This window comes from Hesperophylax consimilis, unplaced genomic scaffold (genome assembly GCF_061612785.1).
Source record: "Hesperophylax consimilis isolate HC1 unplaced genomic scaffold, BYU_Hcon_1.0 scaffold_82, whole genome shotgun sequence".
Classification (NCBI taxonomy): Eukaryota; Metazoa; Arthropoda; class Insecta; order Trichoptera; family Limnephilidae; genus Hesperophylax; species Hesperophylax consimilis.
The window spans coordinates 64,101-136,189 of NW_028301311.1; the positions used below are offsets into that span (position 1 = coordinate 64,101).

Below are 72,089 nucleotides of genomic sequence, written 5' to 3' on the forward strand. Positions count from 1 at the left end.
ATTTTGTGAGAAAATTCGATTTGTTCCACGATTCTTACCACTTTTCCAAAATTTCAGCCCATTTGGTACCATAGAGCCTGATAAAACTGCTTCCAAAGTTCGAACCCAAGTCTGAAATGAGCTACCATGAAAATCACGATTTTTTAAGAATCAAACTTTAAAGAGATTTTGTGAGTTAATTCGATTTGTTCCACGATTCTTACAACTTTTCCAAAATTTCAGCCCATTTGATACCATAGAGCCTGATAAAACTGCTTCCAAAGTTCGAACCCAAGTCTGAAATGAGCTACCATAAAAATCAAGATTTTTTTAAGAATCAAACTTTAAAGAGATTTTGTGAGTTGATTCGATTTGTAGCACGATTCTTACAACTTTTCCAAAATTTCAGCCCATTTGGTACCATAGAGCCTGAGAAAACTGCTTCCAAATTCGAACCAAAGTCTGAAATTAGCGTCCATTAAAATAATGATTTTTCTAAGGATCACAATTTATGGAGATTTTGTGATTGATTTCGATTTGTACCACGATTCTTACCTTTTTCCAATATTTCAGCCCATTTGGTACCATAGAGCCTGAGAAAATTGCTTCCAAATTCGAACCAAAGTCTGAAATTAGCGTCAATTAAAATCAAGATTTTTCTAAGAATCAAACTTTATGGAGATTTAGTGATTGATTTCGAGTTGTACCACTATTCTTATCTTTATTCCAATATATTTCAGCCCGTTTGGTTCCATAGAGCCTGAGAAAACTGCTTCCAAAGTTCGAACCCAAGTCTGAAATAAGCGTCCATAAAATTCATGATTTTTCGAAGAATCAAAGTTTATGGAGATTTTGTGACTGATTTCGAAGGAGAACACGATTCTTATCACTGTTCCAAAATTTCAGTTCATTTGGTACCATAGAGCCTGATAAATTTGCTTCCAAAGTTCGAACCCAAGTCTGAAATTAGCGTCCATTAAAATCATGATTTTTCTAAGAATCAGACTTTATGGAGATTTAGTGATTGATTTCGATTTGTACCACTATTCTTATCTTAATTCCAATATATTTCAGCCCATTTGGTCCCATTGAGCCTGAGAATACTGCTTCCAAAGTTCGAACCCAAGTATGAAATGAGCTTCCATAAAAATCAAGATTTTTTTAAGAATCATACTTTAAAGAGATTTTGTGAGTTAATTCGATTTGTTCCGAGATTCTTACAACTTTTCCAAAATTTCAGCCCATTTGATACCATAGAGCCTGAGAAAACTGCTTCCAAATTCGAACCAAAGTCTGAAATTAGCGTCCATTAAAATAATGATTTTTCTAAGGATCACAATTTATGGAGATTTAGTGATTGATTTCGATTTGTACCACTATTTTTATCTTTTTTCCAATATTTCAGCCCATTTGGTACCATAGAGCCTGATAAAACTGCTTCAAAAGTTCGAACCCAAGTCTGAAATGAGCGTCCATAAAAATCATGATTTTTTTGAGAATCAAACTTTATAGGGATTTTGTGTGAAAATTCGATTTTTTCCACGATTTAAGAAAAAAGTGGTAAGCCACTTTTCAGAAATTTCAGCCCATTTGGTACCATAGAGCCTGATTAAACTGCTTCAAAAGTTCGAACCCAAGTCTGAAATAAGCGTCCATAAAATTCATGATTTTTCGAAGAATCAAAGTTTATGGAGATTTTGTGACTGATTTCGAATGAGAACACGATTCTTATCACTGTTCCAAAATTTCAGTTCATTTGGTACCATAGAGCCTGATAAAACTGCTTCCAAAGTTCGAACCCAAGTCTGAAATTAGCGTCCATTAAAATCATGATTTTTCTAAGAATCAAACTTTATGGAGATTTAGTGATTGATTTCGATTTGTACCACTATTTTTATCTTTATTTCAATATTTTAGCCCATTTGGTACCATAGAGCCTGATAAAACTGCTTCCAATGTTCGAACCCAAGTCTGAAATGAGCGTCCATAATAATCATGATTTTTTTAAGAATCAAACTTTATAGAGATTTTGTGAGTATATTCGATTTGTTCCGCGATCCTTTTAACTTTTCCAGAATTTAGGCTCATTTGGTACCATAGAGCCTGATAAAACTGCTTCCAGAGTTCGAACGAAAGTCTGAAATTAGCGTCGATTAAAATCATGATTTATTTAACAATAAAACTTTATGGATATTGTGCATCTGAAATCGATTTGTACCTCGATTCTTACCTTTTTTCCAAATTTTAAGCTCATTTGGTACCATAGAGCCTGATAAAACTGCTTCCAGAGTTCGAACGAAAGTCTGAAATTAGCGTCCATTAAAATCATGATTTATTTAACAATAAAACTTTATGGATATTGTGCATCTGAAATCGATTTGTACCTCGATTCTTACCTTTTTTCCAAATTTTAAGCCCATTTGGTACCATAGAGCCTGATAAAACTGCTTCCAAAGTTCGAACCCAAGTCTGAAATGAACTACCATAAAAATCACGATTTTTTTAAGAATCAAATTTTAAAGAGATTTTGTGAGTTATTTCGATTTTTTCCGCGATTCTTACAACTTTTCCAAAATATAGGCCCATTTGGTACCATAGAGCCTGATAAAACTGCTTCCAAAGTTCGAACCCAAGTCTGAAATGAGCTACCATGAAAATCACGATTTTTTTTAGAATCAAACTTTAAAGAGATTTTGTGAGTTAATTCGATTTGTTCCACGATTCTTAAAATTTTTCCAAAATTTCAGCCCATTTGGTACCATAGAGTCTGATAAAACTGCTTCCAGAGTTCGAACGAAAGTCTGAAATTAGCGTCCATTAAAATCATGATTTATTTAACAATAAAACTTTATGGATATTTTGCATGATTTTGTGAGTATATTCGATTTGTTCCACGATCCTTTTAACTTTTCCAGAATTTAGGCTCATTTGGTACCATAGAGCCTGATAAAACTGCTTCCAGAGTTCGAACGAAAGTCTGAAATTAGCGTCCATTAAAATCATGATTTATTTAACAATAAAACTTTATGGATATTGTGCATCTGAAATCGATTTGTACCTCGATTCTTACCTTTTTTCCAAATTTTAAGCCCATTTGGTACCATAGAGCCTGATAAAACTGCTTCAAAAGTTCGAACCCAAGTCTGAAATAAGCGTCCATAAATTCATGATTTTTCGAAGAATCAAAGTTTATGGAGATTTTGTGACTGATTTCGAATGAGAACACGATTCTTATCACTGTTCCAAAATTTCAGTTAATTTGGTACCATAGAGTCTGATAAAACTGCTTCCAAAGTTCGAACCCAAGTCTGAAATTAGCGTCCATTAAAATCATGATTTTTCTAAGAATCAAACTTTATGGAGATTAAGTGATTGATTTCGAGTTGTACCACTATTTTTATCTTTATTTCAATATTTTAGCCCATTTGGTACCATAGAGCCTGATAAAACTGCTTCCAATGTTCGAACCCAAGTCTGAAATGAGCGTCCATAATAATCATGATTTTTTTAAGAATCAAACTTTATAGAGATTTTGTGAGTATATTCGATTTGTTCCACGATCCTTTTAACTTTTCCAGAATTAAGGCTCATTTGGTACCATAGAGCCTGATAAAACTGCTTCCAGAGTTCGAACGAAAGTCTGAAATTAGCGTCCATTAAAATCATGATTTATTTAACAATAAAACTTTATGGATATTGTGCATCTGAAATCGATTTGTACCTCGATTCTTACCTTTTTTCCAAATTTTAAGCCCATTTGGTACCATAGAGCCTGATAAAACTGCTTCCAAAGTTCGAAAGCAAGTCTGAAATGAGCTTCCATAAAAATCACAATTTTTTTAATAATCAAACTTTAAAGAGATTTTGTGAGTTAATTCGATTTGTTTCACAATTCTTACAACTTTTCCAAAATTTCAGCCAATTTGGTACAATAGAGCCTGATAAAACTGCTTCCAAAGTTCGAACCCAAGTCTGAAATTAGCGTCCATTAAAATCATGATTTTTCTAAGAATCAAACTTTATGGAGATTTAGTGATTGATTTCGATTTGTACCACTATTTTTATCTTTATTTCAATATTTTAGCCCATTTGGTACCATAGAGCCTGATAAAACTGCTTCCAATGTTCGAACCCAAGTTTGAAATGAGCGTCCATAATAATCATGATTTTTTTAAGAATCAAACTTTATAGAGATTTTGTGAGTATATTCGATTTGTTCCACGATCCTTTTAACTTTTCCAGAATTTAGGCTCATTTGGTACCATAGAGCCTGATAAAACTGCTTCCAGAGTTCGAACGAAAGTCTGAAATTAGCGTCCATTAAAATCATGATTTATTTAACAATAAAACTTTATGGATATTGTGCATCTGAAATCGATTTGTACCTCGATTCTTACCTTTTTTCCAAATTTTAAGCCCATTTGGTACCATAGAGCCTGATAAAACTGCTTCCAAAGTTCGAACCCAAGTCTGAAATGAACTACCATAAAAATCACGATTTTTTTAAGAATCAAATTTTAAAGAGATTTTGTGAGTTATTTCGATTTTTTCCGCGATTCTTACAACTTTTCCAAAATATAGGCCCATTTGGTACCATAGAGCCTGATAAAACCGCTTCCAAAGTTCGAACCCAAGTCTGAAATGAGCGTCCATAAAAATCATGATTTTTTTAAGAATCAAACTTTATAGAGATTCTGTGTGAAAATTCGATTTGTTTCACGATTCTTACCACTTTTCCAAAATTTCAGCCCATTTGGTACCATAGAGCCTGAGAAAACTGCTTCCAAATTCGAACCCAAGTCTGAAATTAGCGTCCATTAAAATCGTGATTTTTCTAAGGGTCACACTTTATGGAGATTTTGTGATTGATTTCGATTTGTACCACTATTCTTATCTTTATTCCAATATATTTCAGCCCGTTTGGTCCTATAGAGCCTAAGAAAACTGCTTCCAAAGTTCGATCCCAAGTCTGAAATGAGCTACCATAAAAATCACGATTTTTTTAAGAATCAAATTTTAAAGAGATTTTGTGAGTTATTTCGATTTTTTCCACGATTCTTACAACTTTTCCAAAATATAGGCCCATTTGGTACCATAGAGCCTGATAAAACTGCTTCCAAAGTTCGAACCCAAGTCTGAAATGAGCTACCATGAAAATCACGATTTTTTTAAGAATCAAACTTTAAAGAGATTTTGTGAGTTAATTCGATTTGTTCCACGATTCTTAAAATTTTTCCAAAATTTCAGCCCATTTGGTACCATAGAGTCTGTTAAAACTGCTTCCAGAATTCGAACCCAAGTCTGAAATTAGCGTCCATAAAAATCATGATTTTTTTAACAATCAAACTTTATGCATATTGTGCATCTGAAATCGATTTGTACCACGATTTTGACCTTTTTTCCAATATTTCAGCCCATTTGGTACCATAGAGTAGGTGTGTCAATTATTTCAACTTTTGGATTCAGAAACGCCTGATGTCTCAAAAGTTGCTTCTTACAAAGAAAATGAGAACTACATTTAAAATTATTTTTTTAAAAATGGTTATTAGCTCTCTAAAATGTATTGAAAAACAGAAAAAAAACCTAAAACATGTATTTTTAAATATTGGTAATTAATATTTTCTTCACAATAATTTAACCTTTTAACGTTTGTTTATTATTAAAAACAGCGTATAGTTGACAAAAATTAAATAAAAAAATCAATTTTATTAATGCAAGTAAATCAACAAGAATACTGAAATTAACAAAAAAATGATAAAAATCCACTAAAACGTTTTCCATTGCCATTTAGTTTGCTTTAATTTTTAATTATTGGACTTGGTTTGATATTTGAAGATTCAAATGAACATCTCCCCTTTCCTTTCGTCTGTTCCCCCACCTCCTTCTCCTACCACTGTACCCCTACTCCTGCCACAATAAGATGTTTGTTTTTGTCAAGTTTAAGTTGATAGTCGCCCGCACGCGCCCGCCCGCTGCAGTTGTTTGTATTGTTTTATGCGACATTGTATCGTTTTGTTATCTAAGTCTATAAAATTATTAACATTACGTTAGCAGTATGATTTCCAAACGTATAGACACTAGATTATCTACCAAATTAAGTATTTTCGACAAGTTTCCTGAAGAAATGAAGTGGACTACTCTGCCAAGTTATGAAGATGTCATCAGGCATTATGAGTGGTTGCGGTATTAAATGAAGCTGACAACATTGAAAGAGCCATCTGCCGCAGAAATCTCCACAAAGGTATCCCAAGTGTTGACTGAGATATGGCAGAAATCTTCAATTCCTATTATTTCTTTTCAAAGAATAAAATTCCTTGTTTTTTCCTACAAAACTGAATACAAACAACTATTGAAATATTTAAAAACAAGTACCAGCAAGTCCCAAGCATACATCAATAAACTAGATGCATTCATCGTGAAGGGTCAACAACTTTTTGATATTGCAGCCTGTAAATGTAAAAACTATTCCATCTGCAAATGTGGCAGGCTGAGGTCAGTCCCACAACAAGAACGTCTTTTTTTGGAGGATCAACGTAGTCAAAGATTAATGATTATGGGGAATATCGATTTCAACACTACGCAAAAACTTCGTAAAAAATATACAAGGGCGCAAAGGATTGTAAATCCGAATAAGTCACGACCTTTAGAAAAACCATCTACTCTTCTTCCACTTCTTTCCAACAGTTTTTCAGATTCTGATGAGGAACCAGCACTAAGTGAAGATCATCAATCTGCTGATACATTATCTCCTCGAAATATACAAAATTCGAAGATGAAGAATCCCTTGACGAAGTTATCTCAAATTTGTGATCGATACGGCGTATCACACAGAGCAGCAGCTGCCATTGCTTCTGCGGTTTTACAAGATGTAAATGAAGCTGGTCCGTCTTCCGTTATAGATCATAGTAGATTACGAAGAGCTAGAAAGCAAACTAGAGATATGTTATTAAATAGCCGTAAATTGACAAATATCGAAGGTTTATTTTTCGATGGGCGCAAGGACAAAACAATGTTTATTATCAAGAAAGGAAGTAAATTTTATCGACGAATAAAAGTTGAAGAACACATAACGCTTGTGCAGGAGCCAGGATCAGTGTATCTCGGACACGCTACGCCATCATCTGGTACTGCTAAAGACAGCGAAAATGCCATATGTTCTCTTTTGAAAGAGGAAAATCGTCAAATGGAGAAAATTGTTGCAGTTGGTTGTGACGGAACAAATACAAACACTGGCCGGAAAAATGGAATCATTTCAAGAATGGAACAGAGACTTGGAAAGCCATTGCAATGGCTTATCTGCCAGCTGCACGCCAATGAACTACCATTGCGACATCTGCTATCTTCATTAGATGGACCGACTAGCGGACCTGTAGCTTTCTCGGGACCAATCGGAAGAAACTTAAAAAATTGTGAGAACATGAAAATTATTCGGTTTGTTCCCATTCAATCATCCATACCGGAAAATATAACAGAAAATTTAAGCACGGACCAAAATTATTTATATAATATGTGTCTGGCTGTGTCAAAAGGTATGATAACTGTAGATTTGGCAAGGAAACAACCAGGGAAAATGTCTCATGCCAGGTGGCTAACAACTGCAAACAGAATATTACGGCTATATGTTGCAACGGAAAACCCAACAGAAAATTTGCAGATATTGGCCACCTTTATTGTGAGAGTATATGCTCCAACATGGTTTACCATAAAGTGCAATAGCTCTTGTATAGATGGAGCCCGTAATCTCTGGAAAATGGTTAACATTTCCAGATATCTTTCAGCAGAATTGAAAGCTATTGTCGACCCCGTGATTCAGAGGAACGCATATTTTGCACACCCGGAAAACATTATTCTATCAATGTTAACCGATGACAATAAATGTATAAGGGAGCTAGGATGTAGAAGGATCATTAAATATAGGGCCCTTCAAACTTCAGGAGTGAGAGAGTTCATAATTCCAAAAATTAATTTCAACTGCAATAGCTACATAGAATTAATTGACTGGCAGGCCACAGATTTAATTCTGACAGAACCTCCCCTCCTGAGCAATGTAAAAACGGACGAATTACTTACATTGTGTGATGAAGGAAATGTAAAAAGGTTCGATTTTCCTAAATTTCCTTGCCACACACAATCAGTGGAAAGGTGTGTGAAGTTGACCACAGAGGCGTCTTCTTCTGTTGCTGGTTACAATGCTAGAAAAGGTTATATTTACGCCAAGCAACATTCAAGAAACATAATGCCAAATTTTAATTCTAAGCAAGATTTTAAGTAATTACTGTTTTAACAATATGTTATCATTCAATTTTGAGCATCCATTATTTTTTATTCGTTGTATTTTGGTCAAAAATGTTGTTGTACGTTATTGTTTAGTATCTTGAATTTAACCATAAAAAGTGTTATTTTCGCCTTTTATATTTTTAACAAATACATCACATATGTATAAAAAAATATTTATTTTTCGTTTTTTTTACTGCAGTTATGGAAATAAAATTAAGTGTGCTACAAAATATAAAATATTAACCCATTGTTTTATTTTTTTTCCAAATCACGAAATCAAATTTTTTTCAAAAGTTCCGGCCATTTTAGCGAGCTAATAGTGACCACCAATTTCATTTATTTTTACGTTTTCGAATAGCTACAGATCATATGCAACTTTTGAGACCGCAGGCGTTTAAAAATAAGGCAATTTTTTCTCTCTATGGAGAGCGACACACGCTAGTATACATACCTCCTGTCTCGCCAACAACATTTTATGAATGTTTTCTCCAAAAACCTGGAATCCGTTTTTTCATCAGAACCAAATAATGTTTTGTGTTTTAGGAGATTTGAATCTACCTACTCTAACATGGTCAGTTTCCGAAGACTACACACGGTCTTGCCTCCTCGCACACGGCCATCGCAAACTTTGCTTCAAACAATGGCATTGATGAGCTTACTCCAATAGAATACTATACCGAACCAAAATGATAAATTCTTAGACCTTATATTTTACAGTCCCGAAACAAAAGTTACACGTAGCGATGACCCTCTCCTTTCAGAGGATAGACATCATCCAGCCCTGGAATTCGAAATATCCTATGACAGATGTGGCGAACCTAGGGCACGCGTGCCCGAGGTGGCACGTTTGATCATTTGGATGGCACACTAACGATTTCCAAGTTCATTTTTTTTTTTTAATTTTTAAGTTTATAACTTTTTTTTTTATTTGACCAGTTGTTTCAAAAATATCTGAACAATCGTTCATATTCTTCTTTTCTTTTCAAATGTAACAGTCATTCTGTTGATTTTTTTCAAACCAGAATTGGGTTGTTTCAACTCAAATTTAACTTACGTTACATTTGAAAATTTCATTCAATGTTCCCCGCCGAAACTGACAATTTTTCCAGAGAAATCGATAGGAATATTTGTTGATTTATTATGACTTTATTTTTATGAAACTCTATTGTAATTTTTAAGCTTATGAATAAAATTAAAAAAAAAACTTTTTTTATTTTATCTATTTGGTTATTTTTTTTTACAGCTCGGGCACGCCATACAATCTAGAAATAATATTTGAGGATTTTTGGCACGCGGGCCCAAAAAGGTTCGCCACACCTGGCTATGCGATTCAATCTAAAATTAAAAACAACAATGAGCGTAAGCGAAATTTCAGGAAAGCTGATTACACGCAAAACAATAATGACATTAATTGTAATGATTAGAAATCTGAAATTACGAATTTATCAGCAGAAGAAGCAGTAGACCAATTCTATGTAATAATAAACAATTTAACTGATAACTTTATTCCATTAGGGGAAAGCGGTCACCATTCGTACGCAGGGCACATTCGTGCAGTATAACTGAAAAACTAAACGGCACAAAAACACGCTGAGCATACCCGAGCTGTTCCGAGTAAATTGTTTCCCACTGCCTGTGATGCCAAAATCAGTGAAACGCGGTGGGCGGTGAAACGAAACGTCAGAAATGGCGTCTTCGAGTGCCGGTTTAGACCGTCTTTTAGAAGTTTCGTTAAGTAATTTCAAAAAGAATTCAGAGACGGGTGTTATCAGTGGATACATTGACAATGAAGGAAATTATGAAGCAGCCCATTTCTCCAGTTCATAGGCAGCTGCTGATATTTACGAGTTATTCGAAATTAACATTTCCAATCTTTCAGATGCAGTATACACGTTCTGCCCGCCTACAGTGGAGTTCTTTGGGATGCTGTAATGATTTCAAAGGGGTTGTTACCATAGTGTTTATATTTCCTGTGTGGTGTTATGTATTATGATTACATAATAGCCGTGATGTAGCATAACGCATAAGCTACGTTGGTGTTGGATACGTAATGCTTGATTTATCTGTCATGTTTTTAAAGGGGTTTGTTCCCTCAATGTTTATATTTCCTTTGTGTGGTGTAATGTATTATTTTCCATTAATAAAATAATATCAAATATGTATCAATGAATTGCCCAACTTCCTTCATTGCTCACTTATCCTTCAACATGCTATATGGCATCCAAATTTTCACATAAGACTCCAAATAATGCTAGTTTTACTTTCCCATAGGTCTGTTTTGTAATGTAAAAAGATTAGATACTTTGAGTATATATAGGCCTAGTACGAATTTATACAAAAGTTGAACATAGGGCCTACCACAAGTCTTTTATTGTCCAAAAGTTCATTATATTTGCAGGAATTAGAATGTGGTTGCCATACCAAACAGTCTTTATTAAGGCTTTGGAATCGACATTATGATATTGGCCCTATAGTAATGTAACCTAACCAAATGAAATCAAGCTGCAAGAATCGTATGAAACGAAAGATGAAAATTAGCTTTCGGCTGCTCGGCAATATTCGGAAATGCTTGGCCGTTACGTCACAAAAAGAACCCTAGGCCACGCCCCCTTTTGACGGGTCGCTGTGGATATAGCATCTCCCATAGACATACCGGCCGCCATGTTGCTAGCGGAGTGTCGCGTCAGTCGTTCGACGGTGCAGTGTTACCGAAGCTCCCGATTTTTCGGGAGATCTACCGATTTTTCACTTCATCTCCCGATCTACCGAAATGGCACCAAAATCTACCGATTTTTCGGTGTTCTCAGCGATTTATCGTTTCTCGTCGATTCTTTGTTTATGGTCCGCCCAACAGGCAAATAATTGTCTATGATTAAAAAAAAAAAACTAAAAAATTCCCCGGATTCGGGAATTGACCAGAATATTTACAAAATACTGCAATCTAAGCATATCTCTATTATACGCGGTTCACACGGGGCGACTTTTGTCGGTCAACTTTTGTTGGTTGGACAATTGAAAGCTAATCGCCACGTGTGAACACTCTGTCAACAAAGTTATCAACTTTTTTTGTTGCCTAGCAAAAGTTGAAAGCCCGTCTACTTTTGACGTTCGAGTACGACCATCGCCATTTTGGTTTTACTTGTCGTTCGAGTTTTTCACCGAATCGCCCCGTGTGAACACATGTTTCAACTCGCTTGTCTTTTTTAGTTACTTGCGGGAAAAAGTATAATTTGAAACGGACCTCCTTCGGCGAGGAGTATTTTTATTGTAATTAAATTTAATCTAATAAAATATAACAGGAGGAACAAATTGAAAGAAGCTATGAACGTTATTAATTAGGCATTTATTCTATAGTTCCGATTAGAATGGGTTAATTAATTAATTTAATTAATTATAATTTTCAGTTGACGCCATTTTGAATGTCAAAATCGCTTCAACTTAAATCGATACGTGTGAACCAAATCTTGTTCAACTTTTTTCGTAAAATAAAAGTCGGCCAACAAAAGTCGAAACGTCAGAACGCGCCATTATAGACCAATACGAACCGATCAATTACGAGTTACGAGCTGTGCTGTGATTTATAATTTATTACGTAACGCCAACTCCTCTTGCCTCTCCGTTTTTCAGTGCTTTGTTCTACGAACGTTTTTCTTTAATTATGACGAGCTCAGACTCTGATGCAGGCGAAGGTACGAGTAGGAGCATTGCTAAAAAAAAGAAATATTCCCAATTATATAAAAAGGAGTGGGAAATTTTTCCCGATTATGCAGGTTGGCTTGCTCCTAGCAAAAAAAACGCAACTTTTGCATTCTGCAAGAGCTGCAACAAGGACATCAATATTGCCTCTGGAAGAGATGCAGTAACGAAGCACTCAAATTCCCAGGTACATCTAAAAAGCAGGAGATCAATAGCATCCCAACCGATGATCTCCATTTTCGCGAGCAGTGGAAAAAAGGCCCTTGAAGATCAAGTCAAGGAAGGTTAGTACTTATATTTTTAGAATGAGTCTCGCCACTCGTTATTTCACTAATTTGTTATTAATTACTAATTTGTTTATTATTTGTTCTGTGGGCCGTGAGCTCAGTTTTTCTGATTTACCTATTTATTAATTTGGCTTTCACTTCACCTATTTTAAGGGTGATCCTGGCCATACAAAGTTTCTTAAAATTACACAGAAGAAACAAACTTATTTATAAAAAATACAAGGTTTGATCTTAATTTCGAAACTTGAACTACTATTAAATTAAATTAAGTATTCTTTTTTTGTTTTTAAGCTGAAATTCGCATGAGTGGATTCGTCGCTGAGCATAATTTGCCATTTACAATCATGGATCATTTGCCGCAACTTATGCGCAAAATATGCCCGGACTCAAAAATTGCAGCGGAAATACAGTGTTCCCGCACGAAAACTCAAGCCATTATTGAAAATGTTATCGGCCAAGAAAGCTTCAAGAAGGTGTGCGAAGATCTGAGGTCATTAAAATTTTCATTAATTATTGATGAATCGACTGACAGGAGTACTATAAAACATTTATGCCTTGTAGTGAGATATTTTAAAAATAACACCATTAGAGATAACTTTCTAGCCTTGATTCCACTATCGTCTGCAAACGCCACCACTTTATTTGAACTTATTGATAATTTTTTTCTAAAACACGAGATACCATATAAAGTAAATATGATCGGTTTTGCATCTGATGGGGCCAACGTCATGATGGGTCATCAACATTCTGTCATGACTCTTTTAAAATTAGAAATACCAAATTTATTTGTTATGAAATGTACCTATTTGCCATACATTTCATTTGTGCGCATCATATGCGTGTGAGAAATTGCCTCGTTTTGTAGAGGACTTTGTTAGGGACATTTATAATTATTTTTCGTCTAGTCCAAAAAGGATAGTGGAGTACAAAGATTTCCAGACATTCTGTCATTTAAAGGTCAATAAAATTCTACACCCTTCCCAAACCCGATGGCTTTCAGTACACGCTGCTGTAAAACGTGTACTGGAACAATATTCAGCATAAAAACTTTTTTTCATAGATGCTACACAAAATAATGATATTCTAGCTGCAGATAATATCCTTCAAAAAATTAATGATCCGGTCACTAAACTCTTTTTAGAATTTTTGGATTTCGTCCTACCTATTTTTAACAATCTCAATAAAGAGATGCAGGCGGAATATCCAAGAATTCATGTCTTGTACTCCGAAATAACACGGACTCTCAAGACTTTATTCGATTGTTATTTAAACAGAACTTACATTGCAAGTATTCCTATTGAGGATGTTGATTATAAAAACCCAAGAAATTTTTTAGAGCTAAATGATATTTATTACGGGGCATTAGTCACAAATACCCTATTAGATTTAAATGAAGAATTGACAAATGAACACATTCATTTATTCCGTGTCAGGTGTTTAGACTTTTATATTGAATCCTGCAAACAAATTATTGAACGATTCCCGCTAAAAAATAATATTTTAAAGGATTTACGTGCATTCCATCCAGCTCTGGTAAAAACTGGCGAAGTAGTGTCTATTGTCCCAATATGCAGGGCGTTTCCAAATTTAATTGCCATTAGTGATTTGCAAACAGTAGACACAGAATGGAGGTTATTGCGCAATGTCGATTTTGAAAATTTAAGTGATAAGTCAGATTTATTTTGGGAAAGCATAAGTAATATGAAATATGGCGATGGTTCCAAAATGTTTCCAACTCTAATAAAATTTGTTTATCACATTTTTACATTACCGCATTCATCTGCAAATGTAGAAAGGATTTTTTCAGCAATTAATTTGCTTAAAACCAATCAAAGGAATAGGCTATCTTCCAAGTCCATTGAAGGCCTCTTGCATTGCAAACGCCATATTAATAAAAACACCTGCTATGACTTTGACGTTGAAAAAAATATGATGTCTATTATGTCTAAAACACGTTGGTATAATAAAGAAAAGGAATAATCCAAATTTTCTTGTTTTAAATCTTCTACTCATTTTTATTTGTTATTTTTATGCTTTCCCCAGCACATTGTAATTTTTAATTTCTTTATAGTTATAATATCTTATTTTAATATGTTATCTAGGTTATACATAACTAGGTGGTTATTGCATTCTCTTTTCCATTTATTGATGGGTGTTATTTTTAAGCTTTCCGGCAGACATTGTGTATTTTTATTCCTTTAATGTTACAGTATTGTAATATGTTATCTTTAAATATAACTTGGTGGTTCTTGCATTCTCTTTTCCGTTATCGATTGGTGTTATTTTTAAGATTTTAGGCAGCACATTGTACAAATATAACGACTGACGCGACACTCCGCTTAGCGGAGTGTCGCGTCAGTCGTTCGACGGTGTATCAGCTGACAAGACGTAACATGTCTTCGCACGCGGTGAGTACATTTTTTACCTATGTAATTGTAAGTAGGGTTGTTATGTTTTTGACAAAATGGTGAGGATTGATTAATGTTAACATTGTTTATTTTGAGCTTTAATTGTTATATTTCTCAAACTAAATTAGAATTTGTATTAAGTTGTATTTTAATTTTGTGAAAAGGCATGGGGTGCATTCGGACAGCCAGAAAGGGGGCACATTCGTACGCGTACGAATGCTCCCCTTTAGATTTCATAAACCACCAGTATATCAAAATTCAATTTTTATTAAATAAAATATAGTATTACCTTTTAAAGTTATCGTTCAGACAGCACAATAACATATTTTTCCTTTTATGACGTATTCTACTTCTAACAAAATGAAATATTTTTATTTAGTCAACCTTATAATTAAAATTTTATTGCAGAATCATGGTGCGAAAATATAAAAAAGGGTACGCGTACTCAAGAAGTGGATGAAGGGTCCATGAATTTAGTAATTAATGATGTGATACAAGGACGGTTGTCGTATAGGAAAGCCGCATTCAAATACAACATCAAAACATCAACGTTGGAAAGCGGAGTCAAGAAATTTAAAGATAATCTAAGGCCGATGGACCCTCACGAACTTTTCATTCTAAATTCACGAGTCTACAAGTCTTCTCCTTGGAAGAAGAGGCACGCTTAAATTACTATATTACTAATTGCTGCAAAATGCATTATGGGCTAACGATAGTACAAATTCGGAAACTTGCCTACGAATACACGAAAGCGTTGAATTTAAAATATCCAGCGAAATGGGACGAAAATTAAATGGCTGGCTTAGAGTGGATGCGTAAATACAGGGAACGAAACGCCAACCTCAGTCTGCGAAAGCCAGAAAACACTAGCGCTGCTCAATCATTCGCGTTTAATAAGAATGCAGTCCAAGAGTCTATAATAATTTGGCTGATGTGTTACAGCGACATAATTTTGCTGCCGTCAGGATATTTAACTTTGACGAGTCCGGCGTGTCTAAATCACAGAAACAAGTGGGACAAATCGTGTCAGCGGAAAGAGGCGAATTGATAACATTTGGTGCTATTATTTCTGCAAGTGGAAATACTATCCCTCCGCTATTTGTATTTCCACGGGTGCACTACAAAGACCATTTTATTGAAGGTGCACCTGAAGGAAGCCTCGGTGCTGCTAATAGAAGTGGGTGGATAGGATAACGCTACCGCCGCCATTTTGTTTGTTGTTTTTACGTTTGGCGTGAAGAAAAATGTCTCGAAGCGAAAACCGTAGCCTTAGCCGAAGCCCGAGCAATTCTGAAGTTTCCATGGAGCCTTCGCTCCTTGTCTTTGAAAGATTAATCGAGACCAGACTCGAAGGCATGCTAGCCAAATACTTCAGGGCTTGGAGTTCCAGCTCCAGCGGTCAAGAAGGATCAAGTACTTCGTCGGCACAGAGCAGCGACCCGACTGTGAAAGCAGAATCATCCCTTTCTTCGATCCGGAGGACAAGGCAGTCACGGCAGTGTCATGACTGCAGAAGATTGAGGTCTTGAGAAAGGTGCACGGATGGGACGAGTACGTGAAGGCGTGCTATATGCAGACGCGGCTGCGTGGATCGGCCCGAAAGTGGTATGACCACCTAGACAATTATGAAATGTTGTGGCCCGAACAGAAGTTGTCGCTGGAGTAGCGTGGCGCTGAGACAATGACTCATTATTATCACGAGAAGCAGATGATGGTGAAGAGGTGCGGGTTAGACGATGAGGCGGCTATCTCCCACATCATACGGGGTCTGCCCTAGGAGCTTCAGCCGCATGCCAGAAGCTTCAGATGCACTACCCCCGAGGAGCTGTATGTGGTATTCTGGGGTCCCAGGAAAATTATAAATCCCCCGAAGGCAGTTCCTCCTCAAGACGGGACAGGAAAGACAGGGCCACTATGCATGCCCCACCAGCATTGCAGCCTCATCGCTGGGGAAAGCAGGGGCGTAGGCGTGACCAGAAGGACAGCGTCAAAGCAGATAAGACCTGTTTTGAGGCCAACTGCATGAAGAAGACGGAGGATTGCCCGCACTGTGGCAAGAGTGGACACCTGCCTGCCAGGTGTTACAAGCGGCCCAGACATCAGGAGAAAGTCAATGTTAGCCTCCTTAAGCTAGCAGGCAGGACTGATGTGTTCGATAAGGAGGTAAAGGTAAAGGGGTTGACTCTCCGTACATACATAGACACGGGAAGCAGATCCAATATTATACATATCTGGGGAAGCCTGGAGACAATTATGAATAATTTAACATTGGAGCATTCTGGAACAATTTTGAAAGGTTTTACAGGTAGGTCGGTGTGGTAGAATTTATTCTCGAGGTAGACGGTTTGAGTCTGGTCACCTCAGCACTTGTTACCGACTGTATTATGGGCAGCATCGATATTTTAATTGGACAGCCCTTTATTTCACATATTGGAATTACCCTCATTGTACATGATGGGCAGGATATTTTTAGAAAGGATGTAGAAGTTAACCCTGTACAAACCCAAAGGTTGTATGTGCTGGGGACATCACGATTCCGCCAGCAACCACGGAGGTTGTGAAGATGAACATTGCAGGAGCAGTGCCTGGGGAGAGTTACTCCACGGCCCCGCGCTGTTTCGAACTGGGTGCTACAACATTCATGTTGCCAGCTTCGTTGATGGGTGCCGGAGGGGTAATTACGGCGCACAACCTTAGGCGGGAAGCCTTGAGGTGGAAGAACGGTCAATTCAATAGAGAGTGACATCAAGCATGATCCCAAGGCACTTTGGGACTATGTAAAATTACTGCGCAAGGATGGTGGTATAACAGATATCATGGTGCATAGTGATCGGGAAGTTAGAGGAGCGGATGTAGCCAATGCATTTGCAACTCATTTCCAATCGGTGTATAGTAATGAGCCTCCATTACTAAATCCCATTACTGCTACCAAGATTTATTTATTTATTAACGCCGATTATAGCGGCTTTTACAAAAGAATAACAATTGTTTTACATATGAATACAGAATATGCATAGATAAAAAAAAAATATATAAAATACGGTTCCATGATAAATCAACACAGTGACAATTCAACACACTTTTAAAAAGTGATATAAAGTCATTAGAAACGAAGAATTTTTTTTAACCTAACCTACATAACCCAGTTAATAAAGTTTTTGTTTCATCACTTTCCATGACTTTATATAACTTTTTAAAGATGTGTTGAATTATCATTGTGATGATTTATCCGGTTACCATAAAATACATAAAAGAGAACAATAGAAATAGTAGTATCAACATAAAAAAGTACAATGAGTAGGTTATTATAAATAAAATACAACATATTATAAATCCCGGATATTATGTAATGAGTGTTAAAAAAATGAATACTTTAAAACTGTATTTGATTATAGTCAATCTGAGAAGCGCTGACAGACAGTTTTAATTAAGTAGTGTTTGTATGAGGTTAAACTAGCAATGTTTATAGTTTCATCCAAAACATATTTATTTCAAAGTACATTTTTTTTTTTTTTTTTAAAGAAAGACAAACATTCCCGGGTTACGAATAACCTGACAATATTTGAAAATCTCCTACTACCACTGTGGTTAGCGGAAACTGTTGCTTGTATTGTGATAGAGGACTTAGCCAGCCGAGGAATTGAACACGCTACGCCTGGGTGGGACCCGAGCGCGATGTCAACTCGGCCACCGACCGGTCATGTAGGCGATTCATTATGGAATTGAGTTCAGCGTTAGATCCCGTACTGTTGCAATGATATAGCCCAGCTACACTACTCGCGAAGTTGATCGAAGTTGACCGAATACGATAGTGTGGGCACGAACTTCGCTTCGCTTCGGGCATCTTCGCTTCGCTTCGCAAGACTTCCGATTGTTGTCGGTAAATGCGCCCGAGTCAAAGGACTCGATGCGTCACGGCATAAATAAACCAATCACTGACTGGTTGGACTGAGTTACTCGCGAAGTTGCGAAGTGTGTGGGCACGCACTTCGAACTTCGTCGAGGACTTCGTCGAAGCGAGTAGTGTAGCGGCCGCTATAGGGTAATTTGAAACGAACTGATCGACTAGGTACATGGAAACATATTAACGAAAGAAGTTCAGGGGAGTTCAACAGGTTGGTAACGATTTTAAATAAATAAAATAGGTCTGAACAAATTCTCCTTTCTTTTAATGTATCGAGTCCCAATAATTGTAAGAGAGAGGGGTAATTAATGTTTTCGATGAATATTCCCAATTTAAAATTAATATAACGTAAAAATTTATGTTGGACTCGCTCAAGGGAATTCTCATGTACACTGTAGTAAGGACTCCAAATGGTGGTGTTAAATTCTAGTTGGCTTCTAAAAAGTGAAGTGTAAAGTAATTTGACAGTTTTTAAATTTTTAAAATCCTTTGAAATCCGTAAGACAAATCCTAACATTTGCATTGCTTTATTGGTTATATTATTAGTATGTTTAATGAATGTTAATTTAGTGTCAAAGGTTATAGCAAGGTCTCTTATTTCATCAACAGATAACAAGGTGTGATTATTGTAGTGATGGGAATTATCGAAATATTTATATAATCGATTTTATTTAACAGAAACATCAAAAGAATCGAATGATCCATTCGAATGAATCGCTCGGAGTGCGGGAGCAATAGCTACGGGCAGGGGCAAATTTTTTTCCGTCGGGGGGGGGGGGTAGGATTCGAAAATAGAAACTCGAATATCAAGACTATTCCTATAAGTAAAAAAATTGTTTGCATATTCCGGTTGTAATTTATTTTCATTAGTATGGCAATATTTTTGGTAAGCAGGTACTAGCGAAATTTCAATCACTAATTTTCATTCCTGGCAATGATTCCCTTGTTGTCTGCTAGCAACATTAGTATTATTCCTGTTAGCCACGAAAATCAAAAAAGTATGCATACGCAATTAACATTTTTATAAATAATTAATAAGATTCGAATATCTACATACGTACAATTAAAATAAATTACTATACAAGTTTTTTAAGTACAAAGAAAAATATTTTCTGAATTTATTTACGTTATTTAGGTGGATAAGACAGGTACTGTAAATAAGTCCGAATTATTTTTGGTTTTTGGGGAATTTCCCTTTTTTTGAAATGCACCTATCTGTCTATAAAATTATTCCAAGCTTACTCTCTTGTCACTTTTGCGTCAATATTAATAAAATCACATTATTTTATGTTATTTCACTTGAAGCTGCTATTACAACGCTGATTTATAATGAGATCTGGAAAAAAAAGGTCCGTGGTGTGGGAATTCTTCACCAAATCCTCTGATAAGGTCGTATACTGTAAAATGTGTAAAACAGACTTGAAATATTTTGGGAATACTACAAATTTAATGGAGCATTTGAAAAGAAAACATCCTTTAGATCTTCTAAACGCGGCAGACCAAGATGATAACAACAGACCACGTTCATCATCCTCACGTTTGCCTCCTCCTGTTCCCCACACAAGTGCTGGTGCCTCTACGTCTACAAGTGCTGGTGCCTCTACGCCTACAAGTGCTGGTGCCTCTACGCCTACAAGTGCTGGTGCCTCTACGTCTACAAGTGATGTTTCTATTCCTACAAATGCAGCTGCTTCTACATCAACCTCATCCATTCCACAAACCTCTACGGCTAAGCGACTTAGGCAAATGCGACTCCACGGTTCTGTGAAAGAATATGGGTTATCGGATGCAGAGAAGACGTCGATAGACAATGCCCTTATCGAAATGATAGTGGTAGACTACCAACCGCTATCCATAGTCGAAAACAGTGGTTTTTTAAAGTATTCGTTCAAAATGAACCCGCTGTATGTACCTCCAAATCGTAAGTTGCTGACTTCTACCTTACTTGTAAACCGCTATAAAGAATTTCGCAATATAACTAAATCGATGATTGAAAAGGTTGACGACTTAGCAATCACAACAGATTTGTGGTCTTCCGATAGTAACAAATCGTATATTACAGTTACCGGACACTGCATCTACAGTAATAAACTATATGCTCGTGTATTAGCTACAAGAGAGGTTAGAGAAGTTCACACCGGCGAAAATATTGCAATAGAAATAACACGCATTTTGAACGAGTGGAACATTCTGGAAAAAGTTATTACCGTGGTGTCGGACAATGCGGCCAACATGAAAAATGCCATTAAAGACCATCTTAATAAATCACATCTTGGCTGTGTCGCCCATACATTAAATTTATGTGTTAAAGATGCACTGGAAGCAGATGCTTCAGTAGTACAATTGTTAAAAAAATGCAAAGCATTGGTGTCATTTTTTAAACATAGTGTATTTGCTACTGATAAATTAAGAAAAATGCAACAGCAAATGGGTGTTCCAGAATTGAAGATAAAACAAGACGTGATTACGCGGTGGAATTCATCTCTTATTATGATAAGTAGACTCAATGAGCTGAAATTGCCACTGTCAGCTGTGCTGTCGTCCCTCCCACGGGCACCTGATTCATTAGACGCCTCTGATTGGAATGTAATTAATGACCTTATGCCAATTTTAAAACCAATAGAAGGCGTCACAGAAGTATTATCTGGTGAGAAATACCCCACAATTTCAATGATTATTCCACTGTACGTTGGTCTCCATCTTTCTGTATCAAGAATGACCACCACAACCTTGATTGGCTCCTCTCTGCAGATGACACTCGGTGATTCTTTAGAGAGACGTTTGGGACCAATTGAAAACAATGAATTCGCTATCAAAGCTGCGTTTTTGGACTCGCGATTCAAGGAAATAGGATTTAGATCCAAACATCATGCGTTGGCTGCTCAGAAGTTGGTGGAAGGTGAGCTTCAAGTACTCATCAGATCCGGATCATCAATCCAAGCTGACATTGAGTGCGAACCAACTTCACAAATAATTGATTCTGTTAACATAGCATCCGCTTGGTCAAACTACGATACTCAAAGGGCAAGCAAAATCAATGTATTTGACCCCAGTACCTCCGGCCAAACCATTATCAGAGAGTATTTAAAAATGAAATACCCCCCGCGCAACGAAAACCCGATGATATTTTGGGAAAAGGAAGAAAGATCCTTTCCAGAACTTCACCAATTACAAAAAAAGTATCTATGTATTCCTGCAACCTCAGTTCCTTCGGAACGAGTATTTTCAAAGGCCGGACAACTCACAAATCAACGGAGAAATCGTTTGTGCCCCAAAAATTTAGACTGCATGATTTTCCTGAACAGCAACATAAATTTGTGTAACTAATACTATTCATCTGAAGCAATACTTGCTGCAATAATAATATATAAAATATATTATTATTGGTATATCAGTTTTCAAAAATATTTCACTTTTTTCCTAAATTTTTGTTATGTTCTTTTGAAATTATTGTTTTATTTGTTATAAAACGTTAGGTATGCTCATGTTATGTTATTAAAATGTCATATTAACACACAAAATTAAAATTAGGTACATAATATTGTACTTGTATTGTTATTTATCTTCTCTAACATGATCTATTTCAGTGTGATGTTGTGTCAATTACTAAAATGCTTTTATTGTATTGGAGTCTGTTCTTATTATGAAAAAACTGTTCCACTGTTTTTTTTTAAATTTTTTTCAACCTGTGTACCTATGTAGAGCACATCAAGCTTGTTTAATGTTGTATCTTATTATTGTGTGTTTGTTAAGTTTTATCTTTCAAACCAATCTATTTATGTTCTGAATTGTTAATTTCTAATGATGTTTACAATTATGTACTTTTATATAATGTTGTTCCTTGTTACTTGTCCTTTCTTTCATGATCTCTTACAGTTTGTGATAAGTGGTGATATTTTTTATATAATTATAATTGCTTTTATTGTATTGAAGTACCTAAACCTAATTGGAGTTTATTCTCATTATAAAACACTGTCCTAACTACTGTTTATTTTATTTTTTCAACTTATGTATCTGCATATTATATTACAGGCAGATTTAATTTTGGGTACCTGTATCTTATTATGTACATTATTATTGTGCTGTAATTTTCATTTGCTGTACTTTGATATCTGTTTTATTTAATATTGTAAGCTCCTGCTGAATAGCTACTTAGTGTAGCCAGTAGGTACAAATTCCCATTAATAATATTTATAATGTACCTCTTAAAAATAAGATAATAATTATATGCCGTTTTGTTAAAAATAACCTCTAAATCTCATGAACGTTGTAGGCGCCTACTAGAACCCAAAACAAACCATTCATTCATTTGTAATTTGTATGCAATTCACAAATTATTATTAAGTAAATAAAGTTATTTTACTCCAGAAAGCGTTTCATTTTAATTACTAACTAAGAGACACCGATGTTAATTGCATTCATGTTAATTTCAAATAAATTAGATATATTTGTTCGTAGCATAGGTAGCAGATATATTATGTTTATATGAACGAACACATGTCACTTGATGAGTTTAATATATACTGCATATTGTATACTGCCCGAAGAAGCTACGGTTGTAGTGAAACCCGATCAGCATTAAATATAAAAATGGTGTTTGCTAAGTTATTGGTTTATTTTATTTTAAATATACACTACCCGAATGTCCCGAATAGATGATACATAACCTAAAAATAACATAGGTAGGTATTAAACCTTCAATTGTGAAAAACTATCACCATGAAAATCTTTTACACATAAACTATACCTACTGGAAACGTAAATCGTCACCTAAAAGTATTAACAATTCACACACGAGGTTGATTATAACATCAACATGCTTCAGTAGGCGGCCAACAATGTACTTATAAAATATTTCGTTTGTCAAGCAATCTGAGATATTTTGACATCTCGAAATATAACCTCTCGAATGTGAGAATCGATTTGCGTTTTCGAACGAATTCTGACAGTTTGAAAACGATTGTCTCGGACTGAACATTCGAATGATTTCTGACATTTCAGAGCGATACTTAACATAAAATTGACCACTACAACACGGGCATGTGCCTAGTGTGGTGGCCAAAAATTTACCCGTTTACTGTAATGTATAAACTCTACTGAATAAAGAACAATAAAAAAAAAAATTGTCTCGATTCCACTTTCGATGACATTTGAAAACGATTATTTCGGACCGTGCATTCGAATTAATTCTGACCAATCACAACGCTTGGCTGGCATCGATTATTTCTGACCAATCACAGCGACGACTTTCGATGACGTTTCAAAACGATTGTCTCGGAGTTGCATTCGAATTAATTCTGACAATGAATCGAGATATTTCGAATGGTAAAAAAGATCGAGTAAACCATCGATGATTCATCGATTCCGCCCATCGCTAGATTATTGAGAAAGTAGGTGAACAACAATGGGTTTTTTTTTTCTGTGGAATCTCATTTTGACATTTTTTTACATTAAGGCTAAGGACTCACGGAGCGATTTTTACCCGCGCCCGCTGCGGTGGCGGAATGGAGTTTAAGGCTTCCTTCACACGGGACACTCTGTGTCCGGATTCTGTGTCCCAAGCCACCGTCTCGATATAGAAGTAGATGGGAGCGTTCAGACAGAATTCAGCGTGTGGTGGCGCTGAATTCTGTGTCCCGGCAGTGTCCCGTCGGTGTCCCGATTGGCGGTGGCTGGGACACTGTCTGATTCTCTCGGCCCCTCTCCTACATTCAGTTCTATGAGAGCATTCACACGAGTTAACCACCCAAGACGACCCTCACCTACAGGAAGACATCGCAGCACGCCCATTACAACCAGCACTTCATCTCGCCTAAAATAAACTATTAAACCTTAATAGTTTATGGATAGCAGTTGCATCCGGACAAGGACAATCACCGGGACGATATACTCTAATCACAATCCCTGAAACGACATATCAACACGTACCCTTCTACGGCTACTTGGAGAAGACCATTAATAAACAAACGAACATTTAGATGAACTTAAAACAACACGCGGCCACACGCGCAGCAATCCCAAAACAAAGGATCGATTTAAGAAAGACCACGTGTTCCACGTGCACTGGTACAATAACCCCATTATCGGAATGACACATTGACACTTTGACACGCAGCCCGAAAATAGGAAGATGACGCCCCACTCCACCGCACCAGCATGGACTATATAAACCCCAACTCCAGCTTCCAGACGACTCCATTCCGTGTATCGAATCCAAGCACTTGCTTGTCGTATTGTTCACTTAATAGTTTCTCTTTGAAATTGTACTTACATATTTTAAGTTGTATTGTTTAAATTAATTAATAAAGGATAAATCATCCACAAGTTATATTCTTTTTTTTAACACTAAGAAGACAACAAAAGTTAACTGGCGCCCAGTACGTGGGTCATTTCGAAGAAGCTGTTAAACTTGGCCGTAGCCAGGACTTCTTAGATATTCTTTAATATCTCGACGCGAAGAGGACCACACACCAAACAAATTCGTTAACTAGGCAATGAAGATCATCGCATCAATACTTCTGTGAGTACATTTTTCAATTGATCGTCTATCCCATACGTACGATAGATCCCTTCCCTTCCTTATCCAAAAGGTTAGAGAGAAAACTATTTTTTTTTTAATTAAAAGTCACTTCGTATATTTCTAATTTATTAAAATGGCACAGCCAAATGAGAGGCCCGCTCCCCAATACTCGGAATCGATATTGGAGTACAGTGGCTCTCCCCAAGATATTAATTTATTTATAAAATCAGCCAGGGGGTATATTACTCGAAACGGCAATACGCCAAATAATGTTGAGAAAATAATCTCAAGATTACGTGGGAAAGCACTTCACGTAATTCTCATGAGCGATCATGATAACAATATTGAAACAATATTAGAAAAATTGAAAAATGAATGTGGGGACAATAAGTCTGTGACGTTATTACAAACAGAATTGATAAACTTCAACCGCGGTCAGAAGGATTTCTCCTCAACGATCCATGAGATCAACCAAATTCTCTTTTCGATTAAAATTAAAATTTCCGATCAATATGGAGGGCCTAGTGCTCACATATTGATGGAACCATACAAAGATACGGCTCGAAATACTTTATTAAACCTCATGCCAACGCACATTAAATGCGCAAACTTAAAAAAAAATTATGATGCCCTGTGCACAGAAATAAGGATGTTGGAGGCCCATGGCGAGCTCCACCAGCGGTCTAAACAAAATCTTGTGTTTCCACAAGCAGGACCATCTAATTTTATGCGGCCAGGACAACAATCAAATAAACCTTTTACTCCGCAAACGCAAAGCTCGTTCAAACCACATAATAATTTTAATCACAATAATTATAATAATAAACCGTGGCATAATAATAACCAGACGCATAATAATAAGTTCGGACAAAACCGCCCGTGGCACGGAAATAACAACAACAATTTTAATACGCACCAGACACGTGCCGGTGATGTCAGTATGAGAACGGCCCCAATGTCCCGACCTCCTAAAGGCCCGGTCATCGACCTCGGCAACGGACGTACGGCGCAGGAGCTATTCTATACCGACAGCAATGATCAGGAACGGCCGGATTTTTGGGAAGACCAAGAATCTCCCCGAGAAACCTAATCCACCTGAATCATATCAATAATGGCCTACCATATATAGTAGCGCCATTAAATATGAAAATTCTGATTGATACGGGAAGCTCCAAATCATTCATGACTAAAAATGTATATAATAGATTGTTTCGTGACTGTAGATATATAAATGAAGAGTTTACTGTACAAACAGCGCACTCTACGACCGCCCATAGAGGTACAGTCGTGACGCCATTTTGGAGAAAAGTATTCGGCAATAATAATGCTGAAATGCGTTTTTATATTTTTGACTTTTCCCATAAATACGATGTGTTAATGGGAATAGATATGTTAAAATTAATGAATGCAACATTAATTTTAAACAACTCAAATAATATTTTAAAAACTCCAACCAAACAAGTTCAGTTGTTCCATGTAATGGATATGAGTAAACTTGATGAGTTATTGGAGAAAAATAGGGATTTATTCTCTGAAGAACTGGTAGTTAATTGCTCACCTCATGTAAAACATGAAATAAAATTACTTAAAGAAGAGCCCGTGTATCAACGCGCTTATCGATTACCGTACGAACAGAGGCTTGAAGTTGAAAGACAAGTCGCTCAACTTCTGAAGGATGGAATCATCCGACCAAGCGATTCGCCTTGGGCAAGCCCTGTCCACATCGTCGAGAAAAAACTCGACCAATCGGGTATAAAAAAGTGGAGGATGGTCATAGACTATCGGAAACTCAACGAACAGACACGTAGTGACAAGTTTCCGCTCCCAAACATCGAAGACATTTTTTCACAGTTACATGGTAATAAATACTTTTCAACTTTAGATCTGACAAGTGGGTACCACCAGATCAAAATGTCCGATCAAGACATAGAAAAGACAGCATTCACTATTCCTAATCAACACTACGAATTTGTTAGAATGCCATTCGGATTAAAAAATGCTCCTGCTTCATTTCAGCGTATGATGAATAATGTATTACGTAAATACATAGGGAAAATATGTTTGGTATATTTAGATGACGTTATAGTATATGCCAACGACGAAGAAGAACACCTCAGGCGCTTAGAAATAGTTTTCAACGCCCTGCGGGAAGCAAATTTAAAAATAAATATCAATAAATGTGAATTTGTCAAGGAAGAAATTAAATTCTTAGGCCATATTCTTAATGGTGATGGACTGCAACCTGATCCCGCAAAACTTGATGCTATAAGAAAATTTCCCTTACCAAAGACAGTCAGGGATATAAAATCTTTTCTAGGACTAATCGGTTACTACCGTAAATTCGCCCCAAATTTAAGCAGAGTGACGAAACCACTCACAGAATGTACCCGAAAAAACGTAAAAATAAATAACCAAGACGAAAAGTTTTTAAATGCATTTAGGCTATGTAAAGAATTACTGATGAATGCCCCAATATTAAAATATCCCGACTTTAACGAAGAATTCACTGTAACCACAGATGCAAGTAACATTGCTCTGGGGGCTGTGTTGAGCCAAAAATCTCAACCTATTGCCTATATTTCTAGGACACTGTCGAAAACGGAAACCAAGTATAATACGACGGAAAAAGAATTGCTTGGTATACTATGGTCCCTCCAGCAATTCCGTCCGTATATTTATGGTAAACATTTTATTATAGAAACGGATCATCAACCGTTAGTATGGTTAACCAAATTGAAAGAACCCAATGCTAAACTTACTAGGTGGAGACTTAAACTCCAAGAATATGATTATACAATTAGACATAAGCGAGGTTGTAATAATCATGTAGCCGACGCACTTTCAAGGGTCGAAATTCATTATAGTGAGGACGGTGAGGAGCACGATTCATTACGAGTAGAAGCCACCTCGGGTGCCCAGAGTGTCACTGACACCGTGCATAGCAATGTGGATGACCATGAGGGTGGAATCCCAATTCGTAACGAACACCCACCCCCGCGTATGAATAGGATTTTTATCGAATTAAGCGATATTGAGAAGAATAGTTTAAGAGCTAAAGAAAAAGGTACGGACCTTGTATGGTGCATTCCTTTAGCAAATGCGGAAGCGGTATTTTTAAAATTGATTAAAACATGTTTAGATAAGGATAAATACGCAGTAATTATAAATAATGATAGACTATATGAGTGTTTAAGCGAATGCTATAGAAAAAATATTGATAAGAACTCGTTAAAATTAATACGTTTCACAAATGTTAAGATTGAACCCATAAATTTAGAAGAACAAAAAGAAGTAATTCGTTCGACGCATATCGAGAACCAACGTCATATGGGCCTAGATGCCTTACTTAGTAAAATAAAACGGACGCACTGTTTCAATAACATGCGGAACAAAATAAAAGATTTTTTAAAAACATGTATAATATGTCAAAACTCTAAATACGAAAGACACCCAAAGTCTGCCCCATTAGAGGCTACCGTTACCCCCAATTGTCCAATGGAAATATGGCAGATTGATACTTACCATTTCGGACGTCAAAAATTCTTAACCATTGTAGATTTTTTTTTTTTTTTTTTTTTTATTTAGTTACTATATTACATTTTTTTAAACATTTTTATAAGATAGATAGATTAGATAGATTCTCTAAATGGGCATCTTGTACTTTAATCACTGTCGACAACAATGTCGCCATATGTGAAATACTTGTTAAAATATTTTCGTTAATCGGTATACCGAAAGAAATACATTTAGATCGTGAAACCACGTTCACGTCCACTACGACACGAGAGTTATTAGAAACGTACAATATTAAAACACATGTGACTACTACTGGTCATTCACAATCAAAAGCTGATATAGAACGCTTTCACTCCACTCTGACAGAAATATTGAGATTAATACGCACGGCAATACCGAACGTAACATCCGAAACCCAAATTAATTTAGCCTTGAATGCTTATAATAATAACATACATGGTGTAACTAAACATACACCAAACGAGGTACACTTTTGTCATGGGAACAGAGTACCACAACTGTGACGGACGTACTGCTCCGGGCTCGGCCGCGGTCACCCACGATTAGGATAATAAGATAAATATAGAATTGTGGAATAAAATTAAATGAATCCTAACTGTCCTAAAGAAATAAAATTGTATAAAATGTATGTAATAATGTAAAGATGTAAATGTATGAAGCAATGTAAAATGAAAATGTTATCAATAAATGAAACGTCGGAGCTTGGATAGAGGTATACGGGCAGAGAAGTATTGTTAGAGCTGGTACAATCATGAGATCATTTAATTCGGGCACGATTATTAGAGTCGTGCTTATACGAGAGGGAACGTTCGGCCCCGGCCCGAAGCAAGGGGCCGTGCGCCGTCATGGCGTGCGAGGTGCTTCGCCGTCAGAACGTTCCCCAAGCGCGTTTCTGAAGATCGTGTCTGAACAAAGAGAGGCCGTGGTCGCGTTCGACCACGAGCCCAAAATTACCGGCCGAGAGGCGGTAGCCAACCCGGCGGCGAGCCGCGGGCGCGCCACAAACACGGGCTTCGATTCCAGGAATCAAAGTGAAAGCGGGCCCGTGTGAGCGTCGCTCAGCCAGCGAAGGCCGCCGGGGTCCTATAAAACGGGCAACAGTCCCTTGAAAAATTAGATATCCAGCAACCTCCACCAGCTCTACACTTCTCTCTGCTCTGCCTTCTACCTCGCTCCGACTTCTGACTCTACTCGCCTTCTCTTCTTCTTCTGACCATCGCCTCACCCCGGACCTCTCTGCCCCTACGAAAGACCCGGACTCTACAGCAAGGACGAGTACTAGCATCGGACCAGCTACAACGGCTACAGAGACGCCCCGTTCTACCCCTCCACGCCACTGAAGGAAGGCATCATACGCCTCCACGGATTGGGATCACCGCCCTGTTTACAGTCTTGTGTGTCGCACATTACGTCTGGCACATAAGTGGTCCTTCGCCGCCGGATCTCTCCGTGGAAGATGTCACCTTCACTGCGCTCTGGGAAGAACAGCGCTGACGGGGACTCATCGCAAGGAAGCGATGATCCCACACCAACCGGGGCGGCCGCAGCCGCGCCCCCCGGACTCCGGCCTACCGCCCCCCTGGCCCCCTCTGACCCCCAAGCGGAACTTCTGGCTGGCCCCTCCGACGCGTCACCACCACAGACGCCCCCTGCCATGGCCGACGCCTCGTCGAGAAGCGAAGCTTCGAGCGAGGACACGCTCCGGCAGGTGCAGCTCGAGCTACGAGCTGAGAGGCGGCGCAACCAGAAGCTGCAGGAGGACAGCGCCCGACAGATTGCCGAATTGATCGCCACGCTGAAGGGCCTCCCGCGGACCGCTTCCCCTGCAGCCTGGCAACCGGAGACGCGCGCCCCAGCTCCACGGGCGGAGTACCGGACGACGGCGGCGCCATCTAGCGGCTTCGGGCGAGACCCGGACCACGCAGCGGAGACGCGCGCCACAGCTCCACGGGCAGAGTACCCACCGACGGCGGCGCCATCTAGCGGCCTCGGGCGGAACCTGGGCTACTCAGCGGAGACACACACCGCTGCGCCGCGTCCTGGCTACTCAGCGGAGGCGCACACCACTGCGCCGCGTCCTGGCTACTCAGCGGAGGCGCACACCGCTGCGCCGCGTCCTGGCTACTCAGCGGAGGCGCACACCACTGCGCCGCGTCCTGGCTACTCAGCGGAGGCGCACACCGCTGCGCCGCGTCCTGGCTACTCAGCGGAGGCGCACACCACTGCGCCGCGTCCTGGCTACTCAGCGGAGGCGCACACCACTGCGCCGCGTCCTGGCTACTCAGCGGAGGCGCACACCACTGCGCCGCGCCCTGGCTACTCAGCGGAGACACACACCGCCGCGCCGCGTCCTGGCTACTCAGCGGAGACGCACACCACTGCGCCGCGTCCTGGCTACTCAGCGGAGGCGCAAACCACTGGCCATGCAGTGAGGGCTCAAACCGGGACGGACAACCAGGCGGCGCATCCACTCACGGACGGCGCTTCCCCAGGCGTCGCGACGCTGCGGGGTGGGCCGGAGCCGCAGTATGGCTATCCCGGTGTGACCCGCGGGCCCGCCCAGTTCCCAGCATTTCCCCCGAGTGCAGACTCGCCACCGCAGCCCCACATGGACGGATACGGGGCGTTCAACCGCGCAGACGAGGCAGCAAGGCAGACGCGGGACTGGGTGAACCAGGGGAGTGTCCCTCTCGCCCAGGTGACGGCCATGTTTGCCGACGCCCTCCGGCAGTCCCAGGCCGGCGGTACACCCCGCTCCCACCCCGAGGATGAGCGGATGGCGTCGCTCATCGCCCGGCAGTCCAGCGCCAAGGACCTGCCGCCTTACGCGGGCGACGCCATAGAGTGGCAGGCCTGGAAGGCACAGTTCCTGCAGTCGACGGCTACCTGCGGGATGACGGCGGCCGAGAATTTGATGCGGCTGCAGCGTGCCTTGAAGGGAAAGGCGCGCGAAGCCGTCAGCCCTCTCCTACTGGACCCGGCGCAGGTGCCGGAAATCATGGACGTCCTGGAGCACCGCTTTGGGGGCGCGCACTCCATCGCCACTGTCATGTTTGACAAAATAAGGCGGCTCACTCGGCTGCCGGAGGATGCGTCTACCGAAGCTCTGGTAGAGTTCTCCGGGGCGGTACAGAACGTGGTCGCCTCACTGGGAAATCTGAGGAGCGACTACCTCTCCAACCCGGCCCTACTCAGCGAGATCGCGTCGAAGATGCCTCTCGCCCTCCGCCTCTCATGGTTGGACAGGGTGGCCGACCAGGCCCAGGCCGCCACCGTGGTGCAGCTCGCCGGGTTCCTGAAGCGGCTGACCAACGCGGTGCCGCGGTCGGGCCTCACCGATAGCGGCCGAGCAGCGCGTCCGAGCATGGCCGAGCATCCGCGGGCCGCCCGCCCGCACCGCGACAACGTTTTCGTTACCGACGAGCGGCCGGAACCCCGCAGTGAAGTGAAGTGCACACTGTGCAAAGACGCTACGCACAAGTTATTCCGGTGCCCCAAGTTCGCGAGTGAAACAGTGGGTGCGCGATGGGAGTTGGTGAAAGGGGCCCGGATATGTTTTAAGTGCTTGGACGGTGTGCACCAAACTAAAACGTGTAAATACCGTGTCAACTGCGGGGTGGGAACGTGCCGGGTTCCCCACCATCGCCTACTGCACGACGCCGCTTACGCTCGCGGCCCCGAGGCGCAGACAGTGACAAACACCTGGGACCAATCGGGAAAGGTGCTGCTTAAAGTGTTACCTGTGACATTGTGCGGCCCCGGGGGCCAAGTGACCGTGCACGCGCTGCTCGACGAGGGCTCGACGGTGACCCTCGTTGACGCCGAAGTGGCAGACATTGTTGGGGCCGCGGGGCCGATCCGCGGCCTGCGCATTCACGGCGCCAACGGCATGTGTTCGTCGGATGCCAAGTCGCAGCGGGTCAAGTTGTCAGTGCGCGGTGACGGCTGTGAATACGCGATGGTGGCTCACACAGTGTCCGACCTAGACCTCCCGCGACAAACAGTGGCCGGCCGCCGGCAAGTGAAACCACGGCTATTAATCGGCCAGGACAATGTTCATTTGATCGTGTCACGGGAGGTCCAAGAAGAGGATGGCGGCCGCATGACGTCACGGACGGCGCTCGGCTGGATTCAACATGGGGGCACCCGGCGGGACGTGGATAGCGGTACCACGCTAAACGTGATCGGCGAGACGGCTGAAATGGGCGAAATCAGCGAGCTCATACGAAGGCACTTTTCCGTTGACTCGCTGGGCGTGACCGCAGTGAGCCGGGTGTCCGCCGACATACGCCGCGCCGAGCGCATAATGGAACAAACAACACGCCCGCTGGACTCGGGTCGGTGGGAGACCGGGCTGCTGTGGAGAGAGGACGACGTGTGGCTGCCCGACAACCGGCAGTGCGCCGTAAACCGCCTCAACGCCCTCGAGAAGCGCTTGAAAAGCGACCCCGAACTGGCGGCAGCATACGCGGCCAAAATTTCGCACCTGATAGAGCGCGGGTACGCAGTCAAGGTACCCGACGCCGAGGCTAGCGTACCGTCACGGCGGAGGTGGTACCTGCCCCACTTCGCGGTCACCAACCCGAACAGCCCCGGGAAATTGCGAGTTGTTTTTGACGCCGCCAGCCGCTGCCGGGGAACCTCCTTGAACGACCGGCTGTTAACCGGGCCCGACCTGCTGTCATCCCTGTTGGGCAACCTGTTGAGGTTCCGGGAGGGCAAGATCGCCATAGCCGCCGACATAGAGGAGATGTTCCTCCGCATCAAAATAAAAGCGGAGGACCAAATAGCGCAATACTTCTTATGGCGAGCCGGTCCACTAGAGGCAGCGACCACATACAAGCTGTCCTCAATGATGTTTGGGGCCACTTGCTCTCCCAGCAGCGCGCAATATGTCCGCAACAGGGTGGCCGACCAAGGCGCCGCAGAATTCCCCGCCGCCGCCGCAGCAGTGCGTTCTAAATTCTACATGGACGACTACCTGGACGCCGCCGATTCCGTGAGCGAGGCTGCGGCGCTGGTACAAGGCGTCAGCACCCTCCTATCCCGGGGAGGCTTCCACCTGGCAAGCTGGGCCTCCAACGCACCCGCTGCAATCCAAAGCGTGCCGGCAGAGAAGAGGGCCAAGGCGGCCATAGCCATCAGCAGCGGCGCCTGTGAAACCGAGAAGGTGCTCGGCCTGTCGTGGGATCCCGTCAACGATACATTCATGTATGAGTTCAAGGAGACGGAGAAGGCCGAGCTCATCCGGCACCCAACCAAGAGGCAGCTGCTGAGCACGGTCATGAGGGTGTTTGACCCCGTGGGCTTCGTGGCCTGCCTCACGGTGCGGTCAAAAATTCTCCTGCAGGATGTCTGGAGGTCCAGCGTCGGCTGGGATGAGCGCATCCACGAGGCGCACGCAGCAAGGTGGGCCGAGTGGGTCAAAATGCTCCAAGGCCTGAGCATCCGCATACCGCGACGTTGCCTGCTGAGCAAGGCCCACTCCTTCGCTCTACACCTCTTCTGCGATGCGTCTGAGGCAGCCTGCTGTACCGTGGCCTATCTAGTGGAGACTACGGGAGAGGGGAGCAGCACCGCCACATTTTTGTCCAGCAAGTGCAAGGTGGCACCGCTGAAACCGCTCTCCATTCCCCGCCTCGAGCTGCAGGCTGCGCTCATGGCTGCCCGCCTGGCTGACACTCTTCGAAGGGAATGCCAGGCTCCTATCACCTCCACCTCGTACTGGACTGACTCCACCACGGTGCTGTGCTGGCTCCGTACGGACCCCCGCAGCTACTCAACCTTTGTGGCAAACAGGTTGGGGGAGATTGACGAGCTGTGCGACATCGCCAGCTGGCGCTGGGTCCCTACCAAGCTGAACCCAGCCGACATCGGAACCCGGGACCTGGAGGAACCGGACCTCACACAGAGTGGAAGGTGGTTCACCGGCCCTTCCTTCCTGACAGCGCCGAGTAACCAATGGCCCCAGGAACGGCAGAGCCAACAGCCGGGTGACGAGAATTTGGAAAGGCGGCCAAATTTCGTGGGCCTTACTCTCGCCGTGGAGGATGGGCTGCCCTCCATCCTGCGGTTCTCGTCCTGGAACCGATTGATCCGGGCCACAGCATGGATGCTGCGGTTCATTCGGCGATGCCGCCAGGGACCCGCTAGGCCAGCCGAGGGCCCCCTAGTCCTGCAGGAGCTCCGGGCCGCAGAATGGCGGTGGATAAGGCACTCCCAGGGAGCAACCTTTGGAGCAGAGCTACGCCAGCTCCACTCGGGGCAGGCCGTGCCCAGCAGCAGTCGCCTCGTCTCCCTCGCACCCCACATCCACAACGGGGTGCTCAGAATGGGCTCGAGAGTCAAGGGAGTGAAGGGAGTACCCGAGTCACCCATAATCCTGGACGGTGGTGACAGCTACACCCGGCTGCTGGTGCAACAATACCACACCCGAGCCGATCATGCGAGTGTGGAGACGACGATGGCCGAACTGCGCACCAGCTTCCACATCTTAAAGCTGCGCTCAGTTCTCCGCCGCATAAAACACATGTGCCCCGCTTGTAAAATGCGGCGGGGCAAGCCGTCTCCCCCGATGATGGCACCCCTACCAGCATCCCGGCTTGCACGGCATGTGCGGCCCTTCACCAACTGTGGGATGGACTACTTTGGGCCCCTAGAGGTAACCATCGGGCGCCGGAAGGAGAAGCGATACGTCGCCCTCTTCACGTGCCTATCGACGAGGGCGGTGCATCTGGAGTTGGCCACCGCACTAAGTGCCGACTCTGCCATAATGGCAATTCAAAGAATGTCGGCAAGGCGAGGCCAGCCGGCGACCCTGATGTCCGACAACGGAACCAACTTCCACGGCGCGGACAAGGAACTGAGGGACGCCGTGGAAGACATCTGTCGGGACCCAAGGGTCCAAAACTATGCGACCACCCAAGGGATGGAGTGGAGCTTCATCCCGCCCCGCAGTCCCCACATGGGGGGAGCTTGGGAGCGGCTCGTACGCTCTGTTAAGCGGGCGCTCTCAGCTACGCTCAAGGCGAGAGCGCCAAGAGAGGAGACCCTCCTAACGGCGCTGGCTGAAGCGGAGTACACCGTTAACTCCCGACCGCTCACCCACCTATCGGTCGACCCCAGAGACGAGGAACCGCTGACGCCCAATCACTTCCTCATGGGCTCAACGGGGAGGCGGCCCCACCTGGCCATGTACGGGGCGGCCGAGGAAGAGGTCTGCCTCAGGAAGCAGTGGAGGATCGGCCAACAGCTCGCGGACATGTTTTGGAGGCGTTGGGTCCGCGAGTATCTGCCTACTCTCGCCGCCAGGAAGCAGTGGCAGCAGCCAGTGCAGCCCCTACAAAAGGACGACCTGGTGCTGATTGCGGACCCGGCGCTGCCCCGCAACAGCTGGCCACGGGGACGGATCCTCGAGGCCACTCCAGCCCCGGACGGACAGGTCAGGACCGTGAAGGTCAAAACCAGCACGGGGACCTATGTCAGACCGGCAGTTAAGATCGCGGTCCTCCTGCCGGCCTGTGATCCCGCCTCCAAGGGCACATACAAAGGCCCTGTCCAGACGCCGCCCCGACGAACTCGCCACCTCAGGGGGACTGGACGCCGGGGACCACGCCGCACCAAGTCGCAGCACGCCTCCCGCTAAAATGGGTGTAGCCGAGCTCCACGGGGGGAGTGTGACGGACGTACTGCTCCGGGCTCGGCCGCGGTCACCCACGATTAGGATAATAAGATAAATATAGAATTGTGGAATAAAATTAAATGAATCCTAACTGTCCTAAAGAAATAAAATTGTATAAAATGTATGTAATAATGTAAAGATGTAAATGTATGAAGCAATGTAAAATGAAAATGTTATCAATAAATGAAACGTCGGAGCTTGGATAGAGGTATACGGGCAGAGAAGTATTGTTAGAGCTGGTACAATCATGAGATCATTTAATTCGGGCACGATTATTAGAGTCGTGCTTATACGAGAGGGAACGTTCGGCCCCGGCCCGAAGCAAGGGGCCGTGCGCCGTCATGGCGTGCGAGGTGCTTCGCCGTCAGAACGTTCCCCAAGCGCGTTTCTGAAGATCGTGTCTGAACAAAGAGAGGCCGTGGTCGCGTTCGACCACGAGCCCAAAATTACCGGCCGAGAGGCGGTAGCCAACCCGGCGGCGAGCCGCGGGCGCGCCACAAACACGGGCTTCGATTCCAGGAATCAAAGTGAAAGCGGGCCCGTGTGAGCGTCGCTCAGCCAGCGAAGGCCGCCGGGGTCCTATAAAACGGGCAACAGTCCCTTGAAAAATTAGATATCCAGCAACCTCCACCAGCTCTACACTTCTCTCTGCTCTGCCTTCTACCTCGCTCCGACTTCTGACTCTACTCGCCTTCTCTTCTTCTTCTGACCCTCGCCTCACCCCGGACCTCTCTGCCCCTACGAAAGACCCGGACTCTACAGCAAGGACGAGTACTAGCATCGGACCAGCTACAACGGCTACAGAGACGCCCCGTTCTACCCCTCCACGCCACTGAAGGAAGGCATCATACGCCTCCACGGATTGGGATCACCGCCCTGTTTACAGTCTTGTGTGTCGCACATTACGTCTGGCACAACAACCTAATGGTGTGATTACCCAAAGCTACGTAGCCGACCACGCAAATCAATGTAAAGAACTCAAAAAATTGATACATGATTTACAGCATAAAACAAAAAATAAAACACGCGAACGAGTAAACAAAACACGTACGCAGCAAGAAATGTCCGTGGGACAACAGATACTTATAAAGGTTACCGCACGGGGTAAACATAACAATAAATTTAAAGGACCGTTCACTATTACTAAAATACTACCACATAATGTACTTGAATATAAAAGTCTGAGAGGCCTAACAACAATTCACAAAGACAGTGTTAAATTGTTTCAGGCTGACGGCCATGACGCAAGCGCTACGGATCCGCCAATTAGCAGACAATGAGCACTTCATCGTCGCGCCCCTGGGAAATGCACGAGCCGTCGAAGGACAGTGGCACGTCATTCATACCCTAGATTTATCTAAACTAATTGAACAATCGCAACAACTAGGAATTAATTACGATAAACTTATAAAATGTAACAATGTAACCTTACCACACGTAGGATTAGAACGTTTGAAATATTTAATAGATCATAATAATCAGATAATTGATAATTTAGTTATAAATAGGAATAAAAGAGGCCTAATAAACGGACTCGGTTCAATAATTAAAGGAATTACGGGAAACTTAGATGATAATGATTTGGATAAATTAGTGCAACGAATTGAAACTAACCAAAATATAAATGAAAAGAGAATCTCGTTGAGTTCAAGAACATTGGAGGATTATTACGGCAAACTAAAAAATATTTCACATAATCAATTGGTACTTTGGTCTCAAATGAGCCATGACCATTATGAAGATAAAACAGACTTGTTGATTACACATTTGATTTATCAGACGGAAACTATTACCGAGTTAATAACTAGAATTACGGAAGCTATCACGTTTGCCTCTCATGGAATGTACCACCCTAGCATTATAAAACCGAAGGTATTTATGGAATCTATTTCACATGTAAATCCTGAACAACTACCTTCTAAAGATTTTGATATTATTCAACGCTTTTTGCAAGTTAAATTCGTTAAAGTTAAACAAACTTTACACTTTATTCTCTCTCTAACTTTAGTAGAACGCACCGTTTATATGTATAACGAAATAATTCCCATCATTTCCAAAACTAACAATAAATGTTTCCAACCCCACCTCCTACCGAGACGATTATTGAGAGATGGAAAGCAGATGTATAATGCACACAAGTGCCAAGTTATTACAGACAGCCTCAGCATATGCAACAAGGAACTCAACTCTATTGATGACTGCACAACTACCGTACTAGAAAACCACAGCGAACAAAACTGTAGTCTACGCCAGATTATATGTCCAGAAGAATATACACATGTCATTGGAGATAATATGATGTACCTGTTTCGCAACGAACCAACAGCATTACAAGCACAATGCCCTCAACACCAACAAAATATAGTAATTTCCAAATCTGTACTTGTAACAAATGACGAGTGCAGTATACAAGGCAAAACCTTCACTATGGGAAGAATCGTTAACCAAGAAACATTACTCATCACATATTCAAAGGAAGAATTACATGTACTAAAACTACCCATCCTACATGTAGATGAAATACAAGAACCACGCAGAGAATTCGATATCCCTACCACCACGACGGGATTTGAAGGAACTATACACATCACACTTACCAGCTGCTTGATAATTACGGCCATCGGATATATCCTTTGGAGAAGATATAAACCCTTCACAGTGCGAAGGAGTTTCAATTTTAGGGGGGGGGAGTTAACCACCCAAGACGACCCTCACCTACAGGAAGACATCGCAGCACGCCCATTACAACCAGCACTTCATCTCGCCTAAAATAAACTATTAAACCTTAATAGTTTATGGATAGCAGTTGCATCCGGACAAGGACAATCACCGGGACGATATACTCTAATCACAATCCCTGAAACGACATATCAACACGTACCCTTCTACGGCTACTTGGAGAAGACCATTAATAAACAAACGAACATTTAGATGAACTTAAAACAACACGCGGCCACACGCGCAGCAATCCCAAAACAAAGGATCGATTTAAGAAAGACCACGTGTTCCACGTGCACTGGTACAATAACCCCATTATCGGAATGACACATTGACACTTTGACACGCAGCCCGAAAATAGGAAGATGACGCCCCACTCCACCGCACCAGCATGGACTATATAAACCCCAACTCCAGCTTCCAGACGACTCCATTCCGTGTATCGAATCCAAGCACTTGCTTGTCGTATTGTTCACTTAATAGTTTCCCTTTGAAATTGTACTTACATATTTTAAGTTGTATTGTTTAAATTAATTAATAAAGGATAAATCATCCACAAGTTATATTCTTTTTTTTAACACTAAGAAGACAACAAAAGTTAACTCACGGGACACAACTCTTCATTCGCTTCTCTGTTATATATTTATTTTGTTTTCATTTTATTTATTTTATTTCTACATTATGGCGAGTTTCGATATAGAAAAGTTCATTGAAATGGTTCGGGAAAGACCAGCGATCTGGGATAATAACTTAGCTGAATACAGCAATAAAATAGTTAAGCAAAAGTGCTGGCTGGAAGTTTTTGTTGAGATGGAAGAAGGTTTTGAGGAACTCCCACAAGACAAGAAAGTGGAAAAAAGTAAGTAATAATAATTGTACACTTTTTTGTTGATTTTTTATTTCAATATAAGTAAATAAACTTTAATAATAAAATGAAAATTACATCAGGAATATTATAAGTAAAGAAAGAAACATTTTTTTAAATTAATTATGTGCATAAATTAATTTACTACTTAGTGAAATTATGTGGGCTAAATAAATGCAACATTTTGAAGTAAATATATAAAAATACACAAAAATAGTCAAATTCTGTTGTTCTGCCATGGCGAACTCCCTTCACCAACAAAATAGTCAGCAAACGATTCTCTGATTTTCATTGGTTGCACCCGGCGGTTACCATTGTCGGGTTCATCTGGAATATCTAATAACCCTGGGCAGGTTAGGGTATCATCAAAGTTAAACCCATCTCTTGTTCTTATAAAATTGTGTAAAACAACGCATGCTTTAATTATATAATTAGCGAAATCTACTTCTACGTTTATCGGCCGGTGAAAAATGTGCCATTTATTGGAAAGTATTCCGAAGGCACATTCAATATGTCTTCGTGCTCTACTTAAACGGTAATTAAACACCCTTTTCTTCACACTTAGGCATTTTCCAGGATAAGGTCTCATAACATGTTTAGATAAACCAAATGCCTCATCTCCTACAAAAACAAATGGAATTTTTTCATTTTGATTACTTCCTATAGCTACTGATGCAGGAATATTCAATGTATTTGATTGTATTTCTCGCCAAAGATGGGATTCTTGAAATATACCTGAGTCCGAATCCTTTCCATACGATCCAATGTCGACATAAGTAAAAAGATAGTTGCTGTCACAAGCTGCGAGTAAAACAATTGAACAATATTTTTTATAATTATAATACAGAGACCCTGAATTAGCGGGTTTAATTATCCTAACGTGTTTACCATCTAGTGCTCCTATACAATTTGGATAGTTGGCATTTCGCTTGAACCCCTCTGCGATATTCCTAAACTTTTCTTCAGTTGGTAAAGGAATCCATTCAGATCTTAAATTCCAGATCAGTAGACAAGTGTGGTGCACAATTTTGGAAATTGTTGATAAGCCAATTCTGTAGGTGTAGAACATGTCCGAAAAGTAACACCCGACAGCCAAATATCTGAAACAAAAGAATTGATTGCGTCAAAACGCAGTATTTTGTTTAAACTTTGTATAAACATGTCTTAATTATAATTGTAAACAAAATTCAATATTTTTTAGGTGCTGAAATACAAAGAAAGTGGAAGAGTCTGAGAAATAGTTATTCAAGGGAACTAGCAAAACAAAAACAAAGTAAGTCAGGTGATGCAGCATCGAGCCGAAAAACTTATGTATATTTCGATATTCTAAGCTTTTTAAAACCTGCCATTCAGAAAAGTAGTACTGAATCAAGTTTGGAACCAGTTGACGAAGGAACTGATGAGCAGTCGACACAATTTCTTCAGGACGACGCTGCAACTAATCCTCAGGCAGGGACGTCTACAGATAAGCCCGAAAGCTCTTCTGCAGGAAGTAAAAGTAGAAAAAGGAAACAAAATGTGGTTGAGAGCGAGGATCAATTAGCAGCTCTCAACAAAACTTTGAGGGAGTCAATGAATTTACGTTTGCGGAAAGACGAGGAAGATGATGATAAATTATTTTTGCTCTCACTTCATGCCCATTTGAAATCTGTTCCAGAACATAAAAAATTTTTTGCTAAGTCTGATCTCCTTCAAGTTTTGGCAAAATATAACGCACCTAGTCCCCCCCTCCCTCCCACACAAACACATTTTCCATCTTTTCCTATGAATTCACCTCCAAATTTTCATTATCCTGCAAGAGTGCCTCATCAATCGCAAGTTGCGCCTTTTGGTTATTCTAATGAAACTGGAAATATGGTTCACTACTCACAGACTGGTGATAACAGATCTCTTCAGTCTACATGTACACCCTCACCAATGACTGCTGAGTCTGATGATTCTATAATTTCCCTACTTAATTAATGCACAGTTTTCAATACTTATGTATCTAGTATTCTATTTGTTTATTATTTTATAAAAATATAAGTTTTTAAATTAAACAAGTATTTGTTTTTTTACTTACCGAATAGTCACAGCTAGTCTCTCTTTTCCAGGGATACATTTTCTCATATTTGTATCTTGAAATGTCAGCGGAATCCTTAATTTCTCATACAGTTCAAAAAATGATGAAATTGACATTCGAAAGTAATTGAAAAATTTTTTTTCGTCTTCCAATAGATCATTAAAAACAGTATGAAAAATCCCTTTTCCCTGTCTGCTGGATATAATTGGATGTACCCATAATTTTCTTTTACGTTTTATTTTCTTTTTTTTTAAACAATTTGAAATTATACATACAAGTGCAACCATCTCCTCTGGCTCAAGCATGTTGACTGACGAGTGAAGAATACAGATAAAAAGGATGGTTTTGGATGACGTCAGAGCCACAGCGTGTCCCTGCAGTGTCCCGCGGATTTGGGTGCCCAGTGGCTCAAGATTCTGAGTCCGGACACAGAATCCGGACACAGAGTGTCCCGTGTGAAGGAAGCCTTAGAGCTAGTTCAGACACGGCGGATTCTGCGCGGATGCAAACCGCGCGGATCGACCGCGCGGATCTTAATAATATGGCATCCTACTAGAACGTTCATACAATACAGCGCGGACCACGCATCCGCGCGGTAGCCGCCACTCGACCGCCAGAAAATGAATTCGCGCGGACGCCGCGCGGATCTATTTCTATGACGTGCATCGGCGCGTTCAGTTGCTTCGTGAAATCCGCGCGTATCGGTCGTGTTACAATGGATCGCTTCGACACCGAATTATTCATTGACGAAGTGGAAAAACGACCAGCTTTGTGGGACATCCAGTGCGCAGAGTATTCTAATAAAATTGTCAAAAATGGAGCTTGGCAGGAGCTAGTGGAATTTTTCTGTGAAAACGAGGATTCATTAGAAAAAAAGGCACTTTTTGGTTAATAATTTTTATTTATTTTACATGTTAAGTTAAGTAGTTTACATTCTTTGTGATAGATACCAACTTATACGTAAGATTATATTTTTGTGTCTTGCCATTCTACACGACCATCATTTACAAAGTAATTAGCATATCTATCTCTAATGTTTAAAGATGACGGTGTACCTCTTCCTGCATGTAATCTATTAAGATTACTCATTGGCGCAGTGTATAAAGTATCTTCATACTGCATACCATCTCTGTTTCTAACAAAATTGTGTAGCACGCAACATGCCTTTATTATGTCTTCGGCAAAGTCTATGTTAACGTTTATAGGCCTATGAAAAATACGCCACTTGTTTGCTAAAATCCCAAAAGTGCACTCAATATTACGTCGGGCTCTAGATAACCTATAGTTAAAAATTCTTTTTTCATATGTTAACCCTTTTTCTGGATAGGGTCGCATTAAATTTTCCGATAAACAAAACGCTTCATCGCCAACTATAACATATGGTAATGGTGTAGGATCTGTGTTAGATATTGGTGTAGGTTTTGGTATATGTAATGATTTTTCTATTAATCTTTTATAAAATACTGAATTTTTAAATATTGCAGAATCACTGCTTTTTCCATACGATCCAATGTCAATAAAAGTAAAGCAATAGTTAGCATCACAAAGTGCCAGCAGCACTATAGAAAAAAAGTATTTGTAATTATAATACAAAGATCCAGAATCTTTAGGCATTGTAATCCTTATATGCTTGCCATCGATGGCGCCTATGCAATTCGGGAAATTTGCAGACTTTTCAAAGTCTATAGCTATTTTCTTCCACGTGTCTTCACTTGGTTCGGGCATGAGCTTTTTGGCGATTGTTTTCCACAAAGCTTGACATACTTCACGGACAATTCCCGTAATTGTAGATTTGCCAAGACGAAAGTTGTAATGAAGTTCTCCAAAGGAACAACCAGTACCCAGATATGTTAATAACAACACAAATTTACAAGACTAAACAATTCCTTAACGATAGTGATATTTTTTTCAGGTATATCATTGCAAAAAAAAGTGGAAGAACATACGTGATGCTTACAATAAGGAATTCAAGAAAGGAAAATCAATTCCTTCTGGTTCAGGTGCATGTAAAGGTTCAAAATACATGTATTTTGGACGGCTTTCTTTTCTTCAAAAGTCGGTAGAAAACAAAGAAACAACAACAAACATAGAAGAAGCGAAAACTGAGGAAAGTGAAGACATTAACAAAGACCAAAACAATTTTGTCAACGCACGTGAAATACGCTCCCTGCCCAATAAAAGAAAGAAAATTAAAATGGCATCAGAAGATCGATTGGCTAGCATATTAGAAGAGAGTATTCAGTCACGAGATAAAATACAGAGACAAATCAATGATAATATTTCTAATCAAGATGATGATAAGCTTTTTTGTTTATCGCTGTACAAGGAACTAAAAAAAGTTCCAGAAAACAAGCGTTTGGCTACCAAAATCGAATTGCTCAAGGTAATAGAGAAGGGGCAGATATTACCATCGCCGGTTCGTATAATAAATCAACAAAACATGCCTAATACAGGATTTTTGCAGAGTCAACAGTACTCGAACCCACTAGGATATTTAACTGGATATACAATCCCACCAGCGTCTCCATCTCCTTCATCAAGCATTAGCACTGACTCACAGTCTTCTATCATACAAAATATATATATGCTGATATTATGTAAAAATAAAGACCTTACCTTAAAGTAATCACGAGTTTTTCTTCTTTTGACACGCGCGACCTCACATGGGTATCAGAAAACGCAATTTGTTCACTGATCGTTTCAAGTAATTCATCAAACGAATTTGTAGACATTCTTAAATAGTTAAAAAATTTAGACTCAAAATTCCTCAACTTTGGGTATAAAGTCATAAACTGACCATGGGTGAGCCGATCACGCAAAATTGGATGCACCCAATACTTTCGTTTTTTTTTTTTTTTAGGAGTAAGTACACACATATTGCTTCTTCGACTTCCATTACTGAAATGAAGCGGCCGTCACCCTGTCACCCTACCCCACTCCTCACGCTCACCGCGCGTGTCTGAACACTTTCAATCCGCGCGGATGGGAACCTCTCGGTTTGCATCCGCGCGGAATCCGCCGTGTCTGAACTAACGCTAATGCCACTCAACCGCTAGAAAATAGAATCGTGCGGTGGTTTTATTACTATGGAGATCTTCCTCAGCGTTCAGTAGCGTTGCGGGCACCGCGCGATCAACACGTCACAACGAGAGCACGCCTGAGCTAGCTATGGATCGCTTCGACACAGACTTATTTATTGATGAAGTGGAGAAAAGACCTGTAATATTATTATATTTTTGAATCTTGCCATGAAACACTCCCATCGTTCACGAAGTAATGAGCGAATTGATATTTAAAGATGACGGTGCCCCTCTTCCTCCATGCAAGGTATTGAGACTAGTCATTGGTGCAGTATATAAATTATCTTTATATTTTATACCATCTCTACTCCTCACATAGTTGTGTAGAACGCAACAGTACAACATGTAACGATTTGAAACTACTCGCCCCGTTGTCAAGCGCTTGGAAGAACTAATTAACTCAAGAAGCGTGCAATTGTGAACACAGCCACGGCCGGGTACTTAATCATAGACATCTGAGATTGCAAGCCAGTTCTAGGGAATTCGGACAACTGTCAGGACGTACGTCACGGAACAGATTCCAGAGAGATTTGCGCCATTAAAAACGTGAGCGATTGTCATCATGCTAATTAGATTTTACAAAATGGTTTACTTTAAATAATATAAATTTGTTCTTCACAAGATATTTGGGAAGAGCTGGCGCCCTATATAATCAAGCAGGATTAATATTTGAGATGTGAAACTTATCCTTTTAATTTTTACTACCCGCAGATTAACATTTTAGTATTGTATCTTCGCATCACTAGTCAGATTTTGTTTAACGATCTGAACATGCCCTGATCTTAATAATGAACGTAGAGTCTCTTGCTATTTAACTTGATATTAATGTAATTTAATAGATGAGTATTTTGATAATTAAACTCAATAAATTTTGTTCTCAGCATTCACGCAATTCTTTGATTTCTGATTCCCTTATTTAATATTGTGCAACACATGAGTTTTATGTTTACACACTTTTCAGAAATTACACACCAATAAATCTCGGTACATTTGGCCTCCCAACGTGGTTTAAACCTAGTGATGTGTTATTTTGTGGGTAGGATGTAAATTTGTGCTCAATGTTTTTTAGTGTAGTTAAAAATCTCAAGTGTTAATCTTGCTAATTTGTGAATTTATGATGACAGTCGCTCGCGGTTTTGATGCTCCGGGGATCTGTTTCGTGATGATATTCCATTAAATAATCATTCTACAAATTTTATATATTTGAGTGTCCCCTCTAGAACTCTAGCGCTCTGCGTTTTTCACTGTTTATTGACTTACAGTACGCTGTAGTCAAATTTTTTTTTTTTTTGGTACGAGGCAAGATTATTGTCGTCGTGTATATTTGGTACATGTGCTAATTATTTATTTCATACCTACATAGCATAGTTTCTTCACGTCATGTCGGAACCGCAAATTGTTACGAGGAGTCAGGCCAAGATTCAGGATTCTGTGACAATGCTGAATAAAAATGAAGCTTCGCCGGAGGGACAGGCGGAAACGCAATCCTCTTCCTGCAAGCCATTCCCCGTGCACAAATGGAATCTGGTTTTTGACGGATCCACATGCGTACGCAATTTCATAGAACGTGTAGAAGAACTAGCAGATTCTCGTGGTGTAAGTACCAATAATCTATTTTCTAGCGCGATTGAATTTTCCTATACCGAACTCGCAAAAAAGCTTAAGACGTTTTATAGGCATATTATCTTGGTATAAAAGGTTTATTTGTAACTTTTCCATAATAGCAGCTCCGTTACATAATTTAACAAGAAAGGAATTTACGGGAAACAAATTTAAATGGAACAGTCAGGCAGATATAGCTTTTAAAAAACTTAAAGATATTTTAGTGAGCGCACCTGTTTTAGCTTGTCCTAACTTTGAAAAACCTTTCATCATATCATGCGACGCATCCAACACCGGGATAGGGGCGGTCCTGACGCAGGTAGACGATTCGGGTAGAGAACACCCTATATCATTTATTAGTAGGTCTCTGAGTGCTCAAGAGAGAAATCATTCAACTACAGAGAAAGAGCTAAATGCAATGATTTTTGCTCTGGAAAAATTTAGGGCTTACATAGAAGGTTCTGTCATACCGGTTAAAATAATAACAGATCATTACAGTCTAAAATGGTTAGTGAATATTAAATCTCCTACAGGCAGATTAGCAAGATGGGCTGTCAGGTTACAGCAATACAATTTTATTATAGAACACCGTAAAGGAAAAGATAATATAGTACCTGACGCATTATCACGTGATCCCGTAGAATTAGCTGTAGTAGGACAAACTTCACCAACCAAAGAATCGTGGTACGATAAAATGTGTAGAAATGTTCTAGCTTTTCCAAATAAATTTCATGCTTGGAAAGTTGATAATGGAGTATTGTACAAACACATACAGAGTATGGAAGCGCTACACAGAGTGTATGACTGGAAAGAAGTGGTACCTAAAGAGTCTAGGAAAGATATAATAACACAATATCATGTACCTCCTTCGTGTGCTCATTTTGGTATTATGAAGACTTTGAATAGAATTAGTCAGAAATATTACTGGCCGAAGATGGCGGCCGACGTAAACTCATTCATTAGCAAATGTCACACTTGCTTGGGTCATAAGAGTACGAATCAGTTACCACCAGGTCTAATGGGTGATCCCAAATTGGTTCAACGTCCTTGGCAAATGATTGCCACAGATTTATTAGGTCCTTTCCCCAGCTCCTACAAAAAAGGCCATACATATTTGTTAGTAATCTCTGACTTCTTTACAAAATACTCTAAACTTTTCCCATTAAGAAAAGCTACTGGAAAGAATATTGTTGAGATCATGGAAAATGAGATATTTTACAAGTTTGGGGTGCCTGATACAATAATTCTGGATAATGGTCCCCAATATATTTCAAAAGACATGAAAGCGTTAGTTAGCAAGTTTCATATAAGACACCTCTTTTACAACTGTAGATACCATCCGCAAAATAATCCGGTTGAAAGGATTAACAGAGTGTTAGTGTCTGCTATTAGCTCGTACGTCGGTGGTGATCATCGGAGATGGGCAGATTGTCTAGATGAAATTGAACTCGCTATTAAGAGGAAACCGGGTGGTATTTTTTCCATACAAACGTATTCCTCATTTCCCTCTCTGGATTTTGACACTAGAGAAAACATTTTTTTTACATAATATGAATATTGACCGCAAGCGTGTCGGTACGTTTTGATTTTTTTGATAAGTTACTTTTTATAGGAGTTATAACCCTTCAAAAATTGTTAAAATTGTCTTTTTTTAACGCCATCAACAAACGTTCAGTATACAAATAAAACGATGTATTTTTAAAAAAAGCAAAACGTACAGACATAGAATGTTTTCTTCCAATACATTTGGTAAAAAAAATCTTGGAAATCGGTTCAGGTTTGGAGTAGAAAAATGAGGACTACAAAACCTCGATTTTGACAATTTTATTTAGGTATTATCAGGCTGAGGTGCATGTGTCCCTTTCTCTCAGTATTCGGGGGTGAGGGGGGGCGGAGAGGGTTTTGTTGAATACGTATACAGTCAACGAAGTGATGTGACATTCTCAATAATTATATCGATACACTAGTCCACTAGTGTTGTCATGTCCCGAGTTATCGATGTTTTTTTTAAATTATTTTTCTGTTTGGTGACTTATCTTGAGTGTGCCAATACTTACCGAGCTTATTTACTAAAGTTATTGTGACAAATTTAATTTGTTTACGTCAAATAAATTAATGGAAGAAAATTGAAAAAAAAACACCTGTTACAGACAGACCCCGAGATGATTCCGTTCCGTATTGCCGAGTTGGATATGGAACACAAAAATTAATCAAAATATTTTTTGATAACTTTTGAAGGTTGTACTCAACATAATATTATCCCTTTATAGGACACTTTTTTTAAGATACAACTACCGAACCAAAAAAAACTTTTATATTTGACTAAATATATTGTTCTAGATTTAAAAAAAAAAATAATTATATTTTACAAGAAAATGTGTGATGGTAAGTACATACACCACTGATCGTTTGATGGAATGCTGGTACAGCGTATGTTCAGTGGTACATGCATCTACCACATGTTGTTGAATCGATTATGTTATTATAATATCATATTATACAAATAAATATTGAAATCTATGTATAAGAGGCACCATATTGTTTATTGTGCTACATATTAGGTACATACACATAACTAGTTTAGTTTTTATTTAACTTTTTTAATACGTTATATTATTACAGAAAAATGCACTTTTGGGAATACCTCCTACATCACTTGACATTTTCAATCTTCTTCAATGATCTAATATTTTTTGTTTTTAAACGCTTTATTGTAAAAAAAAATACTGTTTAACATCTACACAATGAAATTAAAACAATTTATGGTCCAGACCTTTCCCTCGCCGGTAAATTTCTTGGTATGCGACCGTCAAATATTTCTGGTAAAAGGCATTGGTGGTAGAAATTTTCTAACAGTGGAACGATTTTTTGCCAGATTTCATCGTCCCTCTCAATTTTTTCATACAGCAAACCTTTTGGACTCCACACAACATAATAACAATAATTACGACGAGTAATATGTAACTGGCCTTGTACTTGGTAGAAGTAATTATGATTCCGTTTTAATGTTAAAGAATGGTCTTCCAATTTACAGTAATCAATTATCTTTTGTGCAATTCCCTCTTCTGGTGACATATTTGCTATACTATAAGGGCATTTAATTTCAATTATAGAATCCTCACCGATAAGGCCATCCGCACTTGCCGCTAAAAAGTTTTTGGTTTTATCGATAAATAGCCCACAAGCGGATACCTGCAAACTTGTTTTTTTTGAAAATTGCTCTATTGCTAGGCTTTCATTTTCTTTTCCATAATTTGTGGCCATAGTTCCTTTGAATTGTGAGTACAGTAAAGAGTTTAATACTCCCGTAACTGAAGTTTTTTGCCGAAGCTTATATATTTTTCCAAAGTTAGACGCCGTTATCCGCTTACGTCTTTCAATTGCCCAGAGATTGTTATTGCTTTGGCCTACCGTATTCCGTTCGAGCTCTTCCTTATTCGTTGAAGATAATTCTTTGAGAAATTCCTCTTTTTTCGTTTCAAATATTTCAGGTGGCATATCTGGTTCTAATTCCAATTGACCATAATTTTCATCGGGCCCTGTAACTTTTTTTCTTTTTTCTGTCGTAATTTCATTATACTTTAGTTTTTTTTTCGACACATTTGTGTATTCTCCTTCGAACGTCGTTTTCTCTCTATAAAGTGCTTCGTGTATTTGCCGGGACTGTGGCCTTGGATTTTCTTTTGTATTCTTGAATGGGTTGCCAATTCACTATTCCACGAAGCTACTGCTCCAAAACATCTTGCTTGGTAAGATCCTCTTGTAGTAAAATTTACCCTTTTTCCACCTATAAATTTGGCGATAACGTTGTTGAATTGCTCCACAGTGTTATTTGTCACGTCAATAATAAGACTTTCTGCATTTGCTATTAGAGACAATAAGAATTGTTGGATATCAGTCCATATTCCACAATCTCGAAGATCGCTTACTAAATTTGGATCATCAGTATACTTCTCCGGCTTGCAATAGTACGATGCACAATTTTTATGATCACCAAACACATGATTTGCGGTATTTTTTATGTCCATTTTCAATTTTTTTATTTTATCACTTTGTACTGTGTTTTCTTGCTCTTTCCTGTAATTTATTGCTCCAACTACAGCTCTTCTCATGCGTAAAACGTTTGCTTCAACCTTTTTCCTTATATGAACTGGTACAAAGCCTTTAGCGTTGTTGGTTTTTTTTCCAAGTGCTTTCATTTTGTTGCAAAAATTGCGGAGTAAGTGATTTTTGCACTCTATTTTTTGTACTATAAGGTTAGGACCATATGGCATTTGTTGCATTATTTTTTTCATGATGCTGGAGTCGCCATCACCAACTAGTTTGTTAAATTTCAATCCATGCATTTCCATGCTTCTCGAGAACCCTTCTGCTATAATGTGGGCTTCCATGGCATTAGCACTGTCACGCCAGTTTATGAAGCACCTGTGCTCAGAAGCAACTATGTGTAGTTTAGTAGCTCTAGCACATATGCAGCAGTATGAGTTTCGCACTCCCAGAAATAAAACCTTTTTAGTTCGTAGTCCAACTATGCACCCTGCGCCAGATGAGGAGCTAAATCCACTTTTGTACGACCTCTTTGCCCAGGAGCCATCTGCAACCACCGTTACCAAAGGATAGCCACCCTCGTCTACGTCACCGTTAAAAATGGCTAGCCTTTTTTCTTCTTCACCAGCTGGGATCATTTCTTCTAAGGCACATTCTTCAATTGTTGGCGCTAAACATTGTTCTATGTTCGTGTAAGTCTTACAATCCATATTTGGCATATTTAAAACCCCACAAATTTCATTCCATTGTGAATACCCATTTCCTGTACACATCACTCCTTCGACGACAGCAGTATTTATAGACATTTTCCGTTTCGGGTCTTCGGAGTGTACGTATTCTATTTTCTTGCACATTTTGCACTCGAAAACATACTGGCTTAGAAGACTATTTCGTCGTTCCTTCACAAATTTTAAATCGGAAAATGTGCAGTTGGTGTGTTCGTGCTTTATATTTGATATCTCCGAAAACAAATATTTTATATCCACAACCTGTATACACGCACCCACAAGTCTCATTTACTTGTGCGTGTGCAGAAGATGAGCTCGGAGCAGGAAGTCACATGTATATAACTACGCACAAGTCGCGATGTGACTGAGGTGATGAGCGAACAGCAGGCGCTCTAGTTGCGAGTTGCGACGTGACTTTTTTTATGTGAATACCGCACAAGAGTCCGAACTGCTCCCGTCTGGAGCCAGTGAGACTGTGGATTCCCCAATTGGCGACTTAATTGGACTAGTATTACAAAACCCTGTAAGCTGATAGCTGATTTGGCCGTAACTAAGTTGCCGCGTGTATCATTATTTCTCCAGACAATTATTTTATATTATATTTAATTAATATTCTTTTTAATGAATATTATTTTTAATATTGTGAAACAACATAAATTAATTAAAATCAATTTACTTGCGCACGCCGTGATTTGAATCCGAGACCTCCGGACTCGAAGTCGAGAGCCTTACCCCACAACCACGGAGGCAAAATAAATGTATCTACGTACATATTTGTAGTAAGTAATAATAATAATAAAGTTAAGTACAATACAATATTAAATAATGTAGACCTCGCTATTTTATTACGAATATGTACCTAGGCACCTACTTAATTTTTGGAATAAAAGAACAACAGTAAATGAAATAATAATAAGAAGAAGAAGAAATAATAAGAACTGATCGCGATAATATGATGCGAACACCTGCAGCCACGCACACACACGCATTGGGGTTCACCAATACACCGATAGCGCTTTCTCTGTCCCCGCTGAAATGAACGAAATAGAAATAATTTTTACAAATACCTATCGTTAAAATTTCTCGGCGCTCCTGCGCGCTCTTAACACGGCAGTACATGAGGTAACCGGATATACTCCCTTTTTCTTGAACTTTGGTAGGGAAATTATTATTTCAGGAAACGACTACAAGTCTTCAGACTTCAACCCCGAAGATATCAGATTTGCCGCACGGGATTCTTGGGCTTCGGATTTGGACGAATTGAACGATATTTTTTCACAGGTTCGTACGTCTCTAAGGCAGTCGTATGAAAAGAACAAAACTCAGTATAATCTACGTCGTAGGGACATACAATATGAAATTGGTGACATCGTTTGGCGCCGATCGTTCGTTCTTTCAGACGCTAGTAAGTATTTTTCAGCGAAATTAGCTCCCAAGTTTATTCGCAGCAAAATCATTAAGAAATTGTCTCCAGTTGCTTACATTTTAGCTGATTTAAATGGAAAACCTGTGGGAACCTTTCACATTAAGGATATAATCAAACATGAAATCTCAGATTAACGTCGTGTAGGTCAGGAGGGTATTTTAATTATTTTATATACTTTTGTTTCCATTATGCGCAATAGTGGAAGCGATTAAAAGATTCCATTTAACGTGAGAGCATGACTAAAACTTATGTTCTCACATTGAATGCAATTTTATATTTGTTTATGATGTTATTTTGTTTGTCCGTGTCCAGGTATTACTAATATATGTATTTTGCTATTTTTATACTTGTTCAGTGTGCAAGGGTGACCTACCCTTACCCTTGCGCATTGAATGTGTGCATATGAATGTACATAATACTAAATTTTGTAAATTTATATATTCAAGTCATCAAATATTAAGTTTGGATGTGTATGAGTACATTGTACATCCGTTTGGGATTTTGATGATTTTCATATGTACTTTTATAATATTCATTTTGAAATGGTTATGTAATTAACTGTTTTCAAGATGCGCTTGCTAGTCCGGAATGGTGGGCGTATCTTCAAGATAGTTTATAGAAGGATACGGTTGGGTTTTGTGTTTCGTTGTCTTGTTCTGTATTATTATGCTATTATTAATAAGTTTTTTATGCCCTTTGGGGATGTTACATACTATAAGCTGGAGAAATAGTGCATTTTCAATTGCATGTGGTACAATACCGTGCCTATATTTATCAAATTATTAATGTTAATTTGGGTTATCCCATTCATTAATCTATAGTATCAAATGAGTATGTATATTCCTTGCAGGATCTGCTGGATATTGGTTACAATTTTCTTATAATAGATTAAATGATTTATAGTTAGTACTATTTATTATGTTGCTTTGAGTTAGAAGGCAAACCGAAGAGTTCATTAAGAATCTTTGGCATTGGGTTACTATTTTCATCACATGATAGCAATCAGATGCTTAGAATATCTATTTAGTAACTTTAGGAAGTTATGAAACCCTGCCAACGGTTTTCTATGTAATTTCTTTTGGTAGTGCTTATTTTATCCATTTGGGTTTTTTTTTTTTTTGGATTCACATTTTATGTTGTTTTTTATCTTTACAAATTAGAATAAAAATAAATATAAATTAATTAAATAGAGAGATTTGAAATCCTCAACACAAAAAAATGCATGTGGCATATGCCAACGTCGGTTTACTTTTAATTTTATTTTAAAGATAATAAAGCTTCCTTCTTCGGGTTGCGGGGGCCATTCTTGAGCTCGGAATGACCTCAACAAGTCGAACTAGCATTCGATAATTCAATCAATACCTTGTTCTTGATCGAATCATGGAATGTTAATTGGTTCTTTATTCTTAGAGATTTACAAAATAGAATAAGAATAATTCAATCTTACTGCTAATTTCATCATCGGATTACATTTTAACTGAAAATTTAAATTTTGATTTATACTATACTACAATGGGGTATTACAGAATTTGTTTATTCACAAGCTAATTTATGTCTCAAATTTTATCAATATCAAAAACAAAACTTATTTTCACTCAGATCTATAGGAAAGATAATAATGTTCATCTTCATATAGAAATCTTAATATCTATTTCACAGTTAACAGCTTAAATTTTTAAACTTTGAAATAACTTGTTAGTAAAATTATAATAAAATTTATTTATAAAGATATTTAAAATATCATTCTATTTTAGAGGAGTGACATCTAGGTGGGCTGTTTTGAAACTTCAATTTATAACTTTATAACTAAACAATCAGTTCTAACTTAAATTTTTTTCTAATTTTCATCAGTAAACCATTTTATAGTATAGCTTAGTCTTCGCAACATCAAGAATTAACATCAACGTTAAATCGCAATCATCACTACAAATTCAAGACCTTAACATATACTGCCCGGTGGAATTCATTGCTGCTTTTGGCCAAAACAATTACAATCTACATGGAAGGAAGAACTTCATATTCATATGGACATCTTTATACAAAATGGACCTGTCATCTGCACTGGACAATATCAAGAAGACTATCAAAATTGAACTTCAACTTTCTTCTTCTACATTGATCTTCGGCTTTCATCTGTACACTCTTTGGATGCTCATCCCAGCAGTTTCAAAATTCATCATGGCCAGATTAGGAGGAGGAGTTTCGCCTTCATACAATCACCAAACAAACCTCTAAGCTGATAATCACCACTTCTGCCTTCAAGACCTGGACCCTGTACGTGACCTTCATATTGGATACAAATTACCTGGTTTCAAGGATACATTCTGAAATCAATTCTTCCAGAGCATATCACCTATTGGCATGATCAGCAAGCTTCCTGTCTTGAGATGTGTAAAGGCGCCAGGAGGGCCTCAAATTTCCTTGGAAATTTTTTTTTGAGGGAAGGGAGTAATGTAACGATTTGAAACTACTCGCCCCGTTGTCAAGCGCTTGGAAGAACTAATTAACTCAAGAAGCGTGCAATTGTGAACACAGCCACGGCCGGGTACTTAATCATAGACATCTGAGATTGCAAGCCAGTTCTAGGGAATTCGGACAACTGTCAGGACGTACGTCACGGAACAGATTCCAGAGAGATTTGCGCCATTAAAAACGTGAGCGATTGTCATCATGCTAATTAGATTTTACAAAATGGTTTACTTTAAATAATATAAATTTGTTCTTCACAAGATATTTGGGAAGAGCTGGCGCCCTATATAATCAAGCAGGATTAATATTTGAGATGTGAAACTTATCCTTTTAATTTTTACTACCCGCAGATTAACATTTTAGTTAAGTAAATTAAACCAAGTTCTTTATCCTGACTCTGCAATTGATAAAAAGGTAACATGCCCCAGAACAAAGTGTACTGCAATCGTGAATAACGTAATGGGGGGCAGTGGCTTTGAAAAAGTTTGTAATTTGTTAAGGAAAAATAAATTTTCTTTAATTGTAGATGAGTCCACCGATATTAGCAGCGTAAAGCATTTAGCCTTAGTAATTAGAGTTTTTGATAGTAGCATTAACGAAATAGTAGACTCATTTTTGAATTTAGTTCCTGTGCCTTCCGCAACTGCTGATAGTATGTTTAATGAAATTAAAGATTTTTTTAATAAAAATAATAATAATAATAAATTCTTTATTCCAGGATGTGGGGAGGTTAGTGCAATCCCACACATCCCATAGATGATATAAGTACAAATAATATTTACATAGAGTAACATAAATAAAATAAATAAAAAGAGATTAAAAAATTAAAAATGAAATTAAGTTAAAGCAGAGAATCACGGGAATCCATCGGATCTAAGATTGTGGGAGCAAGTATCTTTCTCCAATGGTCTTCAATGCTCGATCCTGAAGTCAGACGGGATTCTATGATAATAGTGTTTCTGGAATGGTTTATCCTTTCCCTCAGTCCTGCAATCCTGGTTCTTAACAGAGCTGTAAATCCTGGAACTCGCCCTTCTGTTAACATCGAGGAGGCACTGCAGTGCCTGGGGAGTCCGAACATCAATCGGTAAGCGTTATTATATTGAACCCGAAGCCTTTCCATTGTTCTTTTCTTGAAGTTAGCCCAGAGCTCGCATGTGTACAGGGTGGTGCAAAAGGCTAAGAAGAGCGTCCTTTTCACTCGTGGACTACAGAGCCGGAATCTCCTACTGAGCATGTTACATTTTATACTCAGTACACGCCTCTGCCTGTCAATATCTTCATCATCCGTTAACTTGTTGTTGATGATATGTCCTAGATATTTTGTGGTTTCTACTGTTTTCAGAATCTCACCATTCAAAAAGACTGGGGGAATGTTTTTTGGGCCTTCCCCGTGTTTTATGACCAACAGTGCTGTTTTTTTCGCATTATAGATCATGTTGGTTTCGTGAGCAAATTCCTCACAGATTTTCAGGAGAATTCTTAATCCCCGTATTGACGGTGCCATCAGAACCATATCATCTGCGTAGCTCATATTGTTAACACATAGATCTCCGATGTGGCAGCCCACTCCAGCATAATATCCCTTATTTTTGTTGTTTGTTTTTGGGGTGTTATGCCGTGTTGCGCTAACTCCTTCTTTAGCCGACGTTTCGGACAGCGTTGCAGTGTCCATCCATGGGCAGATCCTCAATATCCCTTATGCTTCTAATATGGTGGGCTTTGCTGCAGATGGTGCCAATGTGATGATGGGTTCGAGGCATTCGCTTTCTAGTCTTTTAAAAAATGAAATTCCAGCTCTTTTTATTATGAAATGTGTGTGTCATTCTTTTCACTTGTGTGCTAACAGTGCATGTGAAAAGATTCCATCAGATGTGGAAGATTTAGCAAGGGACATATATTCCTACTTAAAAAATAGCTACAAGCGACAGTCTGAGTTAGTCGAGTTTCAAGAATTTCTGTCGCTCAAACCACACAAACTTCTGCACCCATCTCGGACCAGGTGGTTATCCTTAGTCGCAGTTGTGAAAAGACTGCTAGAGCAATACGAAGCACTCGTTTTATACTTTACACACGCTCATCTTCAGGAAAACATTCCAGCGGCCGCATCAATATTGGAAAAACTCAGAAATCCCATGGTCAAAATGTATTTTTACTTTTTAGAAATTACTTAACCTTTTTTCTACGATCTCAATTTAGAGAAGCAGTCAGAAAAAATTAAAATCCATCTCCTATATAGCCGAGTAGAATCAACTTTAAAAACCATTTTAGGTTGTTATATTGAACCGAATTATTTAAACCGGACCCAGCTAGTAGACGTTGAACATAATAATCCGCGCTATTTTCTTAGATTAGAAGATGTGTACTTGGGTGGTGTGGTGACTGGTAAAATAGCAAACGGACTGGTTGAAATTGATTCTGAAAGCCTAGATGATTTAAGAAGACGATGTTTAGAATTTTATATTGAAGGTGTTACCTAGTCAAATTTTAAAAAGATTTAATTTTAGAGATAGAACAGTTCAAATATTAAAACATTTAAAAGTAATAGATCCGGTTAATGTCAAGTCAAAACAATGCAGCTCGATCGCTCTTGTTATTTCCAAATCTGGTAGGAGAGAGAGATTTAAATGAGAGAGTGGAGAGAGTTGCAATGTTTTGATTTTGACCCGTCGCCCATAGGCCATTCAATACTACAATTTTGGTTGAGAATCAGTCAAACTAAATTGGGCGACGACACCCTTAAATTTCCTAGGCTTTATTTTAACAATCCTGTGTTTGCCACACTCAAGTGCAACAGTGGAGAGATTGTTTTCAGCAATTAATCTAAATAAATCCGAAACCGTTTGTCAACGAAAACATTATCCGGAATATTGCATTCCAAAACGTCTTCAAGTACTTGCTTGGATTTTAAAATAGAGAAAACATTGGTTGACAAATTGGATAATACTATTTATGATTTTTAACTTAACTTCTGGGTTTTGTTCGGCATGTAATAGTACAGGTTTTTTCTCGCCAAATATTTCCACTGTCATTTCACAATAGTCCATAATTACCTGATCTTTGTAAATATCATGTAAATGTTATGTATTTTATAATCATCATTTGAAATGATAAGTATTTAATAATTATCATTTGAAAAATGTCAATGACAAATTTGTTGTGTCAGTGTTGCCACTGTCGGCCACTGTTGCCATATAAGAAAAATAATTGCCATATAAGAAAGAGAATAAAAAAAAACAGTGACTACGTACTGGTGTATATGTGCCGTATTTGGGTATTCGTGTATTTTTATTACTACAAATAATATGTGAAAGTTATCAAAAACCAAGTACTTTTTTTCAATACTCCCCCCCCCCCCCCCGGACGGAGTACCCCCGGAATCTAGGGAAATTTCGACTCCCAAATCTAGGGAAATATTGCAATCTGGACCTGGCAAACGCTGCAATTGGGCAGCCTGCGGGAAGACACGCCATTCCGGGAAGGACACGAGCGACATTCCAAACGACATTCCACCAACATGGTCATGACATTTTACCGGCGAGGAATGACGAGTAGTTTTGTTAAACGTTTTGCCTGGGTTTGCTTTCATCTAAATTTAATAGCATGGAACGTGTTATTTGGCGCCGTCTTCTTGTTAACAGGAACCTCTTCAGCAGGAGCTATCGGCCGGTTTGTCTGCACATGCCGCAGGACTCTGTGGGAGGATTCACACTCACTGCGTGGGACCTGTGGGGTAATAAGAAGCCAGCGACCCTTCTGCCCCAAGAGGAGTGCAGCAGACTGTTCCCTCGCGGCAGTGATGGAACACCTGGCGGAGTTACAGACGGACACATGTACACCATCAGCAGACCACGGCAGTGTAACTACTATAGAAACTCTTCTTGTTAACAGGGTCCTCTTCAGAAGGAGCTATCGACCGGTTTGTCTGCACACGCCGCAGGACTCTGTGGGAGGATTCACACTCACTGCGTGGGACCTGTGGGGTAATAAGAAGCCAGCGACCCTTCTGCCCCAAGAGGAGTGCAGCAGACTGTTCCCTCGCGGCAGTGATGGAACACCTGGCGGAGTTACAGACGGACACATGTACACCATCAGCAGACCACGGCAGTGTAACTACTATAGAAACTCTTCTTGTTAACAGGGTCCTCTTCAGAAGGAGCTATCGACCGGTTTGTCTGCACACGCCGCAGGACTCTGTGGGAGGATTCACACTCACTGCGTGGGACCTGTGGGGTAATAAGAAGCCAGCGACCCTTCTGCCCCAAGAGGAGTGCAGCAGACTGTTCCCTCGCGGCAGTGATGGAACACCTGGCGGAGTTACAGACGGACACATGTACACCATCAGCAGACCACGGCAGTGTAACTACTATAGAAACTCTTCTTGTTAACAGGGTCCTCTTCAGAAGGAGCTATCGACCGGTTTGTCTGCACACGCCGCAGGACTCTGTGGGAGGATTCACACTCACTGCGTGGGACCTGTGGGGTAATAAGAAGCCAGCGACCCTTCTGCCCTAAGAGGAGTGCAGCAGACTGTTCCCTCGCGGCAGTGATGGAACACCTGGCGGAGTTACAGACGGACACATGTACACCATCAGCAGACCACGGCAGTGTAACTACTATAGAAACTCTTCTTGTTAACAGGGTCCTCTTCAGAAGGAGCTATCGACCGGTTTGTCTGCACACGCCGCAGGACTCTGTGGGAGGATTCACACTCACTGCGTGGGACCTGTGGGGTAATAAGAAGCCAGCGACCCTTCTGCCCTAAGAGGAGTGCAGCAGACTGTTCCCTCGCGGCAGTGATGGAACACCTGGCGGAGTTACAGACGGACACATGTACACCATCAGCAGACCACGGCAGTGTAACTACTATAGAAACTACCTCACAGCCAGCAAAGGTGGCAGAGTGGCCTGCACCCGGCTGCTGGTGGGGCTCTTCTTGGATTTCGAGAGTGAGGGTGACAGCTGCCAAAGACTGTTCATCTGCATGTCCCAATCCACCTCCTGGGTGGAGTGTGGTGTGGCCATAAGCTGCATCTGCCCGTCTGACCATCAGCTCAAAAAAGCAAATGTTCCTTTTCTTCATTCTTTTTTAATATAATACGCCATGGAGCTATTTTCAGTATTTTCACCTTTTTTTCAAAATATTAATATTTGTTTGAAAAGAAAGAGTAGAAAATGTGTTTGCAATAACCATGAATTCCTTCATATTTAGTTATGTAGTAGCGCACACCTGTGACAAATCACGGGATAGTCTGAATTCTTCACTAATAAGATCATTTTTTTTATATAACAATTATTTTCCGTTAAAATATTATATAACTTTAATCGCTTGTCTGAATTCTTCGTACAACCAGTTCCAATTTTCAAATCCTTGTGACAAACTGCTTAGTTGCAGTTTAACAGGATAAAGAATGAATAAAAAAAAACAAGTTCAAAGCAAAAATTAGAATTCATCACCGCAGATTTCACACAGGACTAAAGCACAGCACAGACAACCGTAATAAGTGTTTGATTATATACCCTTTCTTGAATGTGTTTTAGAATTTTTGTTTTTGTGTTTCTGTGGCTCAATCTGTCTGTGGAGATAGAGTAACAATAGCGCCTGTTGCTTTTACGTGCAACAGATTGCACTTTTTTTTTTCAAATAAGCCTTTTGTTCAACAGATGTCGCTGTTTTTTTTTAAGCGGCCGCTACACTACTCGCTTCGACGCTTCGACGAAGTCCTCGACGAAGTTAGCCGAAGTTCGAAGTGCGTGCCCACACACTCGTGCAACTTCGCGAGTAGCTCAGTCAGCGATGTGATGTCTAGGGAAATTTCCCTAGATCTAGGGGAGAAAAATATTCTTTAGGGAAAAGGGAAATCAGCACAAAATCTAGGGAAATTTAGAACTCGGGCAAAATTTTTTTTTTACATTTGGCAATACTACTGGTATTGCTAGTCGCAAATTTTTTTTAAAGAAATTCCCATTCCATGAATCAATATTGTAGATTTACTTACAAGAAATGTTTTTAACACTGACAACTCAAAATGTATCTAAAAGGATGAATGGGGAATCCTTTAAAAAAAAAAATTGGTTTCAGGTTACGTTTTTATCCATGTTTATTTATTACAAGGAATTTTCTCGAAGTTTCTGTTGCTTTGAAAGGTGATTAGGTGATCGCGCTTGATTTTTATATTGAAAAGTGATTTTTATTCGGAATTTCATTTCTAATTCAGTGGTAAGTGACATACATACTTTGATATTATTATTTTACTAAGAAAAAAGTGTTTTATTTGGAAAAGTACAATATTATAAGCCTACATATTATTACTAAGTATCGATGTATATCTTTCCAATTAATAAACATATAACAGGATTAGTGTTACACAATCAGCAAACTACAGGATTAGTGTAATAGCATTAGGAATAAGTTATAAGTTCAATGTTCAGCTACCAAGTTCCTTAAGCTACTTACTGATGTATTCGGTGTTTAACACAACTTATACTATTATGTGTTTGGTAAAGTGCATCCTGAATATAATATAATATTTATTACAGGCCACGATGGATATTCCTTCAACGTCCGGCACGAGGAGGAACCTTTCGGATGCAGAAGAAGCTCCTTCAGCCAAGAAGCCTAAAAAAATATATGCCCAAAAATACCAAGAAAAATGGGAATGTGAGGAGAATTTCAAAGGCTGGCTGAAAAGAAGTAAGAAGGGGCCAACATTTTTTTTTTGCCATGCCTGTAGTAAAGATTTTGTATGTGGCAAATCTGAAATCCAAAAACATGCCCAGGGAACAAAACATATTACTAATATCAGAGCTGCCGCTTCCCAACATACGCTGTTATCAATGCCTAGGGTGCAACAACTGACGACAGAAGCCGCAAAAATAAAAGAAGCTGAGATAAGGTATGGTACATCTTTACACTACTGATTTTAAAATGTACTTATAATTTATTTTACAATATGATAAGGTTTAATCTATAGTATATTATTATTAAATAAATCTTCCCAATTCTTATTACATATTTCTAAATTTATTGTATCTACTATATTGTTAATTATTTATTTATAATTTCAGGTTGGCCGCCTTTGCTGTAGAACACAACATTCCATTTAAAGCCATGGACCATCTGAGCAAGTTAGGCCAAGCTCTCTATCCGGACTCTGAAATTGCCAAAAAGGTGACTTGTGGCAGAAAGAAATGCACAGCAATCGTCAACAACGTCACGGGGAGTGTTGGGTTTGAAAATGTTTGTAAGATGTTAAGGGACAATAAATTTTCATTAATTGTCGACGAGTCCACTGATATTAGCAGCATTAAACATTTAGCCTTAATAAGTAGAGTTTTTGATAATAGTATAAACCAAATAGTAGATGTATTTTTGAACTTAGTTCCTGTGCCTTCTGCAACTGCTGATAGTATGTATAATGAAATTAAAGATTTTTTTTGTAACAATAATATCCCATATGCTGCTAATATGGTGGGCTTTGCTGCAGATGGTGCCAATGTGATGATGGGTTCGAGGCATTCGCTTTCTGCTCTTTTAAAAATGATATACCAGGACTTTTTGTTATGAAATGTGTGTGTCACTCTTTTCACTTGTGTGCTAGCAATGCATGTGAAAAGATTCCATCAGGCGTGGAAGATTTAGCAAGGGACGTATATTCCTATTTAAAAAACAGTTATAAGCGACAGTCTGAGTTAGTCGAGTTTCAGGATTTTTTGTCGCTCAAACCACACAAACTTCTTCACCCATCTCAAACCAGGTGGTTATCCCTGATCGCAGTGGTGAAAAGGCTGCTAGAGCAATACGAAGCACTCGTTTTATACTTTACCCATGCTCATCTTCAGGAAAAAATTCCAGCAGCCGCTTCTATCTTAGACAAACTCAAAGATCCCATAGTCAAAATGTATTTGTATTTTTTAGAATTTGCATTACCTTTTTTTAATGATCTCAATTTAGAGATGCAGTCCGAAAAAATTAAAATCCATCTCCTATATAGCCGCGTAGAATCAACTCTAAAAACTGTTTTAGGTTGTTATATACAACCGAATTATTTAAACCGGACCCAGCTAGTAGATGTTGAACATAACAATCCGCGATATTTTCTTACATTAGAACATGTGTACTTGGGTGGTGTGCTAACTGGAAAAATAGCAAACGGGCTAATTGAAGTTGATTCTGAAAGTCTAGATAATTTAAGAAAGCGATGTTTAGAATTTTACATTGAAGGCGTTAGCCAAATTTTAAAAAGATTTAATTTTAAAGACAAAACAGTTCAAATCTTAAAACATTTAAAAGAAATAGGTTAATGTCAAGGCACAACATTGCAGGTCGATCGCTCCTATGGCAATGTTATTTCCAAATCTGGTAGGAGAGAGAGATTTAAATGACCTTGACAGAGAGTGGAGAGAGTTGCAATGTTTTGATTTTGACCCATCGCCTGACGATTCGATACTACAATTTTGGTCGAGAATTACTCAAACCAAATTGGGCGATGATACCCTCAAATTTCCTAGACTTTCAAAATTTATTTTAACAATCCTGTGTTTGCCGCACTCAAGTGCAACAGTAGAGATTATTTTCAATAATTAATCTAAATAAAACGAAAATCAGAAACCGTTTGTCAACCAAAACATTTTCCGGAATATTGCATTCCAAAACATTAATTTCCTCAACAAATTCCTGCTTAGATTTCAAAATAGGGAAAACATTGGTTGACAAATTGGATAATAGTATTTATGATTAATAGGCCAGTGCAATTAGCGATTCGCGATCGAAGTAATTCCGGTAGTCCCAATTTTTTTATATGTTATATAAACTGATCCCTTGATGTAAAATCTGATTTTCCGACCTTGGCGCACCTGTGCTCGCGCCGCCATTTTGAAAAAACTGGCCGAAATCGGGCCAAAATCTAGTTTTTCCCAAATATCTCATTTCCAATGCAAATTTCGGCCAAAGTATCTTTACAAGTATAATAGAACATAAAATAACCTACAACTTTTGTACAATCAAATTTCTTCTATCTCTAATAGGTACCGAGGTAGAAAGTCGTAAAGGTGTGTATATTTTTGAAAAAACAAGTTTTTTGCGCGACTAGGTTTGGTTTTTTATAAATACCTCGTTTCCAGTACAATTTTATGAAAAATTTATTGTTAATAATTATGTAGAAAATAAAATTTCGTTAAAGAAATAGGTATATAATTTATATTTTTTATCTCTATTACGTATCCAAATTCTAATCCACCAAAACCAGGCCAAAAATTGAAACAGAGGTTAGGTGTTTTAAACTTGGCATTCCTTGATTTTATTTTTCTTTGACAATTATTGTTCTAAGAACATATACGTTGACAACAATCGTCATGCCTGTGTCAGACCTAACTATAAATATGGTAGATAGACTATTTCAGCATATCGGTCGCCATACATTCCCAATGGGAAGACTACTAAAATAGGCCAAGCCACTACATTTGTGCTCGCAGCTAGGTCTGACATGCCTATCAACGTAATCACAACATAAATTTAAGATTATTAATACAATTAAGATGATAAGGTACATAAAAAAGATAAAAAATTGGTATTTTCGTAAAATTAACATTTATTGACATTCTTTTCTTTATTAGTTAAGTTGTAAGCATAACAAAAAATAAAATTAATGGTAGATCAGTTTAGACAGAAGTACGAGCCCTTGACTATAGTTTCTTACTTCTGGCCCTGAATAGCTTCTTCATCTGTCTTATCACCCAAATTTGTGGCGACTGGGTCATCATATTCCTCGTCATCGTCATCAACGAAGGCTTCTACAGCATTCTCGCAGGAGTTTCCATTGCAATGAATGTAGAGTAGGGAACATTTCAAACCCGACTTTCTGCAGGTGCACTTTCCAGCGCAACCTTTTTTGCATTGACATGAAATGAAGTTCAGCAAGGCCTGAGGTGCAGTTTCCTTCAACATTGTTACTGGAGTAAGTAACCCAACAGCATCCTTTTTCCACCCCCATTCAGTCAGATCTTTATCGTGACCAAGCCAAGTCTGCACTTGCAAGTATGTTCTTGAAGCGTGTTGCTGGACTGCATCTTTGGTGGGTGGTAGCCTGGATAAATTGAATTTGTTATTTTTTACTCCTTTGACAAAAATGATGTACCTTAAATTTTCCAAATTTGATTTCTTGTTGCCGCCATACAAAAGTGCAAATAGTTGTTCGGCACCCAAAGTGATTGTTGCTGTCTTTGCTTTTGGGCCTTGAAATACACGAACAAGTTCATTCACTGAGTGGTTCTTGAGAAGAATATTACAAAATTTGTGTTTGCCTTGACCGAACGGAGCTCCAGTTGTATCGCAACCACTTATGGCATGAAGGAATAAAATGTTTTCAACTATTTCAATGTGTTTAAAACATTTGTTCGAGTACAACGCGTTAGGTGATTTACCTTTTCCAACTTTTTGGTAATATACGTTGGGAGGTAAGAGAGCTGTGAGGAGTACCAGCAGATCAATATCTTGACCAACGATTATGACTACATCATGTTGAGATGACAACGAATTTGCTGTGTTCACTATGAGAAAGTCAGCATCCTCTTCAGCTTGTACTGTCGTTATGTGGGATCGTGCAAATGAGGTTCTGAGTAGGGAAATAAAACGAGACTTGTTCTTCTCATTTCCCAGAAATTTTTCCTGTGGCACTTGTGGGTGCATGCTTTCAAAAAACAAAACTTCAGCAGAAGTTGTAACTCTGGCACGCCGTGCTCTTTCCACCCATTTAATGATTTTCTTTTCCATAGAATCTGGGTATCCATCGAATACCACTACTGCATTGGATCCATAACGATTTTGTACATACCTGACATATTGCTGGAAAATTACTGAAAAAGGTTGAGCTCGACCCCATACAACTTTGTGCAGTAAATAACCTCCATCAATTACGTGTATTTTACTGCTTCCCAGTTCTGCATTATTTGGTAGAGGGTTGAATGATGAATAAAATATAGACTTCGTTCCTTTGCGCATGCCTTCCTCTGAGAAAAGAGACGATGTTACAGGAGAGAGTTCATATTTAAAATATTTTTTAAGTTCACTTTCAGACTTTTTGGCAATACACATACGATGGAATAGCTTTAATGGATCTATTGCCATAGTCACACCCTGATTTTTGAGACTGCTGGTCACCGCCGCAAGAGAAACTATCGCATCATTACGTTTTATGTGTAGGTTTCCAAAGTTCTGGTTGATAACTTTAGACATAGCTAATTTCCCCATCTTTTCAGCCATGTGACAAGTGACTTCTATCCCCGATTGTGCCACTGCTAATAGACATAATCACGTTTGTTTTAGGAAATGTTTCATGGCAAGCAAACCAATCAATGAGAGTTTGAACGTCTCGATCATCCCTCTTAATTCTTTTAGGCCTCATCTCTACATGTTGCTCTGACGTTCCTGATTCAATCCCACAGAATGACTCGATACCCTCACAAATGTTATGCAGATAAACGAATCCAGTAGTCCAACGAAGGATGGAACTGTCTGTGATTCCCCGTCCTTGGGTCAAACCTCCAGATGTTTTCATCGATCTCATCAGAGTTTGTTCGATGGTCATGTCAGACCAAATCCCTGACCAAAATTTATGAACGCTGCTGTGACACTGACGCTGTGAAGCTCCGCTCCAGGCTCAAGACGTGACACACGGCAACTGAAGGGAACTGGTGGGCAGGAGTAGAAGGGTGGGGGGGTAGTCCCCCCATACCGAAGTGCCCTCTAGTAAATTTATAGATGTATGTATTTAAAAATGCAAACAAAAATCTAATAACGTGATAGATTTTCTGTGCGTACCTACCTAGATTTGTTTATTCTTTATATCGGTAAAAAAACTATATAAACATAAAAACTGCACAGCTTGTTTTGAAATTTTATGTTCTACATAATTGGTATCAATAAAATTTTCATGAAATTCCACTGGAAACGAGGTATTTATAAAAAACCAAACCTAGTCGCGTAAAAAACTTGTTTTTTCAAAAATATACGCACCTTTACGACTTTCTACCTCGGTACCTATTAGAGATAAAAGAAATTTGTGTAGACAAAAGTTATAGGTTATTTTATGTTCTATTATACTTGTAAAGATACTTTGGCCGAAATTTGCATTGGAAATGAGGTATTTGGGAAAAACTAGATTTTGGTCCGATTTCGGCCAGTTTTTTCAAAATGGCGGCGCGAGCACAGGTGCGCCAGGGTCGGAAAATCAGATTTTACATCAGGGGATCAGTTTATATAACATATAAAAAAATTGGGACTACCGGAATTACTTCGATCGCGACCCCCTTTTTGGCGCTAATTGCACTGGCCTATAACTAAACTTCTGGGTTTTGTTCGGCATGTAACAGTACAGATTTTTGCCCGCTTTATGTCCTCGTCATTTCACTTCTGTATCATTCATTCCAAGTGCCAAACTTCAATCTGTACTAATAATTTAAAGCGCCCTTGAGGTTATATTTCACTGAAACGGCGCTATACAAATCATCCAAAAATTATTACTTTTAATAACACTGTCAATCCAAATCTTCTTGTTCCTTGCTAAAATCTAAATTAAAATCTTCGGCGGATAACCAGAAGCCATAATCACAGAAGCCAATTACAATGAATATAGCCTATCGATGCCTTAATCTGCAAAACAGACATACATTTGTAGATGGTATTTCAGAAAAACAGCGTTATACAAATTATATAACCATATGTTATATACATTACAATTATATACAAATTATGTAACCATATGCAAATAGGGTGGTGGATGCTTGGAACAAACTCCCACAATATGTCATCGATGCAACTAATACAAACCAATTCAAAGCTCTATTGGATTCACATTTGGAAAGAAGATAGGATTAACTTAGTGAAAAAATTAAAACTACTCATTTACTGTCAAACTATTGTGAAATTAGATATGAGCGCATTTTTTATTGGAATTGTAATCTTCTACTTCCCGGTAAAACGTATACAATTTCAGATGAAGGCATCGCTAGGTCATATATTGCTAGTATTTGACCTTAACAATTTACTATGTTTTTTCCAAATTATTGCCTATTCCGCCACGCTGGTATCGTTAACAAAAGCAGTATTTCGTTTCAATTTAAACTGTAATAAATAATAACTAAAGTAGGCAAGTAATGCATTTAAAATAATTAGCTATTTAGTGTGTCGGAATTGTAAATAATTACCTCTTCTTAGTATCCAATTGTAAATAATTATTTAATCTTATAACCTCTCCTCTATACCATGTACCTGTCTGACTGAAATGTATTTCCTGTAATCTTGTATGATTGAAATAATTTTAGCAACATCATAGATCTCATGACATATAGTGCCACATACCAAAATTGAAGAGAAATACTTCTTATTAATAAATAAATGTAATTATGCATACAATCATAAATTGGTTTGACACACGAGATCTGTCAGCTGTCAGATTGGTTAGCCGGTGTTGCCATTGAGAAACAACAATTAAAAATTGCCAACAGCAAAATAAAAAATTTCCATGTAAGATAACTAACGACTTAAATGTGATATTTGAAAATAAAAGAAGTACCATATTCAAAGACCTTTATTTCAATGACTACCCCCCCTGGACGTTCAAGTGGCAGCTGCCGTCGCAATGTGCACTCTCGCTTATTATAACTACGTGCAAATTCATCACAAGAAAATAAAAAAAAACAACGAAAAAAAAGAAGATGGTGGATGATTGCAATGCACAGGAACAGAACTAGGTTAGTGGAATAAACAAAGTAAGTACTTACAATGAATTTTTAAATTACTTATTTATTTTAATCATTCAATTATATTTTTGCAGACATACTATGGCGCAACAATTCCTTGAACTCACTCAAGAACGATCTGGGGAATTCGAAAATTTTCACCGAATGTCATTGCGTGATTTTAATCTTCTACTTTCTAAAGTAGAACCTATTATCTCCAAAAAAGATACGCATTTAAGAGAAGCCATACCTGCTAAAATTCGTTTAGCAATTACTTTAAGATTTTTAGCAACTGGTGACAGTTATAGAAGCCTACACTTTTTATTTAAAATTTCAAGCCAGTTAATTTCAAAAATTGTGGTCGATGTCTGCAAAGCTTTTAACGAGGTTCTCAAGGAGGAAATAAAGGTAACGGTTTAAATTTTAGTATACACATTTATTGAAAATTAAAATAATATTGTAATCCACATGTATTGATTTACAGTAGGCGCCACAGTAAGCTACCCCTCTCTCAACTTTAATCTTTGGTAATAAGAAATATACAACGTACGTGGCGTACCTACATGAAAGTAATGAATGTTTATAACTGTGCTTATTAATAAATAAATTACTTACCGTACTCATTGTTGTTTTACATTTGTACACCCGTCCTAAAAAGCTATCCATATAGTCAAACGCAAACCATACTGGACGATAAACATCGTCCACGCCGGCACCAGATTTGATTGAGGCTTCTCTCTTTCTATGGTAGCCCCGGTAAGTCGCGATGAGCGATTAATTTTTTTTTCAATTCTCCCACCGAAATTTGTAAAATATCTTGAATGCGCATCCAAGCATCATTAATTTTGTTTTTATCTTTATTTTTTGTTTTTATATTGTTTTTGTTTTTATCTTTATTGAAAGAAGGGTAAATGCAGGTAATTCCGTTAATGGAGGACTGAACGCCGTCGGCGCTAACAAAAAATTGTCCAAAGAAGCGAAGTTAGCAGTCCACAACGGAGTGCTGGTACCTACCTTGATGTATGGAAGTGAGGCATGGAACTGGCAAAGAAAGGATGAAAGTAGATTAAATGCTGTTGAAATGAGATCCCTGAGACGTATTATTATAATAATAATAATAATTGGATAATTTGTAAAGCGCCGTTTTTGTGAAAAATCACCTCAAGGGCGTATGTGTGGTAAAACCATGTTTGATCGTGTGAGGAATGTGGAGATCCGCAAAGAGTGCAAGGCTGATGTAAGCGTAATGAGTAAGATTAAGAAAGGGACGCTTAGATGGTTTGGGCATGTAGAGCGAATGAGCGAAGATAGGAGTGTAAGGAGGATATATGATGCAAATGTGAATGGTAGCAGAAGTCGGGGACGCCCGAGGAAGACATGGCACGATCAAGTGAATCAGATACTCGAGTCGGGCCATGTCAAGAGTCAGAATAATAGAAGAGTACGTATGAGACGATGTATGAATGTGAATGAGGCAAGGAGTGTGTGCCAAGACCGAGTTGCGGGGAAACGCCGTGATGGTTAGTTAGTTATCTTTATGGTCCCTTTCAATTGGGTCCCAAATAACCGCCTCGGATTGGAGTGTTTCTAGGAACAAAAAAATTAGGTCCTGTGACCACAGTGTAGAAGCCATATTTTATTACGTATAGTCACTATGACTCTGCGCACGCACAACCACCAAACACGACGTCTCGAAGCGAACTGAAGTGAACCGAGTAGTGTGGGCAGACACTTCGTGTTCGAACTCCGGGACGCTTCGAGTCCTTTGACTCGGGCGCATTTACCGACAACAATCGGAAGTCGGGCGAAGCGAAGCGAAGATGCCCGAAGCGAAGCGAAGTTCGTGCCCACACTATCGTATTAGGTCAACTTCGACCAACTTCGCGAGTAGTGTAGCTGGGCTATTAAATAACATGTTTTTGCCTGTACCTTCCAGATTTTTACAATGGCGTTCCAACGTGCTGTTCTCGGATATTTTTTTAACATTTATAATTAGGTTAGCATTTTGGGTTGACATTTTTTCGTGTGTGTGACATAGTATCTGGCCTGTTTTACGCGTTATTTTATGTCGTCTGGAGTGTGTTCTTCCTGGATTTTGGTGTCCCAGGCTATATTTTTAAAATTTGTTTTAAATTTTTATTTAATTTTGTCACATAATTATTGTTAAATTCTAGGCCCGTTGGTACTCCGGGATGGTAGCGCATTTCGTTATTTGTTTTATATTTTATTTATGTCTTGTATTGTAATTCACCTTCGATAAATTCTGATTTAGATTGGTACTCCGTCCACGGACGTGACTAATAGATCCCAATGCGCAATACACCGCTGCTATATGGGTAAAAATTTATTGTCGTGGGCCGCTCCATATTTTTGCCGCGTGCTACATATTGCGGCACAATAATAATAATGCTTCTTTCAAGCGTAAAGGCATTTGCTCCGTCGCGAGGTATGTTCGCTATTATTATTTTGTATTACGGCGCAACGACGCTACGTATTACTGTGACTCATCATTTTGCTTATGAAATGTGTAGTAAGTACGCAGTAGGTACACACAATCTACGCGTCGTAATTTTATTCAGCTCATTACTTTTAGTAATTACCTACTTTTATACGAGGATTTGTTCTTGTATTTTTTTTTAATTTGTTAATTTAAATCATAACTGCTATGTGGAGTTTTTTGTTTTGAGAGATTTTTCTATTTTTTTGTCTTAAATATGACTTGACGGAAGGTTTTGTTGTAATTCCGTTTTGATCACTTTGACTGACGGGTTATTGTGACCACAATGGAATTGCTGACGTGTTTCGACTCAATTAATTTTTTTTTTTTGTTAAATATTCATAATTGGAAAGGGAATTTTCATATCATTAATTAATTTTGATTATATTATTTAGTTGTGTTTTGATTGCCATCTCTATAAGAGGATATATTGGAATTAATCACACGTAATTAATTAATTGGTATAATCTATAAAAACAATTTGGTGCTTGTCTATCAACTGTCACATCCATCAAGGACCTTGGGGTCACTCTTGATTGCAAACTCTCTTTTCGAGATCATATAAATAA

General features: G+C 39.4%; 2 protein-coding genes and 1 pseudogene across 2 annotated transcripts; all 3 read left to right on the forward strand.

Annotated features, from left to right (window-relative positions):
* Positions 1-30,064: 30,064 nt before the first annotated feature.
* Positions 30,065-36,253, forward strand: LOC149408761 (uncharacterized). Its single transcript, XM_089650464.1, has 2 exons — positions 30,065-30,650; positions 31,038-36,253. The coding sequence occupies exons 1-2, from the start codon at positions 30,065-30,067 to the stop codon at positions 36,251-36,253; spliced, it is 5,802 nt and encodes a 1,933-aa protein (XP_089506590.1).
* Positions 36,254-39,619: 3,366 nt separating this feature from the next.
* Positions 39,620-41,941, forward strand: LOC149408762 (uncharacterized). Its single transcript, XM_089650463.1, has 2 exons — positions 39,620-39,866; positions 41,074-41,941. Exons 1-2 carry the CDS (start codon positions 39,689-39,691, stop codon positions 41,832-41,834), a joined length of 939 nt encoding a protein of 312 aa, XP_089506589.1. The 5' UTR covers positions 39,620-39,688; the 3' UTR covers positions 41,835-41,941.
* Positions 41,942-42,427: 486 nt separating this feature from the next.
* LOC149408763 (uncharacterized) lies at positions 42,428-45,901 on the forward strand (annotated as a pseudogene).
* Positions 45,902-72,089: the final 26,188 nt, after the last annotated feature.

Bases quoted from the DNA above. Each gene is read 5' to 3' on its own strand.
- LOC149408762 (XM_089650463.1), top strand. From the start codon at position 39,689: ATGGCGAGTTTCGATATAGAAAAGTTCATTGAAATGGTTCGGGAAAGA. The intron at 39,867-41,073 runs GTAAGTAATAAT...AATATTTTTTAG, and splicing joins AGACAAGAAAGTGGAAAAAA to GTGCTGAAATACAAAGAAAG.
- LOC149408761 (XM_089650464.1), top strand. From the start codon at position 30,065: ATGTCACCTTCACTGCGCTCTGGGAAGAACAGCGCTGACGGGGACTCA. The intron at 30,651-31,037 runs GCTACTCAGCGG...CTGGCCATGCAG, and splicing joins CACCGCTGCGCCGCGTCCTG to TGAGGGCTCAAACCGGGACG.